The following is a 57,910-nucleotide window of genomic DNA, read 5'->3' as shown; positions in this document are numbered from 1 at the left end:
ACTGGAGTGGGGCCTGGCTTGCTTTGAAAGTCTGAAGAATACTCCCGCACTTCTGAGGAGTGCATGATCAGCACATGACCATCCTTAAGATACACCCTCGGGGGGGGGGGGGTTCCAGGTGCCTTTATAAGCTTTTTAACACCTCCAATAAATGAGTCCCTGCCTGACTAGACTCCCCGTTGCGTCTGAGTGTCCCCGGGTAATGGGGGTGGCATGGGCTGGCGAACGGCATGCTTACTCATGCCCAATCATCACATCCCCGGAGGTTGCTGGTTCGAACCCCTGGTAACTGTCCTGGGCCTCAGCATTTACCACTCTGGCAAGGATACTTGGAGCTAGGCTGGTTTCTGCAGCCTTGGAGGGAAGACCGTCAGAGTCCACCAGGACACAGAAATGACTACACTAATTAAACTGAGGATCTGAGTAAATTATTGTTGCATAGATATAAAATTATTGTTAACTAAGTCACTGAAGAAGGTAAAAAGAGTGCTCAGGGGGCTGGAGAGATGGCTCAGCAGTTAAGAGCACTTACTGCTGTTCCAGAGGACTCAAGTTCAGTTCCCAGCATCTGCTGTGGGGAAGAGGCTCATCACTGCCTGTGACTCCAGCTCCAGGGAATCTGATACCCTCTTCTAGACTCTGTACCTGCACTTCACACATACACACACATACACACACACACACACACACACACACACACACACTTAAAAATAAATCTTATAGGAAGAAACGAATGGTGTTATCCCACAGGAAGTAATGAGGGTGCAGATACCACACCCAGGCTGGTGGAGGACAGCGTTAACAAGTTTAGAAGCTTAGAAGATGAGTTTCAAGAGACTGAAACTCAGCACTGACGTGTGGGGAACTGGTGCTACAGTGTTGGGAAAACTGCAAACTGGATTCAGTTGCTGCCAGGGAAAAGCACCACTGATGCCAGGGTGAAGAAACGTTTCTAGGACAACGCTTGAGGAAGAGGAAGCCGATAGGAAGAAGCAAGTCCCTTCTTCCTGATGCAGCTGTCCTAGCTCCTGTCCTGCACTCTTCGTTGGCAGAGCATTTCTGGAATCCACTGTAATCTCAGCACTCCAGCACTGCACAACATGGTACAGAAAGGGGGTGCAGCATTAAGAGGCAACACCTCAGCCATCAGAAAGACAGGTTACATGAAAGGGTGATGGAATGCATGACTGCCAACACCAGAGGAAGCAGTCAAGGGTCAGAGAGGTGAGCCTGCTAGAGGAAATGCATTCTTTAAAGCCAGAAGGCCCACCAGCTGCATGTGCTCCCTTAACTGAAGCCTGGCATCATGGAGCTCAACAGTGGCTGTCCACTCCAGGCTAGGAAGACAGAAGGAGAGGTTTCTGTGGTACTGATAATGGTGACAGAAGGACTCCAGAACAGCAGAAGCCAGGAGGTGGCACCTAACACATCCACGGCAATGTGGATGCTAGAAAGCCAGCCAGAAGCCCTTGCCCACAAGGAGCCTGTGATAACCAGGAGGTCCTAAACTGAGATAAATGGGCAGAGTGTTGTTGACCACTCTAACCAAACAGATCAAGAGCGTGCAACCTGAAGATCCCAGGGAGCCATCTCCATGGAAAATCACCACCACACTTTCCACGCTAGTCCTCAGACTCAGAGCCCATTGTTTGAAGAATTGATTCTGTTTGTGTTTGCTTGTTGTTTGTGTATTTGCCTTTATTTTGTATTTTGTTTTGCTTTGAGACAAGGTAGTATGCAACACAGACTTGCCTCAAACTTGCTCTGTAGCTCCTCTCCTCCTCCTCTCTCTACCTCCCAAGTACTGGGTTGATAGGCATGTGCCGTTGTTCCCAGTTTTATGCAGTGCTAGGAGTCAAACTCAGAGCTTTGTGCATGAAAGGTAAGCACTCTACCAACTGAGCCACATCCCCAGCCCTCACATGGGTTCCTTTTTTCTTTCTTGGTTTTTTGACACAGGGTCTATCTGTAGCCCCAGCTGTCCTGGAATTCACTATGTGGACCAGACTAGCCTCAATTGCGTAGCTATTAAAGGGATTAAACACCCGGGATTAAAGGTGTGTGCCACCACACCAAGCAGGGTTTCTTTTTTAAAAAGTATGTGCATGTATGTGTCTGTGTATATGTGCATGTGAGTGCAGGTGCTCTCAGAGACCAGAGGCATTGGATTCCCTGGAGCTGAAGTTACAGGTAGTTGTGAGCTGTCTGATGTGGGTGCTCAGGGCCTCAGCAAGAGCAGTATGTGCTCTTAACCACTGAGCCATCTCTCCAGCCCCTCACATGGGTTTCTTAATCTGTAAAGAAAGATCCATAATGGTAATAAGGTCAAAAGGAAGTGAGAGAGAGAGAGAGAGAGAGAGAGAGAGAGAGAATATGAAGAGAATAGGGTTGAAGTAATTCTGTGTTCTGCACTGAGTAGAGATTCAGCAGTGTCCTCAAGGATTTAAAGAATGCAGGGGTGGTGGCCCCCACTTTGTTCAACACGTTGGCTACTACAAAAGCACATTTTTTAAAAATATATTTTTTATTTATTACTTTTATTTTATGTGTATGTGTGTATTGCCTGTGTGTAGGTAAGTGCACCCATGTCATGAAATGCCCACAGAGGACAGAAGAGGCTGTCGGATCCCCTGGAACTGGAGTAACAGATGGTTGTTAGCTGCCATGTGGGTGCTGAGATTCGAACCTGGGTCTTCTGCAAGAACAACCAGTGTTCTTAACCGCTAAGCCATCTCTCCAGCCCCAAAAACACATTTTTAAGGTCACAATGAATCATTTCTGCTACCATACACTTAACCAAGCTGGACCTCACTTGTAGCTTGTGCCTTTTGTGGTAACTGGACTCAAATAAGCCAAGAAAACCTCTGCGTGTGGCCTGAAGTGATCGTTCTGGCAAATGCACTTTCCATGCCCCTCCCCATCCCTGTCCCTTTCCAACAGAGGCATGGTGTCACCTCAGGGCTATGATACCATTCCTGTTCCTTATGATGATGATTACATACAAATCTGACCTGAAGAAGAGGAAGCACAAGAATTATGAATGCCCTTTAAGACAAATGCAGGTGTTGCATGGCTTCTCCAGGGGAGATGTGAACAAACATCTATTCACCCAACATGGGGCACCAAGCACAGACCAAAGAAAATAAATCCACCCAAGCGTAACTTGGTGAACCAATGGGTCCAACTGGGGTTGCTTTCAGCAATATGGACAACTTACAGGCATTTATTCCATGTCCCTTAAGCAACTGCCTCAGGGACAGGCGGGGCCTTGTGAGCCATTTCATATGCTGCCTCATGAGTTGCCTTGTAAGCCTTCCTCTGTTTCTACGGGGAATGTGTGTGTACATATATGTATACATATGTGTGTGAGTACACACACCCATGCATACACAGAGACCAGAGGAGGACATCAGTGTCCTGCTCTATCATTCTCTACTTTATTCTCTTGAGAAAGAATCACTCACTGAACCTGGAGCTAGGCTGGCATTCAGCAAACCCCCAGCGATCCTCCTGCCTCCATCCCCTGCTTGGCCATTTCTAGCTTCTTACATGGGTGCTGGGGATACGAGTTCACGTCCTCCTGTTACACAGCAAACACTCTTACCCACTGAGACATCACCCCAGACCCAATAAACCCAATCTTGTGTCTCTTTAGGGTAATCATATTTCCTCTTATTTCAAGATGGCAATGGCCATGTCATGCTGGGAAGACAGTGAGAGGATGGGAGATAAAAGGACTCAGAGGTCTGACCCAGCAGTAAACTCAGGGGCTGAATGGTCCAGGACATGAAGTAACAGCCAAAGCAATGGACAAATAATTGGGCCTTCCTCCTCTTAGCACCACAAAGAGCCACTCGGTAGACCTCTAGATTGTAGAGACAGCATACATTTCATGTGGAAATACTGCTTCTACCCATTTATTATGGAAATACTGCCCCAATCCGCTTGCCGGACCCCATGTCATAGAAATATTCATAGTAATAAAGTCACATTATGGAGCCCTTGGCAAGCCCCATAGGGAACTCCAAGGATTCTAGAGTAAAAAGCACATGCTGTGTAGCCAGGAGTTAGTCAATATTTGAAAGCCACAACTTAACATTGCCTATAATAGATACTGAGCAGCTAACCATAGATAAACTGACCATGTAACCAGAGATTCCCATTGTATATTGTGTCTTTTCAGATCCACTGAACCACACAGTCAGGCAGATGCAACAGCAACCCATCAAAGGTTGGATGGAAAGCACAGGACCAGCAATTGCAAGTGAATTACACAAGTAGAATCAGACCCCCTGTGCTTCCACTGGCGCCTGCCCCTCAGTTCACACATATGAACTAATGGAGAGTCCTCTGACCAGTGAAACCACTTGGCCTTGGTTTCTGGAGAGACTAACACAAGATTGATGAAAGACTCTTGCTGCACTGCAGCCCCACTCAGGGGCCCTGAAGAATAGTGGTGAGGGGAGAATTTTTTCCCCAGGACACAGAATTTCAAGCAGTGTACCAAGTCACCAGCTTGATACAAAAAGAGAAGTGGTCTAAGGTCAGGACTCCTGGGTAGTTTGAATGGTTTGGCCTATTGCTCAGGAACTTGTAGAGCCAGATTTAAAAACTGCAGATGATAAGGACTAGAGAGATGGCTCAGCAGTTAAGAGTACTGGCTGCTCTTGCAGAGGACCTAGGTTCAGTTCCCAGCACCCACATGGTGGCTAACAACTGTCCATAACTTCATTTCCAGGGGAACCAACTCCCTCTTCTGGCCTCTGTGGGCATTGCATGCATGTGGTACACTTACATACATGCTGGTACTCATATACACAAAATAAATCATTTTAAAAGGTCTTAGAAGCACATGGGATGATCTCTGAGCAAAGATACAAAATGTGTGAATCTCTGTCCCATTTTATTGTCTACCAGAGACCCCTGGTTTAGCAAGCATTGAACATTCAGGCAGATGGAATGATTCATCTAACAGAAATGAACTCGCCTCACTCCTCAAACATCCTAGAGCGTGCCCAGCCTGCCTCTGAACCAAGAAGTCATGGTGGCAAGGACAGAAGCCATGTACGGTCCAACAACATGGACCTCATACCAACACTGATCAAGACATTACTACTACTAAGTGTCTCATCTGTCAGGGCAGATACAGGTTAAACTCCTGACTTGGTTCCATTCCTCATGGAGAACACCCAGCCACACAGCGAGGGCTCAATTCCACTGGACCCAAGTGCCCTGTGGAAGGACCATGGCTCTTGTAGGACTTCCTGGGATTGCTTTAGAATGGCCTTCTCTGTCCGCAGTGTCTTGGCTAGCACCACTCTCCAAGCGATCCTGCAGAGCATGACCATGGAGGAAGCGGGCACGTGACCAATATTCACTGGTTCAATGATATACCATGTCAACTACCAGTTGCCATCATGAGAAAATGCTGAAATTAGCCCTTGAAGGCATTGCTAAAGTGACACCTGGAAGGTGGGCTTGACGAGCTGTCTTTAATGCATTTGCATCTCTTGAGCCAACAGCACTGTGTACAGCTGAATCCCTGAGAGACAGAGTACAAAGGTCTGTAAACTAAGAAGGGACCCTGTCACCTTTATTCCTAATGGCCGCTGATGCTTCCTATCTCCAAAGCTTCCATCTCTGTTAGACTAAAATCCTGTGGGGTGGGGGGGGCACTTGCACCACAGGACTTGGTAACAGCTTAACTAAACTTAAAGTTCCATCTACCCCTGGCAATTTGGGACTTCTTATGCCAGTGGATCAACCAGTAAAGAAAGGAATTCTGACACAGGCAGGTTAAATAACCCCTGCTGGCCCAGGTGAGGGGTGTCTAGCATAGATGGTAGAGAAGATGATGAGATGCTTGGTTACAGAGAAGGACCAGCTATATAACAATGAGGGCTGGAGGTTGTCCCATTCTCTCTCCTGTTCTCCTCCTCCTCTTCCTCCCGTTCCTCTTCCTCCTCCTTCCTCCCCCTCCCCCCCACCCCGGCTTTAAACAGAATCTCATATAGCTGAGGTTAGCCTTGAAATTGCTAAGTGGCTGAGAATGACCTTGAACTGATCCTTCTGCCTCCACCTTCCAAGTGCTGAGATTACAGGTTTGTGCCACCAAGCATGACTTATGCAGGACATCGAACCCAGGATTTCATGCATGCCAGGCAAGCACTCTCTCAACTGAGTCACACCTCCAGTCCTCCTCCCTCCTCCTCCTCTCTCTCTCTCTCTCACACACACAACATACACACACACACACACACACACACACACACACATGTGCACAGGATCTTATTATGCAACCCAGGCTGGCCTCACAGTTCTCCTGCTTCAGTTTCCCTAATGCTGAGATGTCGGGTATATGGCATCAAGCCCATCCCCTCTTTCTCTTCCTTTTAATGAATTGTGAACAGACACCGTCTTGAAGAAGCAGTGACAAGCCATAGACTTCCTGTGAGTGTGACTGAATCTCAGCAAGTGCATGAGGAGAAACTGTAACAAATATTGTCACTGCCCTGCCCTTGTCATTCAAATCTGTCCAGTGCATTCCCAAGACTTCCAACTGCCAACATCCGCATTGTAGCTGAGAGTTTCCCCCCAAGAACTACTAACAGCTGACTGTTGTTGGGGAGCAATCTCACACTCAAAGATGACGAATGACTACCCAGGCTCCCAGGTCTTCTGGGTGGGCTAATTCTGAGGTAACTGTTTTGTACCCTTGCCCAGCATTCCCTGAAGGATTACTTCCAGCTGCCTCCTGTTATAAGAATATGCCCTTCCTGGCATCACTTCCCTACATCCCTTTTGATGCTATTCGCACTTTCCAAATAAACTGTCTTTACTGGAGTCTTTATCTCAGTATCAGCTCTTGAAAGAAGCCATACTAAGACATACTGGGTTCAAGGACTCTGCCTTGAGAAGCACTGGTTTAGAGTGAACTCATTGCTATTTTAAAAAATCTCTCCCTCCCTCCCTCCCTCTCTCCCTCCCTCCCTCTCTCCCCCGCACCCTGCTTCTCTCTCCTCCCTCCTCCTGTATGGTCGAATATATTACATGTGCAAAAGGTCTATAAGGATATAATCCAAGTATTAACAATAGACCTTTCTGATGGTGGAGTCATGAATATTTTAAATTTCCTCTTTGCTCTTTCCTCTGGTTTGTTTTCACACAGCAGTCACTGCACATCAGAAGCTATTTTTAATTGGCAATTAGGAGATCATTAGTGAGCTCAGTGGAGTCGTGGGCTGGCACATGGCAGGGAGGAGGTACAGACGAGTCTGTCAAGAAGCTGGGCTAGAGGAAGGCAAGCAAGGGGTGGTAGCTTTCAGTGGGGGAACTGTGGAATGACTGTTAGGAGAAACTTGAGCATGTTTATAGGCTGAGGAAAAACAGCCAACGGCAAGGAAGGAGATGAGACGGAAATAGAAAGTCAAGAGTGGGGTAATTGGAACAGTCCAGTCTTAGAGGTGGTCAGAAGGGGTTAGAGCAGAGCCCAGGGGGACAGAAGGCCAGCCTTGCCCTCTGAGGCCAGAGGGAAGGAGGGTGAAGGAGGTTGGATGTGTGTTCACTTCATCCAGGGCTTCTTTCACACAGTCTCATGTCACATAGCTTTGCATTTCAGTACACACCCTGGTGGGCTTGAGGGGGTTAGAAATGGAGAGGTCCTCGTGGAGGAGCTCTGTAAGATCCCCCGCTGCCGAGAAGCAACTGGGTTTCTCCCTCAGTCACAGAAGTCAGGAAGGCTTTGGCTGCTAGGGAAGAACTGAGAGGGAGCCCACCTCAGAATGATCCCACAGGGAGGGCTCAGAAACTGTAAGACCACTTGTATACTTGCAAATGGAGTGGAAGTCAAGACTAACAGGGAGCAGAGATGCACCACAATGGAACATGCTCGGAGATGAAGAAGCAGGTATTGCCGACTTGCTTTGGTTTTACACAGTCAAAGTCACCTATGTGGAGCTGCCTCAAGCCTTCCATAATATAACAGCATGCAAGTCAGTTCCAGACCCTAGAGAGCTGCTCAGACAGCATTCACCCTCGGCTGTCAGTGGCCTGAGTCAATGGTACTTAGATGGAAGGGACGTGGGTGTTGGCACTTTTACTGGTAGACGCTGTTACGCATAACTACTTTAAATACAGCTTGATCTTATTATTCATAGTAGTTATGTTCTATAAAGTCGCTGCAAAAAAACTGAATTAGTAAATACTGAGTCATTGTCCTGAGAGGAAACACGGGGCCCGGTTCCTGCAAGTCTCTGGGCACATTTTCAGCCACTGATCAATACATAACTTCATTTTATGCATGTTTCGGTTTAAAGATACTTTATTTAAAATATACGGTCATCCCTCAAGATCCTTGGGGACCCCTTCATCAAACCAAAATCCTTGGGTGCTCAAACCCATATGAAGTTACATTGTATTTGTATATAACCTACACACATCCTCCCATAGACTTTAAATCATCCCTAGGTTACTTATAGCACCTGCCATAATGTAAGTGATACGTGAACAGTTTTAGACTATACTGTTTAGGGGAAAATGACAGTTTAAAAGTCTGTTCATGTTTAACACCAATGCAATTATTTTTTCAAAGATCTTTGATTAAGAGTTGGTTGGATCTACCTGTACAAAACCTACAGACAGAGATTGCTGATTCATAAACATTAAACTCACAGATAACAGTGCTATAGCTTGTGTCTAAGCAAAGCTTATTGAACACACAAATTTTCTTCCTAAGGTACATTATAGCCTTCTTGAATTTAGGGACATTGAGTAGCATTTGAGTGGTAGGCTTGGAACCATTTTAAATAGCAAAATCACCAAGAAAAAAAAAAGCAAAAAACTGAAAAGAAGAGTTGGCACTAAGTAGGTTGCAAAAGGGGATACTTGCTTATACTATGAGAGCTGAAATAGAGAGAGTGTCTGTGCTTCATCTAGAAAGGGACCTATAAGCAACTCAAAATTTCCACCTCTCTGTCCACACATAACTGCAAAAGTATATCAATTATTGATTTGGGGGCCACATGAAAATTTTGAGTAGGTGAATTTACAAGCCTGAAATCTACAAATAAAGAGGCTCAATTACACTTTTATTTTTCTGATTATAAAGTTAATATAATAAGCAGAGCTATATAATACAATCCCAGCCCATAGCTGAACAGTTAGTTACATGACTGTGCAGAATTTTTGTTATGAAAATCAAGCTTGTGTGTATGTGTAAGCCTACAAGTGTTCATGTCTAAGTGTCTATATATTTGGGTCTTCCTTTTTTTATTTTTCCTTCCTGAAAACTATATTTTACAGAGCTTCCCATGGGAAAAAAATCCTAATGTTTCTTAGGTTATGAATGGAACAAGTAGCATACACTGTAGTCAGGATCCCTAAGTCTCAGTTCAGACCATTTGTTCACATCCAGGGCAGTGGGCAGTTCCATTCTACCTGGTTATTCAGAAGCCCAGGTTCCTTCCATATCTTTGCTCTGTCAGTCCCTTGGAAGGACTACTGAAGCTGGCTCCCTAGCACATCTGTGTTCCAACTCAAGGGGAGAGGAAATGGATCATGGAAGAACAAAATGCTGATTTTTATTTGTGATCTATTGGAAAGAGCTTAGTTACAAGGTACTGTAAGATAAGCTGGGAAATTCAGTTTCTAGCAGACCAGCCAACTCTTCTAACTGCTACTCTACACCAAAGAAGAACAAGGAGGAAGGATTCTGATGAAAAACTTGCGATTTCTACACCTGTATTTTTTTATTATTTTTATTTTATGTGTATAAGTGTATTGCCTGCATGTAAGTAAGTGCACCCATGTCCTGCAATGCCCATGGAAGACAGAAGAGCCTGTCGGATCCCCTGGAACTGGAGTTATGGACAGTTGTTAGCTGCCATGCGGGTGCTGGGATTCAAACCCGGGTCTTCCATAAGAACAGTCAGTGTTCTTAACCACTGAACCATCTCTCCAGCCCCTCTACACCTGCATTTTTATGGACTTTGGGGTCTTCCTTTGCAAAATGGAGATAATGACCTATACTGGTTAAGACTGCTTTGAGACTCATATGTAATAAAATATCTCTCCTGAGCCTTATAATAAGAATTTCTCCTTGTTTCTCACAGACTATAAACTTCACAGGATATTCCATACCCCTTGTAAAAGGCCTGTCTAAAGTCAGTATCAGTAAATACATGTTGAATAATGAAGCTTTTATCATTTCTCTTCCATTGCTTCAATCATTTAGATTCTGCTCTGTTTGTCAAAAGAAGGAGGTATGTGTGTCAGTATATCAGGAGGGATTCCTTCGGTTGCCAAGGGAAAGTCTGCCACCATTAAACTTGCTTAATAAGCAAGCCATAAGATAGACCATCTATATCTAATAGTCCAAGCTCTCCATCAAGGCAGTAGCTCCTCTTCCTTACAAGCCCTGGGCCCTTCACTCTCCTTCATGTACTGGTTACAAACTCAACAACATGTTTACTCCGCATGTGAAGAGATTGTTTCCAGACATCTCTCCTCCTTAGTCTTTCTCTTTGGTTTTACAAGCAGACTCAATGAACCCATCACTAACAAGAAGGATGCAACCTCATGATGGACTTGGACCAAGCACAACTCACTCCTGGAGCTGGGCTGGGTTTTAACCTTCCTGTGGTCACATGGGAAAGGGACCCATTTGAATAGAATCCAGGCTCTGTGTGCAAGGAAAGATCAAGAAATAGTTGTCTATTGAGTCACCAACCTGTTTCTGGCAATGATGAGACTAAGGTCAAATGCAGGTGTGATGGAGGACATGCAAACAGCCAAGAATTAGACATTGAGTTCTTCCTTAAATTGCGTCTCAATAAAATTTAACTCTGGTGAAGAGGCAGAAGCTGTCGTGTAGTTATCTCCTCCGACTGAAGAAGCATTTCCTCCTAGAAGGAGGGGGAAGCTCATAAGGCTCGGCAAGTAAACAAAGCATGCAAGGCATTAGGGAGAGGAGATGCTCAAGCTTGCTGAGCGGCCCCCGCAAGTTGTACAGGGAACTCTAGCGATGGAACTTTCATGAGTTGTCACTCATGCTGAAGTGGGTTCCTCAGTGATGCAACTGCCTTTGAATCACCCATGCTTCTGTAAGTAACCCCAATAAACTCATTGGTTCACTGTACCATAGCTGCCCCGTCTGGGGTGAATAGATTTTTGTTCATGTCTCTGCAGGAAAAGCCATGCAACATACCCTCAATGCCTTCCCTGTCACTCCCTTATCCAGCCCATCACTACATTTCATAGTGTCAACATTTTCAGTCCTCAGGCCTGTCTCCTGACTCACAGTCAGGCGCCAAGCTCAGATCTGACCCCCTGCAGGCACTAGGACAATAGCAACCTCCCTGGGGCCCAGTCTCCTTCCTCCTGCGAGTCACAGCTTTGCTACTGCCGCTCACCTGCACACTTTTATTTGTGCCCAGCATTGCACATACGCAGATACATGGGAAAGGGTCACGACCTTCACTGTACCCACCATATAATGAGCATCTTTGACACTTCATGAAACCCAAGTGGAGCCAGGTCATTTCCCAGCTTGAAAGCTCAATGCTGTCAAGAAATTCTTTACTAGGACCCTATCCCTTTCCTATCACCCAAACCTCTTCCTCGCCCCACCCCAACTGTGTAGAATAACTTGCACTTCCCCCAATGGGCTCGTCCCTTTCATGCCTCTATGTGTTCACACACACACACCACACACACACACAGAACAATGCAGAAATGTTTGACGGTTGAATGGCAGGAATCCCTGCAGCTAGACATGAGCCAGGGCTCTCTCCACACTCTTCCTACAAGTGCTCACATAAGAAAGTGAAGAGGTGGGGCTGGAGAGATGGTTCAGGGGTTAAGAGCACTGGCTGCTCTTGCAGAGGAACTGGGTTTGAGTCCCAGCACCCACATGGCAGCTAACAACCGTCCATAACTCCAGTTCCAGGGGAATCCAGCGCCCTCTTCAGGCCTCCTCCAGCACTGCACAACACAGATGCATTTACACATATGCAGGCAATACACTCATACATGCAAAATAAAAATAAATATAAAAAAAAGAAAGTGAAGAGGAAATAGGCCGAGGTTTTAGGAACTTGCTCTCAGCCATCAGGGCATTTCTGCAGTTTTATCGTTATAATCTATGCAAACATTGTGCTCTGTGCAGACTGCACAACGTATTCTTATCTTAAGGCTCAGTATTATTTTTCTCAAATCAAATTAATGCTGAAGAGAGACGCTCCTGGTGTAGCTTCTATTATGCATTTGCTGTCCTCCTCGCCCTCTGCCTCGAGGCCTCTAAGCAAGACCTGGATGCTACACAGACCCCTGCCCCTCCACAGGAACAACAGCTGGCTTTCTTGTCCCTGGGGGCAGGAGGATGCTGGAGGCGGGGCGGGGTCTGGAGCCTAGAGGCCACGCCCCTCCCCCGCCCGCTGCGGGGGCGGAGCCGCCCAGGTCCCGCCCGCGGGGGCGGAGAGGGAGCCCGGGCGGCTGGCGGCTAGGTTAGGCTGGTTCCGGGTTGAGAGGCTGTGCTGGACCGAAGCGGTGGCCGCTGAGCCGACGCGGGTAAGGTGCCGTGCCCGGCCGGGATCTGCAGCCGGGACCGGGCAGCTGAGCGGGCCGGCATCCCTCCTCTGCTCCGCTGGGCACAGCCGCGGGGCGGCTCGGTCTGGCTTCTCCTTCCCGCAGAATTCCCCATCCCCAGCTTGTCCCCCTCCCCCAGCTGCCGGGGTCCGGGGATTTCAGTCCCTCTGTGGACTCCGCCGCCCTCCCGGATCTCCTAGCAGCACCCATCCCTTTGGACTGTCGGGGCCTCCAGCATCTCCGCGCCGGGAGCCCCTTCCCTCGGATACCCTCGGCCTCTCCCCTCCAGCGCCCATCGCTCGGAGCGGTCCACTACCTCGACACGGTCCTCCCGGGCTCGCATCCCGGGTGGCCCCCACGCCGCTCCGAGTCCCCGCGCCCCCCGCGTCAGGGACAGTGCTCCCCGGCGGCGGCTGTTTGTGTCCCCGAGGGCCTGGTCCCTGGGTGCCGCCCCCAATCGCGCCGCGCTCTCTTGACCGGCCTCCCGGGCTCCCCTCCGCGCCGCCCGCGGCGCCATGGCATGCAGCCTCAAGGACGAGCTGCTCTGCTCCATCTGCCTGAGCATCTACCAGGACCCGGTGAGCCTGGGCTGTGAGCACTACTTCTGCCGCCGCTGCATCACCGAGCACTGGGTGCGGCAGGAGGCGCAGGGCTCCCGCGACTGCCCCGAGTGCCGCCGCACGTTCGCCGAGCCCGCGCTGGCGCCAAGCCTCAAGCTGGCCAACATAGTGGAACGCTACAGCGCCTTCCCGCTGGACGCCATCCTCAACGCGCGCCGCGCCGCACGCCCCTGCCAGGCGCACGACAAGGTCAAGCTCTTCTGCCTCACCGACCGAGCGCTGCTCTGCTTTTTCTGCGACGAGCCGGCGCTGCACGAGCAGCACCAGGTCACCGGCATCGACGATGCCTTCGAGGAGCTGCAGGTGCGTGGCGGGCCGGGCCCAGCTAGACCGAAAGCCGGAGGGGCGGGGCTGCTGACAGGGGGCGGGGCCGGGGGCGGGGTCCTCGGGCATCTGGATTTGAGAGTGATCTGGGGTGGGAGACCCGTGCCTTGGACGGGATGTTGGGGACAAAGAGGATCAGAGCCGGACCAGGTACTGGCTGAAGCCGGGTGAGGTATCAGAGCCACCGGGAGAGGGCAGGGTCCCTGTCACAGATAGCCCTCAGCAGGACTGCACTGATGCAGACACCGAGCTCTGACAGGTTTGGGGACACTGTGGGATGCGGCATACCAGGTGTTCATCAGGACCTAGAATGTGACAGGGCTCCGTTGTGCCGGGCAGATGAGGGTTAAGCCCAAGATGAGCAAATTACCCAGAGGACAAGTTTAAGTGCCAAAAGTTAAGTCAGGATGTCTGAGGGGTTAAGATTGGGATCAAGTTCAGATAATACAAGAACTATTTTTGGATTAAAATCAGAGTAGGAACCAATTGAAAGTGGAACCAGGAATTGAAGATTCAAGATTTGGAAACTTAAGGCCCAGGGAGGATTGGAGAAGAAGGCAGGGGGCAGGGCTCTAGGAGTCTCTAGGGACTTTTGATGACCTCTTTGGATCTATCACCCACATCAGAATCTTTGAAGACTCAGTGGAATACAGTCAACTTTGGGCTGTAACTAGTCTCCTTTAAACTGTAACTAGTCTCCCCTTTGTCACTGGCAAGAGGGCCAGACCCTACCCAACTCTCAAGGACCCACTTAATCATCTCCCCAACAAAGCCTTCCTCAAGCTCCACTGACCAAAAAAGAATACAGAGAGAGAGAGAGAGAGAGAGAGAGAGAGAGAGAGAGAGAGCTGCATTTTCCTGAATGTCCTCTATCAGTAAGTATAGGGGGTATTTATTTATCTATTTATTTATGTGTATGAGTGTTTTGCCTATATGTATGGATGTGCACCACATGTGTGCTTGATGCCTGCAGAGGCCAGAAGAGGGTGTTGGAGCCCTTGAACTGAAGTTCAGATGACTGTGAAACCACTGTGGGGCCGGGAACTGAACCTGGGTCCTCTGCAAGAGCAGCCAGTGCTCTTAACCCCTGAGCCATCTCTTCAGACACGTTGTGGTGTTGTTTGTTGATTCAAGGAAGCATTCCAAGCTGAGCTTTATTTGGACAATATTGTATACTTCCCATATTCTCTCCATTGGAGAATTCTCAGTGTACCTTTGCCTGCTAAAGGCTTGGGGAAATTTGTGGGAAAGAAACCTACTTTAATAAATAAAATGATTCCCAAGCTTGTTTAAACTTGGAATCCTTTTCTCAAGCCAAGCCATTTGAACCCAATAATTCCATTTCCATGGCTTTGGGAAACCAGTCTAGTAGTCAATTAAATATGGACAAGGATGGACTTATATTTGGCACATTTATAGTCCCAAAGCCTAGCACAGGCTTGGCCCACAGAACATATCAATAAAAGTTGAAGAATGAACAAATGAATGAATGAATGACCAGCCCTGGCCTAAGCTGGCCCAAACGTGGAGACTTCAGAAGTGGAAGATTTTTTGCTAAAAATTGATGAAAATAGAGTAAGCCAACTTGGGAAGCAATGAATTCTCTGTCCCTCAAGATACCTAATCAGGAACCAAATTACTGCTTTACTCTGTGTTGTAGGGAGTCCTAACTGCTCCCCCCACCCCACATATGCAAATATCTGTGTTAGCTTGCACCTAGAAGATTTCCATGGAGATAAACATTGGCCACCTCCTGGTCCCTTTCATCCCAAAACATAACTGACCCCCTTCTAGTCCAGGAGGTCCTGTGAGAGGTGGAGCAAAAATCAGAGGTTATGTGAGATTGTACAGGGCCAACCTTGTCCGTCCACCCCCAGAGCCACTCCTGCTAGGTGCTGGCATTCCCATCTCCCCACCTGTGAAACTGTACAGACAGGGGGGAGGAGGAGAGAACATTTGGCAGGACTGAACACAGGGGTGAGAATTTAAAGGGACCCTGAAGTCATCTGTCTGACATCGTCAGTCTACAGATATGGAAACTGAGGTCTACAACGGCACTTTGACTTATCCAGAGCCACACCAGCAGGCAGGGAGATGCCAGGACTAGAGAACCCAGCCTGGCCTGGGTGGGATGCCTCCCCTAGCACTCACCGTTTCTCCTTCCAGGCTGACTTGCTGAAGTCTGCTCCAGAACCTTGGTTCACCTGTCTGTAGACTAGGAAATCTGAATTCTGTGCCTGGGGCTTTGTGCTCTATTTGAAGTGCTTAGCACAGAGTAGGGGTAGTGGGTATTCCCACCCTTCCTCCTCCTGAGCACTTAAGTGCCCCACCCCTCCCGCCGGAGGAGGGATGCTTTGGTGACCCCTTTGGACTTAGCCAGGTGGTAGCGGAGAAACTTGCCTCCCCTTAGGGAGGATATGCTCAGAGGTGGAGTCAGGCCTTGCTCTATCCCTATCTGCCTCTCCCATGTCCCTGCAAAGCAGGCTCATTAACTATAGATGCACTAGGAAGAGGCAGCCCCCGCCCTCATGCAGCTGGGGGCTGCTGGAGCTGGTGCTGGGGCCCCTGTCCTGAAGAATGACAGACTGAGATGGTGAAGTACAAGGCTCACTTGACAGATGGGGAACTGGTAAAGGGGGAGGAGAGGACTTGCCCAAGGCCTTGAAGCTGAAGGAGGCAGGCTCTTTCACAGCTAGAGTCTCCAGACTCCCTATGAGGCAGCTGGACTGCAGCCTTTACCTTTATTCTATATCTTGTAAATAATAGAGTGGGAAGATGAAGGGCTCTGTCTCTTGCTCAGGCAGCTGTATCTGGCTCTTCCATTTACTGGCTGTGTGACCTTAGGAAAATGGCTTGTTGTCTCTGAGCCTCTAGTTCTTCACTGAGGACATGACAGTAATAGAGGTAGCTTTAAATAAGATAATGTTTACAAGAACTTGGTGCTGAACTGGGGTCAGTAAGTGACACTCAATAAATGGCAGTTATAGTATATTACATCATGCTTAGTATTAATGACATTTAAGGCCTGATAATTTTTTGCTACACAGGATATTGTAAGAAGTTTAGTGGCACCCCTGGGTGCTACCCACTGGATACCAGTAACAACCCCCTCCTTCAAGTTATGGAAACCATAAAATTTCTCCACAAAGCCTGGGGATGTAGCTCAGTTGGTAGAGTATCTGCCTAGCAGGCATCAAGTCCTCGGTTTGGTCCCAGTACTAAATAAATTGGGCATGGTAGCACACACCCATAAAATTATCCCAGGACATTCCTAGGAAGGGTGTCATGAGGGTTAACTGCTCTTGATGAAAAGTGCCTAGAATTGTGACTTGGTACCATAGACCAGCATAATTCTTGCACATCTTTATTCTAGTGGTAAGAGTTACATAAGAAGTGGGGCAATTTGATATAAAAAGTGAAATCCCCCATCCCATCTGTGAATAAGCATGACTAGAATTACTGCAGAGTTGTATAGAAATTCTCTCTCTCTCTCTCTCTCTCTCTCTCTCTCTCTGTGTGTGTGTGTGTGTGTGTGTGTGTGTGTGTGTGTGTGTGTGTGTGTATCTTAATGGCATCCCTTTTTTTCTACTACCTGGACCACAGAACAAAAGGGAGGAGTCCATCTCCAAAGGGTATGGAGCTTATGAGCCCAGGGCTGCCCACAGCTGACCTTGTACTGCCTCACATCATCTTTGTAGCACCTACTGTGCATGCTGTTGTGATTTGAGGAGACAGGCTCACAGAGGTAGGGTGTGTGTGTGTATCTTAATGGCATCCCTTTTTTTCTACTACCTGGACCACAGAACAAAAGGGAGGAGTCCATCTCCAAAGGGTATGGAGCTTATGAGCCCAGGGCTGCCCACAGCTGACCTTGTACTGCCTCACATCATCTTTGTAGCACCTACTGTGCATGCTGTTGTGATTTGAGGAGACAGGCTCACAGAGCTAAGTGATAGTGTCAGAGGTAGGACTTGAGACCAGTCCAATTGGACCACATGCAACCTCTGCACTGCCTCTGAGGCCTGGAGGATTGTCTCCTACCCACCCTGCCTGTCTTTGTATTGAAAGCACTTAGCATAGTACCAGACTAGGGACACAGTCTGTTGGTGCCAGCTGACACCCCCAAAGGCAGGTGGCTGGGATGTCGCTCTGATCAAGCATAGCATCCGGCTCCCTGGCCATCTCAGGTTCCTCACCCCCAGAGAGGGGATCCAATTCATCTGAGTCACCCCCTCCAGGCCCCATGTGATCACTGGAGCCTTTCCCAAGGCGTGCTTTATGCCAACAAAGACAGCAGGGCCGGGCCTTGGATGGGAGCCTGACAAGCTGGGCATGGTGATCCAGGACCAAAGGCAGCCCTGGGAGGGAAGAGCAGGTGGGAGGCTACAGGGCTCAAATGTTGGCTCTGACTTTTCCCAGCAGGATGGAAGGCCTGGCCTCTTCTGTTCCCTTTTCCTGATCTGAGAAATGGGAATCAGAGCAAGACTTTCCACCTCTGTGTAAAGAAGGATAGTCACTGATTGTCCTGAGAGGTGACAGGCACAAAGATGCCGGTCAGGGAGACAGATGAGTTGTTTCTGTAGGGAAGTGGCCTCTGAGGTCACATTTCCCAAGAAGAGACAATGTTTATGGGCACATAGCAGCCTCGATGGGGTAAGGCTGGCCTCTTTGCTTCCATCTTTGAAGGTGTCTGGGTAATCAGGAATGCCCAGTTCAGCCCAGCAGAGCTCAAGCCATGATGTAGCTAGCGTTGAAGGTTGAAGTTGGGGGTGCGAGCCATTCATTTTCTGGAAATGAAGCCATCTGATGACAACTCTGAAGAGTAAAGTGGGCCGCTTTCGATGTGCGCATGATGGGCATGTGATCACTCACAGCCCTTCTTCCTACCCTGGCACCCTGAGAGGGGAGAGGATCAGCAACATTTTTCAGGCAAAGCCCCTGAGACTGGGACACTGGGAAACTTGCCTGAGACCTCAGGACAAGCAGGAGGAAGAGCTGCAATCCAGAGCTTCCTCACCGGCCCTCTAACTGCCTCAAGGAGCAACTGAAAGAGCAAAGTCCCAAGACACCCCCTCCTCACTTTAAAAATAGGGCACAGTTCAGTGCCTGCTCATTCCAAAGTGCTTTGACAGCTTCACTGAGCGCCCCACCTTGACCTCTGCTGAACACAGAGGGTGGGTGTGGAGGGTTGGAAAGGTTCAGTTTTAGGTTCCAAGGTTAAGTGAAATATTTTTTCTGGCAACACTCCTATGTGGGCACTGAGAGTTGAGCTGGTGTTAAGCCCAGGACAGAATTACCTGAGCCCACCTTTGCCATGGTCCTGGGAGACAGGCCCCCTCATGGTAGGTAGCTAAAATGAGGTCTATCCAGATCACTGAAGGGATCCAGGTCAGAGCAGAGCAAGTGTGAGCAGAGGGAATGACTGTACCCACAGCCTTGGGCTAGGTGCACACTGGGACAGGACAAACCTCTCTCATGTCCCTCTCTCCTTTAATGCTCACAGCGACCATTGCCCCCATTTTACAAATGATGAAACTGAGGTTTAGAAACTGTGTAGGTCCCACAACCAGTAAGTGAAGTTAAAACTTGAACTTGGGTCATGAGTATGAGTGGGGGCAGGCATGGGGGTATGGGCGCCTGTTATGGAGGAAGGGTGTAAGGATGAGAAAGAGGCTTAACTTGCTCAGGATGAGCTCTGAACACAGATGTGGTATGTACACACACACACACGCACACACACACACACACACACACACATTTGTGCACACACAGAGAACTTGGAGCTGATTCTGGAGATTCTGGGTTGCTGAGCAGGCTGGTGTGGCCCATCAACTCTGCACCCAGGACAATGTGCATGGCTGGTTGTGGGAGGCCCTGGGATTGGGGAGCGACCAGGTTGTCAGGGACTATGAGGCTCCAAAGGGGACAGGGAGAATTTGGGCTCAAAGACATTGATGACAGAGAAGAACTCATGTCTTTCAGGAGAAACAGGAGCAACGAGGTGAGGGACTAAGAGGATGATGGAAATAGGAAGCAAGTCTACACTGCCCTATTAAGATTTCTGGGTGGGAGAGGGAGCAAGCCAAGTTCAGGCCTACTCTGTGCCAGCACAATGTCGGGCCTGTCACAGTGGCATCTCAAACCACCACCCTGTGAGGGCTTCTGCCTTCCTTTTCCAGACAAGACTCTTGGAGCTGGGTCCTGGGAGGGGAAGAAGTGGTTGTGAAGGCCAGGCCTTGATGCTGGAGTTTAGAGTGCCTCCAGTCCAGATGAGAAGGGTCCCTGAAGCCAGAGATGGTTTCCACAGAAGCTTTGTCTGGGCAGGAAGAGGGGCAGCTTTATGGTAGAGGAGTCCTGGCCTTTAAGCCCTGGCTCAGTCTTCCCCCAGAATTGCCACCTCTGTACTGGCTTCTCCAAATTAATGAGAACCCCAGGACCTTGAAGCTGATAGATTTGTGCAACCTGGCTCTCTGAGATTGTCATCCCCTCCTCCCCTCAGTTCCCTCATCCTGCCTTGCCCCGTTCTGATGGGCCTGGTGGAGTCCAGCTCTTCCCCAGCTGACATTTAAGGCGTCCACCCCAGCCCAGTTAGCCCCAGCCAGCCTCAGCCAGCATTTCCAGCTTGTGACCCCCCACCTACCTGTCACCTGCCTGACTCTGGCCATCCTGACCAACTGACTTCTTGTACACACCAGGTGTGCCCTGCCTGACTGGTCCTCACCATCAGGAATCACCTGGCCCATCCTGGAGACCCAGAGGAACCCTTCTACCTCCCTTCCCTTTCCTTACATCAAATCGAAGTCTGTCCCCGATGCTCCCTCAGTTCCGAGGCCCTGTTAATGTAATTCTTAGGATGACTGTGGCATGCCTTTTCCTGGCAAGTCTGTTTCTACTCACGTCAGATAGAGAGGGCAAGGACAGGCCAAAGAAATTACTGCATCCAAGTCCAGCTTGACAAACCAATGAGTTTACTGGGATTGCTTAGAGGAGCATAAGTGACTCTAGGAACTGTATCTTGGAAAAGTCCATGGAAAAGGGAGGCTCCCCTGCAGTGAACCTCTCACCTTCTATATACTCTTGAAGCTGAGGCAGTGTTTACATGCAGCTGGGGGTGGGGCTGGAAGGATGAAGTGACTGAAACTCAGGTAAAGAATCTGATGACCCTTTTCCTCCTTCTGTGAAGGAATGCTAACATTCTGGTCTTGTGAGGGTCTTGTGAGGATGTTCACAGCTGCCCTGATTTCAAGCTGATGATGGCCGTGCCATGCCTGGGGGACAGAGTTCCACAACCTGATAACAACAGCATCCTAGATTGAGCTCACCCTGTGTGTCGTATCAAGAATTGAGCCATTTCATGGTCCCAGCAACCCAAAGATCTGGTGCTGTTACAGTCTTCACTTTACTAGTTGGTAACCCAAGGTGGAGGGAAGGTGTCAACAGGCCAACTAGTGACAGCCGCATTGGCTCCCCATGTGAACTTTGTTTTTCCTGGTACCTATTTGAGTTTCTGCCTCATCAACCAACTGCCAACTCTTAAGCTGGGGATTGTATCGCTAGCCCCATGGTAGCCAACACAGAGCTGGTATCCAATGGGCACTCAGGAATTATTGCTGTGGAATGAAGGGAACAGAGAACTCAAGGGATTGTGAACGTGGAGATTTTTAGTCACTCAGAGCCTTGTCTCTGTCTCCTCCTAGGTGTGACCTTAGAAAAGCTGTCTAACCTCTCCATCTTCAGTTCCTCCCTCTGTGAGTCAGAACTTCCTAGGCTATTGTGAGAATTAGGCGATGAGTTGCCTGTGAGGTTCAAACCCAAACCACACCCACCTCTTCCCCTCTGGTCCCAAGCCTCTACCAAAGCTGTGGTCACAGTGTCCTTCCTCTGGGGTGGCTCTGGCACCCTGGAGTTTATTGACAGGTTCCTGTTTCCTGACTGGTCTTTCTACTGAGAGTAGATTTTCTGGTTTACTCTCCCCTGGAGAGCTGTGTGGCCCTGGGCCAGTCAATCCCTTCCCTTGGACTTCCGTTTCCTGTCTTGGCATGGCAGGGGTTGGAGCAGATGGTCCCTCCCACCCCTTCTGGCTCTTGGCATCTCAGGAAGCAGGGAAGGACCAGCTGAACATAGCATGGGGTAAGACATGAAGTAGTGACAGGGGTCTCAGATGAGACCCAGAGGCCAGTCCATCCCAGGCATCCTGTGTATGCCAGGTCCTGTGACCTGGGGTCTAAATACTTCTTACTGTTGCCTCATTTTACTCTCCCTACCATAGGACCTATTATTTATCCAATTTTCTGATGAGGGCCTGGGGCTCAAAGAGGTAAGGTAAGGTGACATCCTAGGGACACACAGCTAGCCTTCTCACCCAGATCTGCCTGGAGGAGACAGTAGGGTGAGGAGTGACACTCGCTCAGTCTGCCCTGTGGGCTGAAACAGCTGTGTATTTGCCCCACCTGGGGAGAGCTGCCTAGCCGCTCTTATGCTGCTGCTCCCACTATTCTGTCTCACCTCAACTTCATGACTGGCTCCTCCTACCTTCAGACCTACCCAGCCTTCTCCCAGGGCTGGTGTGCTTTGCAAAAGTCTGAAGTAAGGCTATACCTAGCCCTGTCCTAGGTACTGAGAGTGAGAACAGCTCCAGGACAAAGTTCCTTCTCTCAGAAGCCTAAGATCTAGCAAGGGAGATTGACAGGTAATCTTGCAGTTAAAATGCAGTGTGAGAGCTAGGTGTGGTGACGCACGCCTTTAATCCCAGCACATGGGAGGCAGAGGCAGGCGGATCTCTGAGAGTTCAAGGCCAGCCTGGTCTGCATAGTGAGTTCCAGGACAGCTGGGGCTACAGGGAGACCCTGTCTCAAAAAGACCCTTGGGGGAGGGGGGAGGCAGTGTGAGGCCTGGAGAGATGGCTCAGCAGTTAAGAGGCTGCTCTTGCAGAGGACCCTGGTTGGACTCCCAGCACCCACATAATGGCTAACAACTGTCTGTAACTCCAATTCTAGGGGATCTGATACCTTCTTCTGACCTCCATGGGCATTGTACAACACAGGTCCATCTACCTATATACAGGCAATACGCGCACACACATAAAATAAAAATAATATTTTTTTAAAATTTTAAATGCAGTGTGATATAGCTCAGGTGGTAGAGTGCTTGCTTAGCACACGTGAAGCGCTGCATAAACCTGGTGTGGTGCTGCACACCTGTAATCCTAGCACTTGGGGTGCATCAGAATTTCAAGGTCATCCTCAGCTATGTAGTGAGTTGAAGGCCAGCCTGGGCTGCTTGAGACCCTGCTTCAAAGAAAAAGAAATGCAGTGTGTGCTGCAATGGTAGACAGGCCCTGCACATGCAGAGGAGTGTCTGATGACAAGGAAGTGGAGGGAACGGGGAGCTGGGGAGGTAGACTCTCAGTGGAGGTGACTCTGACTCCACTGAGGGGGGAGGGACATGCAAATGAGCATCCTGAACAAAGGGCACAGCTTGAGCAAAGTCCTGGAGGTGAGTACCCCAAGAAACTTAGTGCTGTCTGATAGAACCTTCTAGAACACTGGAAAGTTCTTCCTCTGTACTGTCAAATGCTGTAGCTGCTAGTCTTGAGTGGCTATGGAGCACTTGAGATGAAGCCAGTAGAGCCATGGAACTGAATTCTGCGTTCTGTCTCAGTTTCATTTGTTAATGGTGTAAATAGCCCCATGGGCTGGCGGCTGGCGGCTAATAGTGCAGGTGTGGAGCAAGGGACTAGAGACTGCTGGAGCTGGTGTACGGGGCCGACTGATGCCCAATGCCTTGACCCTTCTTTCCAGACACAGAGGAAATCCTGCCCACGGTTGCCTTTCATTACGGAGCTCAGAGACCCTGATTCTTTTTGCTCTTCTGCTTTGCACTGTGTGACTTCCATCTTGACAGTCGCCTCACTGAGATGCTTGTTCTCATTCCATCCATGATGTCAGTGCATGCTCTCTAACCGCTCAAAACATGCTTCTTCCAAGTTTTTCGGTCTTCTTTCTGTTTTCATGGTTGGCTCCTCCTCATCCTTCAGCTCTCAGAGTTGCTCCTCATTGCACACTGCTTGAATCTTTTCTAGAACGTTCACCATGTTGGGCATCATCTTGCTCTGTGGTATTTTGCTCTATTATCCCCTAGACTGGAAGATCCCTGTGGGCAGGTACTGCAGCGGGCTTCTTCTCTGCTGTTTCCTGAGTCTCAACAGTGCCTGGTTTATAGTAGTTGCTCAATAAATATTTGGTGCATGAGTGAGCAATACTATGAAAGATATTGTTTTATCATGAACACCCTTGTATTGCTGCCTTGTCTGTAAAATGAGTTGCATGGGTTGTTTGCTAGGATCCTCCCTGCTCTGACAAGATGACCAAGTGGGAGGGAGATGAAAATAGGAGCCAGTGTATCAGCCTGCCTGGCACCACTCAGCTTAAACTGACTGGGGTGTCCAGGCCCTGCTCAGGGGCTGTTTCCATGGAAATTCACTCACACAACACTTCTAGGGGCTCCAGCTAGTACCAGGTCACTGCTGGGTCCAGGCTGTAGGGAGATGGAGCAGTAAGGACCCACCTTGGAGAACCCATGGGCTAATATGGGGAGGTGGGAGGGACAGACAGGAGGACACTGACTGTGGTACAAAGGCTAGGGGTTCAATAAGTGCAGACGATTAGACTGTGTTAAGGACACACACACCCCCATTCATTTATTTGACAAATAATTATCCAGGCCCTGCCATGTGCCAGCAACATTCTGGGCACTGAGGACACAGCATCAAACAAGCTGGACAAGATTCCTGCCCCTAGGAAACTCACTGTCCCAGTGAGGGAAACAAGCAACACACACACACACACACACACACACACACACACACATATATCTCATCCATGAGTCCAGTCCCTTCAGAGGAAACTCACTGTCCCAGTGAGGGAAACAAGCAACACACACACACACACACATACACACACACACATATATCTCATCCATGAGTCCAGTCCCTTCAGACAGGGTCAGCTATGAAGGCCCCGGGGCTGTGTAATAAAGGTCTCCTGTCTGCAGGATGGTCAAGCCTGACTCCACTTAATAAGTGAATGATAGGCTGGAGAGGTGGCTCAGCAGTTAAGAGCACTGACTGCTCTTGCAGAAGACCCGGGTTCGAGTCCCAGCACCCACATGGCATCTACGAACCATCCTTAAATCCGGTTCAAGGGGAATCCAAAGCCCTCTTCTGACCTCCTCGGGCATTGCATGACACGGGTGCACTCACATACATGCAGGCAATACACTCATACACATAGAACAAAAATAATAAATAATTTTAAAAAATAAGTGAATGATTCAAGTCACCGGGAGACAAGCTGACAGTGGAGAGCACTAGCTTGAAGAAACAGCAAGTATGAAGTCCCAAGGTTGGAGGGATGAGAATATGGCTCAGTGGCTTCATGTACAAAGGCCTTGAGCTCCATCCCCAGCACCACCATCAACAATGTGGCTCAAGCAAGCTCAAGATGATGGAGAGGCAGGAGGAGGTCCTTTTTACTGGATCAGAATGAGAGGAGAGGACAGTGGAGACATTGGTGGCAGAAGGGGAGGAAGGAAGGCACAGGAACTATCCACATTTTAAGCAAAGCCACTACTAATGCATTGCTGAGCCAAGTGGAACTTGAAACAGAGGAAAAGTCACAATACTGACCTAGTTTTTGGTTGGGGAGGGCATGTTTGGGTGCACAGGTATGTGTATGCGTGTAGGCCAAAGGTCAACCCAACCTCAGGTTGAAGAGTTATCTACCTTCTTTTTTGAAGCAAGGTCTCTCACTGGAACCTGGGGCTCAACTAATTAGACTAGGCTGGCTGGCCAGTGAGTCCCAGGAATCCTCTTGTTACCATTGCCAGTATTGGGATTGCAAGCATGCATCACCATACCCTGCTTTGTAAATGGATGCTAAGATGGAACTCAGGGCTTGGGCTAACCTGGCAAGCACTCTATTGACTGAGCCATCTCTCAGGACCCTGGCCTGTTTTCATTTTGAGTGGTGATATTTTTTCTATGGTGGATGGTTGTGAGTCATCTTGCGGTGTCACCGTTGTAGAAAACATGTGACCTGACTTAAAGATTGTGGGCTCCAGGATGAGGTGCCTGAGTCATTGTTTTGCTCTTACCTGCACATACTGGGCTATATGTTTGGGGCCAGGTTTTTGACCTCTCTGTACCTTTTTCTCCATCAGAAAATGGGGATAGTAGTAATACCTATCTAAGAGCTACAGAAAGGCTCTTGAGTATCAGTACCAGAAAAGGGCTAAGAGCAAGGCCTAGCCGGGTGAGCGGAGGCTATGGGCAGCTGGGAGCTGTGCTACAGCCTGAGTTTCCATCAGAGCTCCACACAAAAGCCAGCCAGTGGCTAAGGAGCAGAGTGGGGGAGTATATATGCAGAGCTTGGCATTGGAAGGACCAGACAGCCAGGCCTGGTGGCTCATACCTATAATCCTAAGTACTTAGGAGTCTGAGGCAAAAGGATTGTCACAAGTTTGGGACCAATGTGGACTACATAGTGAGTTCTGGGCCAGCTTGGACTACAGATGAGACCCTATTTCAAAATAAAAAGAGGTCTGGGGTTAAAACTCAGTGGCAGAGCTCTTGCCTTATGGACTTAGGAGACAGACTTGATAGAATGTGATGATTGAACTATAATGGGACATGGGCATTGGGGTTGGGGGTCAAGAGCAGGATAGACCCCTGCTGCTGGCAGGACTGGGCTCTCCATCAGCACAGTCTGCCCCGGCCGGGTGTGGCCTGCCCTGCCATGCAGGCCCTGTGTGTGTTTCAGAGGGAGCTGAAGGAGCAGCTTCAAGCCCTGCAGGACAGCGAGCGGGAGCACACAGAGGCACTGCAGCTGCTCAGGAGACAGCTGGCGGAGACCAAGGTGAGCCTGGCCCAGTGTAGGGGTGGGGCTGCGAAGGACAGGTCCTCTAGTCCTCTGAGGGGACCTGGCTTCCAGGGGCACAAACCTGGCAGGAGAAAGAGCGTGGGATGGGTGAGACTTCTGAGAACGCCAGTGGGGTGCAACCCACCCCAAGGCCCCAGAGGGCTTTGGGCTGGTATCTGAGTGGGGCTATTTCTCCTTGCATCTGGAAGCTGGGGTGAGACCAGGAACCTTCTAGAAACTTCTTCCCTTACTAAACAGACCTGTTGCCTGTGGAGCCAACCCTGGCATGTGCTCTCCAAGCCAGCCCTGGTGTCGTCTCCATTCTTGTAGTCGGGCCATAGAGATATAAGGACTCTGAAGCCAGGTGAAGGGGTAATCCCTGCACTGGGGAGGCTGAAACAGGAGGAGCTCTCAGTTCCAGACTGGGGTACATGGCAAAAAGGGTGGGGAGATTCAAACTCTGAAAAGTAGGACAAAACCCTGTAGTCTCTGGCTACAGCAGTTAGGAAGGAGCCTTTTATCCCTACCCCGAGAGGAGGGATGTGGGTTGTAATCCCACCACTGACTGTGCGACCTTGGGTCTTCCCATCTGTATAGTGGGGACTCTTCCCGGCTCAGTTCAGAACTCTAAGGAGTGAGGGAAAGCCCCAAGTACAGAGGGACTCCGTACAGTGACTTCAGACTGGCCCTGCTCCATTAGATGAAAGCCTCCCTAGGTGGGCAGAGCCTTGGGGTCATCCCCAGGCCTGGAGAAACCATTAGAAGCCTTCATCTTCTCCAGCATGGCCACCAACCTGCTGCGTGGTCTCGGGAGGGTCATAACACATATTTCTTCAGAGGACATTCCAGAGGAACTCTGGGTAGGACTCCTCAGTGGGCAACAAATGAGAAACAGTCCTAGGGCTGTGGCCTTATTGCTTCTCACAGCCTCAGTTTCCCCATCTGTCTGGTGACTGTGCTGCTCCCATGAAGGGAAGCCAATGGAAGTTTCTCTGCCGGGCAGGCAGGCATCTGAGGGTCTGCTCCCTGCAGTGTCTCTTGTTTGCTTCCCTTCTCCCCCACATTCCTTCTCCCCCACTGACCTCCAGCCTGCCTTTCCTGTCCATCTGTGTGCTGCTGGGGGGGGGTGGCTTCCCTCCCCTTCCCCGGCCCCACTTCCTGTCTGGACTGCTGTATTTATATAAGAAATGCTGACAGAGGTTTTCAGACCATATTTCACCTGGTGCCTGACTGGCTTTCTTGCAGCGCCTGCCCTCCAATGGCCCTGCCGGGGGGCCTGTCTGGTCTCCCTCCTCCAGCCCCATGTTTTTCTTGGTATACCCAGAGACATGACACGTTCTTGGCAGGGTGTTTTCTGAAAGGGCCACAGCTGCCCCAAACCCAGTATATAGCAGGGGATGTGGCAGGCTGGGCTGGGCGGCCTTCCCCACGAAGGAACCAAAATGAAGGGCAAGGCAGTAGTTCTGCTTAGAATTCACTGGAGGAGGGTCAGCAAGATGTCTTAGCAGGTAAAGGTGCTTGCTGCCAAGCCTGAAAACCCAAGTTCAATCCCTGGGACCCACAAGGCAAGAGAGAACCGACTCCCACAGATTGTCCTCTACCTTCATACATGTGCTGTGACACACGTATGTGTGCAGGAGTATACACACACACACACACACACACACACACACATGATAGGTAAAAATGTAATAAAAATTTAAAAGGCACTAGATTAAAGAGGACACACAAATTGAGTTCAACTTTATTTACAAAGCGGTGTCCTCTTCATTGTCACTTTCATGACAGGTGTCATTATCACAACAGTAGAAGTCCCCAGACCCAGCGGTGTCTGACCCACAATTAGTAAATGTGGAGCAAGTGGGTAAAAATACCAACAAAACACTTTTGCGGTGGAACTACTATCCCAGTCTTGTAAGTGAGGAAACTGGCAGAGCAAGGCAGACGACCAGCCTGAGGCTCCATCCGTAGCTAGTTAGTGGCAAATGGGGAGTTTACTGTCTGGTTCTGTCAAAACTCAGCGCATTTTCCAGCCTCACAGTGGGATGCCTCCTGAGGTCTTTTCAGCAAGATGTATGGCTCTGTGTGTGGCAAACTGGGAGGACCCATGAGGGTCATGATGCCAACTCCTGGGCTGTCACTCTGCCACCTCCTAGCTGCCCCCTCCCTTCCTCCCGCTGGGGACACCGGACCCCTATCTTGGAAAGGAAATGGAGTCTGCACCCAGGTTTGCGGTGCAGTCTTGAGTAAGACCCTCCCTCTCTCCCCTGCTCCACCATTCAAGCAGCTCCTGACTGCCAGGCCAAGGATGGGCATGGGGACAGGGACAGGGAACCTGCCATTCCCACCCAGGAAGGGCTTATGCACTAGCTAGGGAGACATACTGTGGGGGACAGTAGACGAAGACTGCTTACAAAGGCTCTAGGATACCTAACTCACTGGAAAAGTGGAAGTCTGTCAGGGGAGGAGAGTTTCTCCTGCCCCCGCTGGATCTTGGGGAGGTACAGCAACAGACATGGGAAGCAAGCCAGGACTCCCCATCAGCAACCAGTGGCCAGTGGGTGAATGATCCTGCAGAACAGTCTAGCAAGAGCCAGACAGGGTGACCTGGGACTTAGGGGCCCTTGGCAGATTGTTCTATAGGATGTAGGGAGGTGAACTCCATCCCTCTATCAGCACAGCCTCACCTTCTCTGGGCGAGGGGCTCCAGGAGGCCTCTAGCAGCCCGGCCCTTCCACCCCCTCTTTGTCTGCCTGGCGTGCTGGGTGGGCATGCGCAAGGAGGCTGGCCTGCTGCCAGCTGTTCTTCCTGCAGGCCAGCGGCCACCACAGGAGAGAACAGGCCCTAATTGAGCCTTTGTGGAGCCTCCCACAGAGCCCCGGGCACTGAATACAGTGGGGTCTCTGACTCCATGAACTGCCAGCCAGAGGCCTGCAAAGTGAAATTACAGAGGCAGGCTCCATATGCTGCCATATCCTATGTCTCCTGATTCTCAGTTTCTACAGGCTGCTCCCTCTGCCTGCCCCACCCCCATGCCTAACTGACACCCTCCCCATCCCAAGAGCCTGCTCATAGCCACCTCTCCATGTGGACTCCCTGGGTGTCCTAGCTTGTTTCTTCATTGCTGTGACAAAACACTCTGACCACTACCAACTTGGGGAGGAAAGGGTTTATTTCATCTTACATCTCCTGGGTCATAGTTCGTCAGGGAGCCCAAGGTAGGAACTCAGGGCAGGAACCTGGAGGCAGGAGCTGGAGCACAGGCCATGGAGGAACACTGCTTACTGACTTGCTCCCCAGGCCCCTGCTCAGTCTGCTTTCTTATGCAACACAGGCCCACCTTCCCAGGGGTGGCATCACCCACATCAACAATCAAGAAGGTGCCCCATGGACATGGCCACAGGCCAGTCCAATGAAGGAAATTCCACAGTTGAGGCTCCCGCAACCCAGGTGTGTCAAGTTGACACTGAAGCTGTCCGGCACGCTGGGCATGCCTGTTAGAACCCATCCCTTTGCTATAACAAGACTCTTCCTCTGTATCTGGGACCACGACACTTATTTACCACATATTACCACATCCTGCATTGTGGCTTCTGTGACCCTTCTCCCAGATAGGAAAACTGAGGTGCATGGAGCTCAGGCCATTGAGGTCACCACAGCTAGAAACCTGAGCTGGGCCCTTTCTCAGCCTTCCTGGCTGCCCTGTACTCTTCATTCCTCCTCATCCTCTTGGACCTTGAGGCAGGCAAGGCCTCTTAGGTACATGCTGACCTCCCCTAATAATAGCCTTGTTCTTAGGGTGGGGGACTTAGGGAGAGCAAATAGGCAAGTAAATACCAAGGTTTGCTCAGCAACTTATGGTTTATGTAGGTCTCAAACCTCCATGATCCCCCTTGTCATTGCCCCTTGAGTTCTATAGATGAGTTGTTCAAAATACAGACTTCACTGAGTCCCAGATTGAACACAGCACACACACACACACACACACACACACACACACACACACACGCACATCAGCTTCCCTTCCCTCCTACCCTCATGCCAGAAATCTGGGCAGTATCTTTCAGTCCTGAGCTCTGCAGCATCGTTGGTTTCCCTGGACCATTAGTTTCCTGATGGGCTGCACAGACCCCTCTCATCACCTTGCTTGTCTGTGTGCCATCCCTGGCCAAACAGGCCTTTCCCACCCTCTCTTTCCTGGTGTTGAGGCTCTCGGCTGACCCCTTCTCACTGCCAACTGAACACACTGAGTCCCACCCACACAGGCCCATAGCCCCTCACGGCTCTTCATCCCACAGTCTTCCACCAAGAGCCTGCGGACCACCATTGGGGAGGCCTTTGAGCGGCTGCACCGGCTACTACGTGAGCGGCAGAAGGCCATGCTGGAGGAACTGGAGGCAGACACAGCCCGCTCGCTGACTGACATCGAGCAAAAAGTGCAGCGCTACAGCCAGCAGCTGCGCAAAGTGCAAGAGGGCGCCCAGATCCTGCAGGAGCGGCTGGCTGAGACCGACCGCCACACCTTTCTTGCCGGAGTGGCCTCCCTGTCCGAGAGGTAAGTACCACCTGCCTACAGCCTTCCTCAAGTGCCCTTCCCAACCCGTGAGAAGCTGTGGAGGTGCGGGAAGATGGGGCTGTCAGCAGAGGAGTCATCCAATCACATTTTCATCAATCATTTATAGGAATCCACTATAAATGTGCCAGAGCCTGAGCCTTTACGTATTTATATTATTCTTTGTGTAATATATTCTGTCTGAGCTGCATGTGGTGCTCACTCTGTAATTGCAACTCTGAGGAGGCTAAGGCAGAACGTTCATCACAGGTTTGAGGCAAACCTGGCTACAGTGAGTGCCAGGCCAGCCTAGGCTACAGAGTGAGATCCTTGCTGAAAATTATGTTCTATATAACACTATAAGCAATATTAATGATGTTTGTAGTAAAATACTTTGTATTTTATCTGACCTATACATTTTATACTAGTGTGTATGCATGTTCTTATGTGTGCATTTTCACATATGTGCATGGATGTGAAAGCCACAGGCCTTAGCTGTCATTCTTCAAGCGCTGCCCATCTTAAGGTTTTTTTTAAAATATTTTATTTATTATTCTCATTCTATGTGTATGAGTACATTGCCTGCATGCATGCAAATGAAGTGCCTATGGAGGTCAGAAGGGGGCATCGGGTCCCCTGGAACTGGAGCAACGGACCATCACTAGCTGCCATGTGGGTACTGGGAACCAAACCTGGGTGCTCTGCAAGAACAACCAGTGCTTTTAACCACTGAACCATCTCTCTGGCCCTGGAGTGTTTTATTTTTTTATGCATATGTATGTGTATGTCTGTTTGAGTGTATGCTGTGTGTATACAGGTGCACACAGAGGCTAGAAGAGGGCATCAGATGTCCTGGAGCTAGAGTTACAGGCAATTGTGAGTCACCAGATGTGGGTCATGGAAGCCAAACTTGGGTCTTCTGGAAGAGCAGTAAGTGCTCTGAACCTTTTATACATCTTTCCAGCCTCTACCTTGTTTTTTTGAGACAAAATCTCTCTAACCTGGAACTCTCCAAGTATGCTACATTGGCTGGCCAGGGAGTACCAGGGATCTTCCTGCCTCTACTTCCCCAGCACTGAGATCACAAGTGTGGGCTATCACTCCTGGCTTTTTTTAACATGAATTCTTGGGATCAAACTCAAGTCCTCATGCTTGCAAGGCAGGCACTTTGCCACTGAGCTATCTCAGCCCCTTGTTTATAATGTTGACACTATATCACAAACCTTACATTGTTATTATTATTCTACTACTACCACTACTACCACCACCTCCTCAGTCTCCTGTAAGGAGTTACAACATTGTCATCCTATTTCACAAGTGCAGAAACTGAGGCTCAGAGAAGTCAGATCAATTGGTCAAGACCCCTCAGGCAGGTGATGGAGCCAGGATTCAAGCCAAGACTTCACCCTAAATCTCCCTTTTGTGACAGTACTTAGTATTGGTTTGTTGGAGATCAACACTGATCACTAACTTCATGTGTTTGGTGTTGGCCATCAGCCAGGCACCGAGGTAAAGTATTTTTTACATGTGACTCCTTGCAATTCTCACAAACCTAAAAAGGCAGGGGCTAGCACAGTATCCTTTTGCACTTGATTTTGACCAGGAGACTGAGATGAGAAGCAATTGCACAGTACCCGTTTTTTTTTTTTTTTTTTTTTTTTGAGACAGGGTCTCCCTGTAGCCCCAGCTGTTCTGGAACTCACTATGTAGACCAGGCTGGCCTTGAACTCACAGAGATCTGCCTGCCTCTGCCTCCCAAGTGCTAGGACTACAGGCGTGTGCCACCATGCCCAGCTCATACCCATTTTTAAAAAAGATTTTATTATTTTTACTTTACATGTATGAGTGTATTGCCTGCATGTATGTAAGTGCATCCACGTTGTGCAATGCCACAGAGGCCAGAAGAGGGCCTCAGATCCCTGGAACTGGAGTTATGGACAGTTGACAGCTGCCATGTGGGTACTGGAAATCAAACCTGGGTCCTCTGCAAGAGCAGCCAGTGCTCTTAACCACTGAGCGGTCTCTCCAGCCTCCACATTACCCATTTTACAGATGAGCAAACTAAAGGTAACAGAGAGGTCAGAAGTGACACAAACAGGCACTTGCATCTCAGTCCCATAAGCATCTCACTCTCACCCTCACCCTTTATCAGCTGCCCTGGAGGTGGCTACAGGGCCCAGCCTGGGAGCAGGAGCCCAGTCCCCAGTGCAGCCTTCTTTTCTGCTGTTCTTCTAGACTCAAAGGGAAAATCCATGAGACCAATCTGACATATGAAGACTTTCCGACCTCCAAGTACACTGGCCCCCTGCAATACACCATCTGGAAATCCCTGTTCCAGGACATCCACCCAGGTGAGGTTCTGCCTGCCCTCCCAGAGAGTCCAGGAGGAGCATGGGTTGCCATGGGTGGACCAGATTGGGGAGGTAGCAGGACAGGATGTGGACAGAGTATCTGCTGATGTTACACGTGATCCATAAATGCTTTCCATTACCGTAGTCCCCTCAGCTCCCATAGATATTTTCCACAGTCATCCTTGTGTGGAATCAGAGGCTCTGGGCTAGAGCAAGTGGATGGATCATCTGCTGAGCCCCAGAGCCTGTGCTGAGCTCACTGAATCTCCAGAGAACCCCACAGGGCAGGTTCCATTACTATGCCCGTTCTCTAGGTAGGGCACAGATATTCCTCCACTGATACCTGTTGTGAGCCACTGTGTAGGCTGAGGCTCAGAGAGGCTCATTCCCTGAGGCTCAGGGTGCTCTGGAAGCTCCCTTCCTAGGGTACCACCTACCCCATCCCTGTCACAGCTCGGAGAGGCACTCTAGATGCCTCAACCAGGGAATCAAAGCCCTCCAAGATACCACACTCAGCCGTACTGAGCCATATTCAGGTTGTGAGCAAGCCACATTCCCCCTTCACACATTTTGCATGCTGTTCCTTCTGTCTGGTGGCCTTGGCACCATCCTCAGCAATTGATATCCCACATTCACTGTCCTTTATATGTTGGATTTTAAACACCTCCTCTGAAAAGCCTTTCTGGGTTTCTCCAGGTATCCTTGGGCTTTTCTGATCCCACTGTTTGATCATAGAGTCTGTCGGTCTCTCTCTCTCTCTCTCTGGACCAAGAGGTATGAGAGGGCAGGCGCTGAGTCCAATTCATCCCCAGTCGCCTGCAGTCAGTGTTTATTGAGGTATGAAGAACAGATTCTGACCCCAGGTCTACCTCAAGAATAGTACCTAGCATGTGCAGCAGGTACTCAATAACTGTTGAACAAGGGACGTACTGGCAGCAGGGCCTTGGACACGCCCTTTCCTCCTCTGAGCCTCAGTTTCCTCCTCTGAATGACAGGGATGGCAGTGTTCCTTTTTGCCTTCCTCACAGGTGAGCACATATTTGCTCCAAGCAGTATTTCTCAGTCTCTGGACCACTGACCCAGGAGGCTGTCTTCTATACAGAAGGCCACTAGCAGCATCCTCAGCCTCTATCCCTTAGATACCAGTATCCCCTCTCCTCAGTTTTAGCAACCAAAAGTGCTCTGGACATCACCAAATGTTCCTTTGGAAGCATAGTTACCTCCTTTGAGACCACAGGCCCAGAGAACACTGTTTGCAAAGGGACTGAGGAAGCAGGTGTGTGACCTGAGCATCCTGCCCTGAGCAAAAGCCCCTGGGACTTCAGGCAACAGTGACCTGGTTGGCTGGGTCCCTTCTTTGTCTGTGGGGCCTGTGGAGTCACTCTGGTTCTGTGAGCACCAGAGCCTTTTATGTCCAGATGGGAGGGCTGCCTTCCCCAGAGACCTAGCGGTGGTTTCTAGCAGCTTCCTGCCTGTCCCTCCCCTAACAGCTTCCTATTGGGTCACTTGAGCACCCATCTAACACCTGTCGCCCTTCTGTCCCGGAGCTCCCACTCTCCACCACCTCCCACCCCCTGCCCCCATGCCCGAGGCCTCCTCCAACCCTGCCTAATCACCCAGCTCCCAGGCACAGACTTCCCAGTAGCCCAGGCAGCTCATTGTCCCAAGGACACCAGATACCGGTCTCTCTCTTCTTAGCCTCCCCAACCTGGGCCAGCCTCTCCACATCCCTGCTCATCTGGTTGTAATCATTTTGAGTCCCAGCCTGTTCTCTGCCTAGCTATGTGATCCAAAGCAAGGCACTCCAACCTCAGCCTCAGTTTGCTCACCTCCACCTTCAGATGGTCCTGTTTATTGCCCAGAGTGGATATGATTTCTTTGTAAGTATGATCCTGTAGCTGGGTGTGGTGGTACATGCCTTTAATCCCAGCACTTGGGAGGCAAGTGCAGGCTGATCTCTGTGAGTTCAAGGCCAGTCTGGTCTACATAGTTCCTGGCCAGCTGGGGCTACAGGGAGACCCTGTCTCAAAAAGACCAAAAAAAAAAACCACAGAAAATCCTCCGTTAGCTGGGCATGGTGGCACATGCCTTTAGTTCCAGCACTAGAGGCAGAGGCAAGCAGATCTTTATAAATTCAAGGCCAGCCTGGTCTACATAGTGAGTTCCAGGTGAGCTGGAGCTACAAGGAAACCTTATCTCTAAAAAAAAAGAATGATCCTGTAACTTAGTAAGCACTTTTTACTACTGGTTATTATCATCAATCATCAGACTCTTCCTCTGTCTTGCTGGGACAGACTTTCTGGGGCCACCTGATAAAGGACACCATGTAAAAAGAGTCAGCTCATGTTCTAACTCAGTTTTCACCCCAAGTGGAACCTAAGCAAGTCACTTAATTCAGAGAGCCTCAGTTTCATCTTCTGAAAAATGGCTACCATCATTTGTGACCCAGGCTCTGCCAAAGTGCTCCCTGGAGTGATGCCTGCTCAGTGTAGGGACTGTGAACAGAAGTACAGGGCAGTGAGGGATTAGGAGGAGGGAGGCCTGAAGGACCAGGTTTTTTTTTAAAGGTCAGGCTGGAAAAAGAGCTGACACATTTCCTGCCTCGTGTCAGACCTCTGGTGTCCTGGGGAACAAAGAAACACAGACTATTGGCTGCCAGCTTTGAGTGCCAAGGTCTCAGAGAGGTTTCAAGGACTCAGAACACATCTGAAGACCAGCCACCTGCAGCCCAGCCTTTTGTTTCTAAATCAAGAGTCACAGCTAGAAATTAACTCTGACCTGTAAAGCTGTGAGCTCAGAGACCCACCTTGGTTTCACTGGGTCTGTTGCTCTCTTGATAGCACAGACTAGGCTTCTTAGAGATGGAGAAAGGAAGCTGCCACGCCCCCTTCCTGCTTCTTCTGGGCTATTACTGGTCTTGACAGCTTCAGGGAGGGTGCTGAAAGGCCTGGATATGGGACCCTCTGTTAAAAATACGATGGGGGTCCGGGCGTGGTGGCACACACCTTTAATTCCAGCACTCAGGAGGCAGAGGTAGGCAGATCTCTGTGAGTTCGAGGCCAGCCTGGTCTCCATAGCAGGACAGCTAGGGCTACAGAGAGACCCTGTCTCAAAAAGAAAAAAAAAAAAAAAAAAAAAAAAACGATGGGAGGGTTTTTCTTAACTTCACCCTCTGGACTGCAAAAGACCACTCAGAGTCAGGCCATACCCTTTGCCTTAGGAGAGACTGCCAGGCTCTGCCCTAGTCTGGCCCTTTGGGAAGCCCCCCCGCCCCTGGGCGGTGGGGGGTTGGGGGGTGGGTAGGAATCAGGTCCTGCACAGAAAGTAGACTCAGGACTTAGCAGGATCAGGATTTCCTCTTCCTGCAGGCTCCTTTCTGACACCCTGACCTCAGTACCTCCCTGGCTATCTCCTAGAACTCTTTCCTCTCAGCAGAAGCTCTGGAAGTGGCCCATGATGCCCTACATAGGCTTAAGAGTCCTCATCATGCTGTTTGCCAGTCTCCCCTGGACCCTGCGTATGCATGTTACTGGCCTCCTCACAACAGCGTGGGCACCTGGGATAAAGGAGTCCGGCACTCCAGACCGCTGCTGTTCTCTCCCTGACCCTAAGCACACACATGCCTGACTCAACCCACTGCTTGTAGTGTTAGTGCCATCTGTATCTGATCAGGTTCTTACATACACATGCATGCACTCGCGCGCACTCACACATGCACACATGCGCACACACACACACACACACACACACTTTCTTCCACTCCTTCCTCCCCCTTTGGGAATTCTCCACAATGCACAGGGCAGGAACTTTTTGTTCTGACCAACTAACTACCCAGTGACTGCCAGAATACAAGCAAAGGTTCATGTGCAGACTTACTGGCTCCCGTTTCTATGTCCCTGGATCGAGGATTGTTCCGTGGGCCTCTGTTCCCAGGACTCCTGGTTCCTATGCAGCCCTCTTTCTGAGTTCTGAGGACAAGAGAGAAGGGTGAACTGTAGAATTAAGTTACTCCTGACCCTGCTCATGGAAGGAGCTTCATGCAGGTCAGCAGCCAGCCCGTTAGGAACCTGTGAACAGAAGCACAGTGTACATACTGGCGGTGGCAGCCTAGAGGGCAGTCACCAGCTTTAAGGTAGCTTGTTTCTCTGCATATATATAGTCCATAGAGGCACCAAGGATGTAGCAGTGCTCCAGGCCAGAGCTAGTGTGTCCCTGCTCCAGCTGATAAGGAAAGAGAATGGGGGAAGTCCTTGGCCCTGAGGACATGGCAGGAACCTGTCGCTTCCTCCTTCTCCTTCTCCCCTCTGTCTGGCTCTGGCCTGAAAATAGCCACCCAACACCAATCCCAGGTTCCCTATGCCCCTCTAGACATTGTCAGAATAAACAGGAGGAGTAAACAGAAGTCTTGACAAGAGTTCAGGAGGTTTTTCAGATCAGACCTGCTCAGCCAGTATGGCCAGCCTGTACCACTTTCTCAACACACTCAGGGGCAAGTACATCTGTATGTCTAGAAGCCTGCCAGGTCCTGTGCTAGGTACTGTAAAAAGAGAGCTGTTCACCAAGACACAGGCCTTGACCTCTGGGTGCAAAGCGGATGAGACAGGAGTTTAGAAGATTGTGCCCTGTGTAGGAGAGCAGCACAGACAGCTCGGGAAGTTCAGAGGCTACAGGAAGGAACCAACAAGGTCCCCAGGAGACCTCCCAGAGGACATGCCTTTGAATTGAGCCTTGTGGGGGCAACTGCAGCAGGGAAGATATGTGGGGGAACAGTATGAGCAAAAGATTTCTGCCTGAATGAAAAGCTTGCCTATAGCCAGGCACCTTGAATAATCCCAGCTCTGCCAGCATCTGTTGACCTGAAATTAGTCAGTGTCCTCTCTTGGTCTCAATTTTCCAATCTTTCAAATGGAAGGGTTAATTTAGGATTAAATTTTTAGGCATTTTGGATCTATTATTTTTTGAAACAGGGTCTCTTTGTAGCCCCATCTGGCCTAGAACTCACTATGTAGACCAGGCTGGCCTCAATCTCACAGAGATTGACCTATCTCTGCCTCTTGAGTACTGGGGTTAAAGATGCTGAAAAAGACTTTAATTTTATTTGTAATTATGTTTATGTGTCGGTGTCTGGGTTGTGCACATGAGCAGAGTACCAATAGAGGTCAGAGGCATTGGGTCCTCTGGATCTGGAGTTCTAGGCGGTTTTTTCTTCTTTTTTATTTTTGCCTAACAGATCAAAACTGAGGATTGAATTCAGGTCCTCTGTAAAAGCCATACACACTCTTAACCACTGAGCCACCTCACCAGCCCTTATCTGTTTTTTTAAAATAACAAGTAAATTGTAAAATCTCAGAGATCATATAAACTTTTCAATGTGTGAATGTATAACAACTATAATATAAAGGAAAAATAGAAGGAAGATATTTATAATAGAACTTTTTTTGGTCTTCTTAAAGATTTTTATTTATTATATTTTATGTGTCTGGTATATTGCCTACGTGTATGTGAGTGCACCATGTCATGCAATGCCACGGGGGTCAGAAGAGGGCATTGTATTCCCCTAGAATTAAAGATGGTTCATAGGCACCATGTGGGTGCTAGGAATCAAACCCGGGTCCTCTGCAAGAGCAATCAGTGCTCTTAACTGCTGAGCCATCTCTCCTAATTGAACTTTTTTAAAGACAGGGTCTCATGTAGCCCAGGCTAGCCTAGAACTCACTATGTAGCTGAGGATGACTTCAAGCTTCTGCCTCTCCTGTTTCTACCTCCTGAGTGCTAGGATTAAAGGCATGTGTCACCACACCTTCCTGGTTTTATGATGTGCTGGGGATCAAACCCAGGGTTTTGCACATGGTTGGCAGGCACTTTGCCAACTGAGCCGCATTCCCAGCCCATAATTAAACATTCTGAAAGCTAGTATGCACAGCTTATTCAGAACTACACTGGAAAGCATAACAAAGCAGTCTGCTGCTCACACTGTAGTTGAAACACCGTTCAAGAGCTTGTATCAGTCAGTGGTGTCGTCCTTAGAGATGAATTTTCCCAGAAGCAAACAATCCTTAGTGGAGTTCTAAATGACAGCCACAATAGAATTCAGCCTTCCTAGTGTGGTAAGTGCATTTCAAAATCTTCAGTGTATACTAAAATTGCAAAAAGGATGTCATGTTTATACGTAACTTGGAGTTCTGTTGTACTTTCAGAGCAGAATAAAAAAGATTTTTCACCCACACAAATGTCTGGCTGGACATGTGGAATTCCCTGCTGGAGGTGGCGCAGTCCCTTCCTGAGGCAGGCCTGCCAGGTGCCTTTAGCAGCTGAGAAGCCCGCCCACTCAGGATAGAGACTACCTCCACAAATTTCCACATCACCCTCTAGGGGGCAGTAGCACCTGACTAATCTTTATGCTCCTCCCTGCTCTCAAAGTCTCTCAATTCCCGACCTCTTCTGTTACCTGTACAAACATCTGTGGAGCATCCACTGGGTGCTTTACACTGGGAGTCAGCCAGTGACCATGTAGCCATCAGCTACTCCGCTGCAGCCCAGTGTAAAGCCGGTAGGCCTTAGCCAGATCGTTCCATTTTGCTGAGGAGGAGGAAAAGGCAGTCAACAGGGCAGACTTAATTTTAGGGTCACACAGTAGGTCAGTAGCCTCCTAGGGCTCAACCAAGACCCTGTCCTCAGGGAGGCACCAAATGGGATCCACAGCCTTCAATCCATTGATCTTTCTCTCCTCCACCAGTGCCAGCTGCTCTGACCCTGGACCCAGGCACAGCCCACCAGCGCCTGATCCTGTCCGATGACTGCACCATTGTGGCTTATGGGAACCTGCACCCACAGCCACTGCAGGACTCACCAAAGCGCTTCGATGTGGAGGTGTCAGTGCTGGGCTCTGAGGCCTTCGGTAGTGGAGTTCACTACTGGGAGGTGGTGGTGGCAGAGAAAACCCAGTGGGTGATCGGGTTGGCCCACGAGGCCGCCAGCCGCAAGGGCAGCATCCAGATCCAGCCTAGCCGTGGCTTCTACTGCATCGTCATGCATGATGGCAACCAGTACAGCGCATGCACAGAGCCCTGGACGAGGCTCAACGTCCGTGACAAGCTTGACAAGGTGGGTGTCTTCCTGGATTATGACCAGGGCCTGCTCATCTTCTACAACGCTGATGACATGTCCTGGCTCTATACCTTCCGTGAGAAGTTCCCTGGTAAGCTCTGCTCCTACTTCAGCCCTGGCCAGAGCCATGCCAATGGCAAGAACGTCCAGCCACTGCGGATCAACACTGTCCGAATCTAGTCCAAGCCGAGGGGAACCGAAGCCTCCTGGGGCTTTGACCATACAGCAAGAGCTCTGCCCAGCAGACAGGAGCCCTGGACTCGGGCCCACCATGACCATCCTAAGACCTCAGGCCAGTTGTTTATCCCCCAGCCTCCTCTGCCCTGTCTGTGAGCTGGAAGTTGTGCCCTGTGGTTCTTAAACTAAATGTTCTGTAGCTTTGACGTTGATGGGATGTGACGTGGCTTCTCCTCAGGGAAGCCCCTGCCCAGCGCTCATCGCCATTCTCTAGGAGGGCAGGGGATTACCTCCCTCTGCCTCCCTCCTTAAGCTCAGCTCTCCTAACCTCATGACGTATCAGATGTGGTCATTGGCTAGTAGTCCAAAAGATGTACAGAATCTCTTATACTCCTGGCCTAAGACTCGACTCACCCTTGACCAAGAGAGTGATGGGCCATTTTACCCTTGACCCAAGTCCATGAGGGAACCAGCCAGGAGCCAGTCCTAGGGTTGTCTACGATCCACCCTCTTCTGCCACGCCCCTACCAAGGACTGTGGGTTTCCTCTTCACACCTGTGAAAGATACCCAGTAGTTGAGTCCACATGTTACAGTCACCGTACATACACTACCTTCCAGCCCCATAGCCTTGGGGCAGATAAGGCATAAGGATCCCAGAAGCTGATGTAGAGCACTTGCAGGACAAGCAGCAATGGATAATCCGGGTCCCTGGCAGCTCCAGGAACAGAGATTCAGCCAGCTCTTACCAACCAAGCCAGGCTTCTGTGACTTGCTAGGGCTTCAGAGAGGGTGCTGGTACTGGTAGCAACTGTTTACATCAGGGCCTGCGCTCCAGGAAGGACTATTGGTGGGGGGCCACCTTTGGTCTCGGCATCTGGCTCCCTTAGGATCCTGCTGCAGAAGAGCTGGCTTCATTAAACAAGGATTTATGATCAGCTCCCTGGTGACTTTCAAGATCTTTGGAACAGCTGGAGGAGAGCCTTTGCTAAGTTTCCAGGAAAACAATTCCCAGCTGACAGATTCATCATGTCTTGACCCGAATCTGTTTCCATCTGCAAGGGGAGCCACGGCAAGAGCTGCCGACTGTGGAACTGTCCCCTCTGCCACCATCTGTGCCAGCAAGTGGCTGTCCTGATCCTGCCACTCTCTCTCTTAACTCAGGTCCCAAACCCACATCTTTAAGGGGGATTCTGTTTGTAGAAACTTGAGTCAAATCCCAAACTTTGACTGCAAGAGAATCTGGGAAATGGAGTTTTCCTCTTTCCAGCTTCAGCCATACAGAAAGTTAGCATAGAGGTGGAACAAGCCCATCTATCAGGTTTTTTTTTGCCACGGCATCCAACTGTGAAGAACTCAGGAGGACAATCCAGGAATCCACCTGGAAGCCTTGGCTTTGTAGCAACACAGCTGGAGATGTCCTGCTCCATAGCTGTGTCCCTGCCTGCTGCTGCCCAGAGGCAACATCCTAAGGAGTTGGCCTAAAAGGTGGCTCCCCGCCTTGGCCTCCCTTTGTAGTCCTGGTACCTCCATTCTGTTCTTGGGGTTCTGTGAGCACGCCCAGCTCTAAGGAGCCAGAATGGCAGTACTTGGGTGTAGTTGCGGGGGGGCTCCCACTTACAACTGCCACACACTGGGGTCTCCTTGAGCCCCACCCACCCCCCTCAATTCCAGACTCTGGGCCAATCCCAACAGTATTTTTATTTAAAACATTACCCATTTTGTGTGTTATGATCAATTTGTATTAAATTAAAGTTACAGGATGCCAGTGTCAGTGCCATTCATTCTGATGAACACGAAAGCTTCCTGTTCCACCCCCAGCAGGGGACACCATTAGCATAGCTGGTTCCCAAGGCAGCCTTGATGAATAAATCATATACTGCTGGTTCTTAGAGGGGGACAGCAAGATCCAGAGAAAAGGCATGACAGCTGAGAGTCCCAGGACCTGCTCTGGACAGTGAGGACTGTGTTCTAGGCCAACACCCACAGCACAGCCTTGCCAAGACATTCAACAGCCAGAGAAGATCATGTCTTTGCCTAGAGCAGAGTTGGGTAGACTTGGGAGCAGAAAAGGGGAGCTAACAGGACCGTGGCAAGAGCCTGGTGTCTTAAGCTGTACAAGCCTGGGTTCAAGGCCAGGCTACCCTATGGTATCTTGACTTTAGAAAACAATGACTTAACCTCTCAGGGCCTCATTGCTCCCCTCGGAGAATGGGGATAATAGCGCAAACGTCACATGTTATTGGAAGCAAGTACACTCAGGGAGGCCCTGCCTCTCCACGGTCTCCTAGAGTCAGTACCTGGAGCTGCAAAGATTTTCTAAACCTTTGTGCTTCCTCTACCCTTCCTCCTTGTGCCCTCAGGGGTATGGAACCAGGTAAATAGCAAAGTCCTCAAGCTGCTATGGAGAAGGAAGTTCATCCTACCTCCAACTGATAGAGAAGCATCCCAGCCAAGGGTCCAGCAGGATCCTGCCCTTGGGCAAACAGGCTGTGCACAGGAAGTCTTCCTGACCCTCCGGAGGCTGTGTGATGTAGAAGCAGGAGTCCAGAGTCTTTTCATTGTCTCGTTCCACCTTGAAGAGCCATTCCACCCTCTCCTCACTTGCAGGACGAGTGAGGTTAGACTGGGTGTTGAGACACTAGCTAGGTGGGTCTTCATCTATAGCCTGGAGGTGAGGAGGTTAGAGAGGGAGGGACCCACACCAGGCCCAGGGCTTGTTTGAGTTTCTATGGGGGTAAGGGGAGAGAGAGAGAGAGAGAAAGAGAATATAAGAGATTATCAGCGTGACACCAAGAACTCCACACTTAACACAGTTGAGAGGGGAGAGAAAGGCAGCCCAGCTTTGGCAAGGATGGAGGAGGGACCAACATAGATCTTATCCATGGCAAGATAAGATTGATTTCCAGGACTGGTTGATGGGAACCCCTCCCTGAGTCCCTGTATGCTGTCCACATGCAAAGTGCTGGTACTTGTAAAACTATTTAACCACAGAGAGGAACCCATGAGAATAGTGTCATTATCTGGGTGTTAGAGTCAGGGAGCAGCGCTGCCCAGGGGACTCACAGCTATTCCTCAGCAGAACTAGAAGCAGGTCCTTCCAAAGATAAAACCATACTCTCCACTGGACATCTCTGGAAACTCTTCTTAACTTTGAAGACTGGTCAGTGCACCAGAACTGGGACCCCTGGGCTTCAGAGAGGGAGCTTAAACCAGCCACTGTGCAACCATGAATCGCATCTCATAAGCAAACTTCTTGAGTCTTCATGGTTCAAAGGTGGACTCATGCAGACCCTGTGTGACCTTGAGCAGGCTCCTCACTCTCACTGGGACTCGGTTCCCCCATGTCTACTGGAGAGAGCTTAGGGGTCTACTTGATTACCAGAGTAAGTGGAATGCCGGCTCTCACAGCCTGGCCCACTCAGTTTCTAATAAGGCCATTATCTCTGGTCTGTCTCTAGGGTGGTGGCAGAGACAGAAAACAACAGCGATAAGGTCTCTTGGCAGCACCGAGCTCACCTCAGGGGCTCTAGGGGAGGGACAAGCCTTTCCTCCTGTCAGGGAGGCCATCCCAAGGGCTGACTGCTCACACCTGGACAGCAGTCCCTCTTCCTCCCCTCCTACCTGGTGCCTGGTGCTGTTCAGCAGCCTCAAGCACACTACCAGCTTAGCTCAGAACCAGGACCACCCCACCCGCAGGTCAGTTGCAAAGGCCTGATTACAGCCTTAAATACAGGGACTTGGGGGAGGAAGGGGCGCTGGCCAAGGTGCTGAATTAGATCCTCACTGCCCCTTAGTTCCTTACTCTGGGAATCCTGAACCACTTAAAGGAAGAGGGGTGGTGGGCAGCAGGGGAAGAAGTGGGGAGGGGGCACAGAAATAGCAGGAGAAATAAATGCTTTTATTTTGAAAAGTGTACACTTTCCTATTTTTCTTTTCTATCTTTGTGAAAATTATTTTTCGTAATTTTGCCCTAAATACAGAAGTCTTCTAGGGGTTAGGGAGATGGCTCAGTGGGTGAAGTGATTGCTGTGCAAGCATGAAGACCTGAGTTAAGATCCCCAGAATCCACATAAAAGCTGGGTTAACCACACACAACTCTAAAGCCAGCACTGGAGCGGTGGGTGGAGAAAGGCAGATCCAGGTTTAACGAGAGACCCCGTCTCCAAACACAAGATGAAGAGCAGTAGATGAAAGTACCTAAAGTATCCCTTTGGTACACACACACACACACACGCACACACGCACACACACGCACGCACGCACAGGCATGTGTATATGACACACACAGGGTCTGATTTCAATTTTTTGATAGTTCTGTCATAGTCTTATCATTGCAAAGCACTACTCCCTGCCCTAGGAGTCAGGTGAAGTAAGGCAACTGTTGATACTTTGGACCAGAGGCCTAGAGGAGCCCTACCCTGATGTCACAGCAATCATAGTCTATTATGAAGGCTGGAGACAGAGACACAAAGCCCAAGGTCATGGTGTGATTGAGTCTGAATCCTGGAGGAGCTGGGCGATCTCCTAGCCCAATCTGAAGCCCAGAGAGACAATTTATAGCTCAAGACACACAGCATGTGGCAGACCTAAGACCAGCATTCTGATGCTCTGATTCCAAGTTGGCACACAGGGGAGGGAGGAGAGCCAGCTGAGAGGGTCCCAACCCAGGCAATGCAAAGCAGCAGCAGCAAGGGCCAGTTCGACAGGGTAGGGGCAGGGCTGTGGAGAGCAGCCTCTTGTAAAGAGGCACTGAGGTAAGGGTGGGGGTGTCTATCAAAGTCCAGGACTGCAGCATCTCAAAGATAAAGAGGGACAGAGGAGGAACAGAATTGGAATGTACTCTGGGGTGAAGACTCAGCAGGGCTGGGCATATTGATCAGCCCACAGGTTCCTGGATAGAACCAGAGACCTGCCAAGAGACCACTGATCTCAGCTCCATCTTACAAATGGCAAAGACCCAGATGGGAAGACACCAGCCAAAGGGGCAGAGTCAGGTGCATCCCCAGGCCTACTGACTCTCAGCCTTTGACTCTGCTCATGCAGCCCCCACCCCTTTTGCTTCTGGTGCTTCTTCCCAGCCCCTGGAAGCCTATAGTCTGCACAGAAGCAGGACTCCCACAGCCCCAAGCACCAAGAGCCGTGTGCCCACTAGACCCAGCTGCCTATCCCTGGAAAGAACTGGTAAGTTCTAGTTCTTGTAGACCAGGCTGGCCTTGAACTCACAGAGATGCACCTGCCTCTGCCTCCTAAGTGCTGGGATTAAAGGCACGTGCCACTATGCTCGGCTTGGACCATGAATGTTTTAAGGTGGGGACCACTGTCTCCTGTACTTCTGCCTGCTGAGGGCAGAGAGGGCCTCAGAAAAAGGATGCTGGTGGATGCTACCAAAGTTGGAATCATGCAACTTCCTTGTCTCCAAGTTGGGAGTGATCTTAAGACCCAGAAATATAACCCCCAGCAGAGATGCTCAGATGGAAGCTGGGGGACCAGGAGGAGCCTCACTGGCTGCCCCCAGCCAGACTGCTCAAGGCGAACCAGCGAGAAATGACAGAGATTAAGAAAGTGGTTTGTCTGCTTTAGAAGCAAATTATAAAATAACTGATGTTCATTGTTTTAAAAGTCAGACAAATGGACAGCAGGCAAAAAGAGCGGGAGGAAACTCCTTCATCCGATGCTGAGCGGCTGCTGCTAAGGGCTGGCTTGCATCCTTCCAGGCATCTTTGCCTGTACATAAACAAAAATGCCATTTCCTCCATAAAAACATGATCATTTTTCACACACTATACCTCTTTCTATGCGTTCTGCAGAAAATTCCTTCTAATGGAATTTTCTGTGGGTCAAAAGATTCGCTTATTCCTTTCTTAAGTAAATTTTTTTTCTTTATAACATATTTGATAGAAAATTTGGAAAAAGCAATCAAAACAGTCAAAGGAAAATTCACCCATTAGCCACTGTTCAAATAGAACCACCATAGTGGTGATAAGGTTTAGTTTTTTTTTTCTAAGAGTCTATATATTTTTTAATTTTTTTTATTTATTTATTTTTATTTTATGTATATGAGTGTTATGCCTGCATGTATGTGAGTGCACCCGTGTGGTGCCTCTGGAGGACAGACAAGGGCGTCAAATCCCCCTTGAACTGGAGTTACAGATGGTTGTTAGCCACCACGAGGGCACTAGGATCCAAACCCGGGTCTTCTGCAAGAACAGCCAGTGCTCTTAACTACTGAGCCCTCTTTCCAGTCTGGCAAGTGACTATATTTTACAAAACTCTAGAGGCTGGGAAGATAGCTCAGTTGGTAAAGTGCCTCTCAAGCATGAAGACCTAAGTTCTGATCTCTAGCACCCATGTACAAAGCCTAGTGTGGAGGAGCCATCTGTAACTCCAGAACTGTGGGGGCAGAGACAGATGGATCCCTTGAGCTCACTGGCTAGTCAGCCTAGGCAATCAGTGAAACACTGTCTTAAAAAATAAAGTGGAGGAACCAGCCAGATGGCTTTATGGGTAGAGGCATATGCTACCACTCCTGATGCCCTGAGTCTGATCCCTGGAACCCACAGTATGGAAAGAGAAAACTGGTTCTCATAAGTTGTCCTCTGACCTCCACATACACACTGTAGCACTCAGGCACACACATGTGCACGTGTGCATACTCACAACCAAAATATACTCAACTTACTATTTCACAGACTGGATTCCACACACACACATTTAATAAAAAACTGTAAACATGTCCCATGACTTAAATTTTCTATAACATCAGTTTAATATAATATAATGTCTGACCCCAGGATCTTCTTATCCCCAGCCCATTCTGATCAGGAAGCGTGCTGCAACAGGAGGCTGGAGCCTGTTGTTCCATGGCACAACACTTCCTGCCCACTCTCTTTCAGGAATGAAATGCTCTAGAAGGTTCTGAGCACCTGCCGCATCCAGCCCTCCTGAACGGAAGTGCCAATATCCTACTAATGGGCATGCAGCCCTCTTGTAACTTCTCCGCTGATGCCCAACCATGCAGTAAGTAGCTGCTACCCTTTCCTCTGCCACTTTCCTGGTCCCTGGGCTCCTCCAGTCTTGGTGCCAACCCAAGGTGCCGACCCAGCACTCATCCTGACTATGAAGCAAGGGAGTCTCTGGACTCAAGCTAGGTAGAGGTGTCACTTGGCTTGGTACCTGGACCAGTTTTCCCTCAGACTCATGGGACTGAGGGAAGAACAGGTAGATACCAGGTATGGACAGGTGGGTACCAGGAATGGACAGGTAGGTACCAGGTATGGGACAGGGCAGGTATGAACCAAATAGTGTAGAACTAAGTGTAACTTGGGGCAAGACCATTCTATGCTCTGAGGGATCTTGTGCTCCCCAGTTATATAATGGGAACTATGGGCCCTGTGCTCCTCTGCCTCTCTAGAATGCATAGCCCAAGTCAAGCCCATGTTTTCTTTCTTCTCAGAGTCCCACACGTCTTATGATTGGTTGAATCCAGTCACGCATCAGGCCTTGAGACATTTTTAACATGATAATTATTAGCTGTCATCTCATTCAACCCTCACAGTATGCCTAAAACAGGAGGTGCCGTTTTTATCCCTTCATTACAGATGAAAACGCTGAGTTCAGATTTTGCAATTCAGCAAAAGAGTCCAGATTTAAACACAAGGTTATGGGGCTTCCAAACACACATTCCTTAGTGTCCTCTGGTCGCTACTCTACTTTGTGGTACAAAATAGAGATAATCTTTTCCTTGCTGTGGTCAGTGGAACTGAGGCCAGAGAGGGGAGATGACCTCTTCCAGGTCATACAAGTCCATGGCAGAGAGGGCTGAATCCAGGCTGTGTAGCCCCCAGCCCGCCCTCACCTCCCAACCAGTACTGGCTAGTTTTCAGAAAGGAAAGAAGGTTCACCAGAAGCATCCAGCCCCCAGGCTAGAGTCAGATGATGAAGAATGAGCATGGGGGTGTCTTCTGGGGAAGGATGTTTGTTTAGCTCAGCCTGAGATCAGTTCAGAAAAGTTTTGACTTTGGGCAAGTTCCCAGATTGCTTGTGGAGTGGAGGGGGTCTGAGCCAGGAAGCTCCTTTCATTTGCACTGTCCTCTGACAGCCACAGCAGTTTCTACTCCCTCCCTCACCCTTTCAGTCACTTACCCTACAAATCCCTGTTTTGTGCCCACTATGTGCTAAGCAGTGAGACGAGCAACCACAGACAGCACCCTGGGCTCTAGCAGAGAGTGCATGGTGACCAGACCATCAGAGCGTATGTTGAGTGCTAAGGAGAACAAAGAGGTCAGTGGAACTCAGACAAGAGGTGCCTCCTGGAAGCTGAGATGTGGAGGTTGAGAAAGAGTTAGGCAAGCGTTTCTCTAAGGGGACAGCCTGTCTCAGGGACAAGAGATGGGAAAGAAGGCTTTGCACTAAGGACTGAATGTGAGGGTGTTCGTTCGCTTTTCTGTTGCTGTCATAAAACACTCTGACCAAAAGCATCTTAGGAGAGGAAAGGGTTTACCCAGCTCACACAACTCATCCTAAGCACCTCAGCCGATGTGGAAAAAGTAGAGTCAGTCTGTGTTTGAGCCTGGCCTTGCCACTTTCCAGCTGGGTGACCTGAAGTAAGACGCTTTACCCACCAGCTTCAGTTTTTTCATTTGGAAATCGGGAATAAAAATGTCTACCCTTGGGGGCCTGAGAGATGGCTCAGCAGGTAAAGGTGCTTGATGCCAAGGCTGATGGCCTGAGTTTGATCCTGGGAACCCAACATGGTGAAAGGAGAGAACCAACTCCTGCAAGTTGTCCTCTCACTGCCACACATGCACCATGGCATGCATGTGTGCACACACACAGATAGACAGACGGATGGATGGACAGATAATTTTTTAAATTTTTATTTATTATTTTTGTATGTATGCGTGTATTGCCTGCGTGTAGGTAAATGTACCCGTGTCATGCAATGCCCACAAAGGATGGAAGAGGCTGTCAGATCCCCTGAAACTGGAGTTACGGACCGTTGTTAGCCACCATGTGGGTGTTGGGATTCAAACCCGGGTCTTCTGCAAGAACAGTCAATGTTCTTAGTCACTGAGCCATCTCTCCAGCCCCTAGACAGATAAATTTTTTAATGTCTACCTTGTTGAGATGCTGTGTGGGCCAAGAGTTAATCTATATAATAGTAACAGTGGCAGTTAGAGTTTCCTGCGGGATTCCTATGAGCCAGTGTGGTCTTACTGGGCTGGGCCACAAACCTGGCTCATGATCAGTGCTCAAGACATGCTTGGGAGGGGGGTTGTAAATGGATAGCATGAAGGTCTGGCAGCTTGCAGATCTGCATTCAAGCCTGTGCTCCACACTGCAGATTCCCCACCTGGTGAACAGAGCTGGCAGAGGTGGCTTGCTAGGTTGAGAAACAGAAGGTATGGGAAGCACTCAGTATTCACCTCACTTCTCCCTTTCAGTCCAAAAACCTGTACCAAGCACCTGCTAGGTGCCCAAACACTTGCCCAAAAAGTCCCTCAATCTTTACCTTCAACTTTTTGTTGCCCCGCACCATGCTTCCTTCATGCTATGAGAGTCCAATATCATGTGTGTCATGGCCGAACAGGGGAGGGGCACAGTCTGCCCTGGGAGAGCAGTTCTCCTGACGCCCCATCCCTTTGGCAAGATGTGGGTGGCCTGCAGGCTGAGGTGATCACCATCCCAGTGCTGACCTCCTCATCCACACTACTGATCATCAGCTGCATCTTATGGAAGACTTGCCGACGATGGTCCTGGCTCACACACCCCAGCCCGCCATCCCCATGAGAGCTCCAGGTAAGCCATTCTTGGACCACAATGAAGTTTGACATGGTGGTGCATACAAATGATCCTAGTACTTGGGAGGTGAAGGTAAGAAGACGATGATGAGTTCAAGGCTAGCTTGGGCTACATAGGAAGATCCCATGTGGGAAAAAAAAAAAAAGGTCCACCATGACAGGGAGGACCCACTTCTGTTTTATTCTTAGTTTCATTATGCAATAAAAATCCTGTCATGCATCTGCACATCCTTGACAGGTGTGACAGGAAGCACAGAAATTCTCTTTACTCTCTTACGTAACAAGGGATGATGGGCTCTGCTGGCTTGAGCCTAATGGAGGTCACAACTAGGGTACATGCCTCAGAGATTCCCCTGCCTTTGCCCAGCTTCTGCTGGACTGCTGGACATTCCCCACTGACCCCTTGAGTCAAGAGGGGCCCATTCTGCCACCCTCATTACCATGGCCCTGATGACTGTGGGCTAAGGCTGCCCTAGCTGCTGCCTCTCTGGGGCCTCCTGAGCCTAGTGCCTCCACAGGGAACCCTACTAAGGAACAGGAGAGCCTCCTATGGGAACTGGGTGGAGCATCACTGGCTTTACTCAACTGGAATATATCTTTTATTGCATGATCTTGGGTTGGTGGTCCTTAAGATTTTCCACCTCAACCTCACATCTTTTTTTTTCAACCTCACATCTTAAAACAGTCATATTGCCAGGCCTGAAGAGATGACTCAGCAGTTGAGAGCACTGGATGATCTTCCAGAGGATTTGGGGTTCAGCTCCCAGCACCCACATGGTGGCTAAGAACTGCCTCTTACTCTAGTTCTAGGGGATCTGATGCCCTCTTCTGGCCCTTGGGCATTGCACACATGTGGTACACTTACAGACATGCAGATAAAACACTGAAACACATAAAATAAGTAAATAAAACCCTCACATTGCCTATGCTTTCTCAAGGTAATGGAGTTTCAAGAGGTAGTTGTCACACAACTCATTAAAAAGCCCAGAATTCTCATCACTGTCCAAGATCTCAACAGTTGCTCTGGCCTACTGGTCACAGGTTCACAGCTTCTTTGACTCATCCAATGGGATTCAAGAATACACCATGTGATAGACAGGCCAGGTGCTGAGTTTATAACAAGTAAGGCCCAGAACTGTTATTCAGTTGTTACACAACAGTAATGGCACAGTGAGTGCTTGGATGACATGTGGGGGCTATGGAAACATTGGGAGGGACAACTGGCCATCCAGGACAGGAAGATCAAAGAATATTTCCAAGAGGCGGCATCTAAGCTGAGACCCAAGAACAGCTTGCTGGAAGGAAGGAAACAATGGCCCAGGCAGAGGCCACAATGTACAGTAGAGAGATTGGCAAACTATGGCTCACCTCTCAGTCTTATAAAGTTTTATTTAAACATCATCACGTTCATGTCTCGGCTGGCTTGGCTGCTTCTGCTCTGTACAGCAGAGTGTGGTGGTTGCAACAGACACAACGTAGAGAATAAGGTAAAAGAATATTTTACTGTCTGTCTCTTAATAGAAAAGAGGCTGGGGGCTGGAGAGATGGCTCAGCGGTTAAGAGCAATGACTGCTCTTGCAGAGGACCCGGGTTCGATTCCCAGTACCCACATGGCTAACAATCATCCATAACTACAGTTCCAGGGGACTTGACTCCCTCTTCTGACCTCTGTTGGCATTGCACAACATGGGTGCACCTACACACATGCAGGCAATACACTCATACACACAAAATAAAATAATAAATTTTTTTTTAAAAAAAAAGACATGCTGACTGAAGCTTAGACAGCTCCCGTTGCCTGTTAGGGAACATGGCGGCTGAAGGGCACGCAGTGAGCCTCTCACAAGAGTCCTTTCATAGTGGACTGACCCAGAATGGATGCGCCTCATTTTCAGTAAGCTGACCAGATCCTCTCTTCCCAGGAATTTGCCTATCAGACCCAGAAATGGAGCTCAGTCACATCAGTACCTGAATTGCAGATACTGAAATTACAGCCCTGCTCCTGCCCTTGCAATCAGTTCCTGGAACTATCTTCTTTTTCTCACCTCTCAAACTCAGTTTTTATACTTTCTTCTCTCTCGCTCTCACCCTCGCTCTCGCTCTGTGCTGTGTGTGTTATGTGAGTGTAGGCATGCATGGAGGTCGTGTACCATGGCATGCATATGGAGGTCGGAGGACAACTTTATGTCCCGGAGGTTGAACTCACATCACCAGGCTTGTGCAGCAAGCACTTTACCTGCTGAGCCATTTCACTGGCCCCAGTTTTTTGTACTTCCAGTAAAGAACACACACACACACACACACACACACACACACACACACACCAGTACTAGGGGGATTCGACTAGAGCCTTGCACATGCTAAAAAAGCACTCTACCACTGAGTTATATCCTCAGTCCTCCTCTTTTTGAGACTGGCTCTCATTAAGTTGCCCAGGCTGGTCTTGAACTCATTCTGTAGCTCAGGAAGACCAAAAATTTGTGATCTTCCTGCCTCAGCTCCCTGGGTAACTAGGTCTACAGGTCTGTGCCACCAGGCCCAACTGGAGAAAACTTTTCATTAGCTAAAATTAAAGGAATAGAGAGAGGCAAAGCTGATCGGTATCAGCTTCAGTCAGCATGGTGCAATCTACATACAGCATGAGACATTTATACATACATACATTTACATACATGAGACATTTATACACATTTATATACATTTATATACATGAGACATTTATACATATATAATTTGACTTTCTTTTTTAAAAAAATTTTTTTAGTCTTTTTGAGACAGGGTCTCCCTGAAGCCCCAGCTGTCCTGGAACTCACTATGTAGACCAGGCTGGCCTTGGACTCACAGAGATCTGCCTGCCTCTGCCTCTGGAGTGCTGGGATTAAAGGCGTGCGCCACCACGCCCAGCTATATTTTATTATTTTTATTTAATGTGTGTATTAGTCACTTTTCTGTTGCTGTGATAGAAACACTGAACAAAACAGTTTATGAAAGGAAGAATTTATTTGAGCTTATGGTTCCAGGGGAATTACAGTCTGTCTTTGGCAGGGAGGCATGGCAGCAGAGATGGCTGGAGGAGTAATGGAAGCTAAGCTCTACATCTTCAAGCAAGCACAGGAAGCAAGAGAGAAACTAGAGATCCAGCAAGGCATAAGAACTCTTCAAGCCCACCCCCAGTGACGTGCTTCCTCCAGGATAGCCACACCTTCTAAGACCTCCTAAAACAGCACAGCCATCTGGGGACAAAATGTCCAAATTCCTGGAGCCTATGGGGGACATTTTCATTCAAACTACCATAATGTGTACGAGTGTATTGCCTGCATGTATGTAAGTGCACTCATATCATGCAATGTCCAGATTCCCTGGAACTAGAGTTACAGAAAGCTGTTAACTGCCAATGGGGTGCTGGGAACAGAACCGGGGTCCTCTGCAAGAACAGCCAGTGCTCTTAACCACTGAGCCATCTCTCCAGCCCCTAATTTAAGACTTTCTAATTGCCACATAAAAAGTTTTTAAGTGAAGTTAGTTTTAACTTTAAACTATGTCTTTTACATTGTGTCTTTGCATGTATTTTATACTTACAGTACCTCTCAACTCAGACTAAAGCTATTTCAAGTACTCCACAGCCACAGGCTGGTGACTAGAATAATGGATGGTACAGATTTAGATACTCATGATTGAGCAGGACTAGTTTCATTTTTTTTTGTGTGTGTGTGTGTGTGTGTGTGTGTGTGTGTGTGTGTGCCTGTGTATGTACACAAACCTATGCTGGTGCCCACAGAGGCAATGAGACAACATCTCTGGAGCTAAAATTACAGAAAGTTGTAAGCCCACAGACATGGGTACTGGGAATCAAACCCTAACATCGAGAGTTCTCAACTCTGGACTAGTTTAAAAGTCTTACCCTCTAAAAACAAGGGGGTGGGCATCTCCTAAGGAGATTGAGGCCAGGAATTAGCATGATCAAAATCCGACTGCTCCTTAAAGGCTGGGCCAGAGAAGAGCTGAGATGAGTTGGGAAACAGGACACAAGGCAGTTGGACTACTCCAAATGAGATGATGTTATCTCAGACTTGGCAGCATGAGATGGAGAAGCAGCTGAATTCAAGATGACTAGAGGCTCGCTGTGATCACTGGCCTCACAGGCTAAAGCTAGCTCCCAACTGGACACCTTCAACACCCTCCTCTGTCCCATCCCAAATATCTTCCTTTATCCTCTCTTTGGAGATGAAAATGGTAAGTCCTTCCCCATCTTCTTGGTAGTTATGCATGCAAAGTGGTTCACAATAGGAGATCAATAAATGTTTCTTCTCATTAAATCTTCTGAATGCCTGGCCCACACCTGAATGTTCCATCCCACACTTAATTCCTAATCCAGAAATATAAGACGCTGGAAAAATATTGATACTGCCACCTCAAACTAGGATGGGCTAGAGATCCTGGGAGCTCTCAGAAGCTCTAAAAGAAATAATACTTTTGGTTGTATGGGTGTGGGGAGAGTTGTAATCAACCAGGGTTGTGGTTTGGTTAAGACAGTTCAGTAAGTGAGAGATGAGGGAGTTGAAGGTACATGCAAGGGAGTGACTACAAAGACCGACTGCGGTATTTAAGCTGGCATGAGAACTTTTACATGCTCTTCACAAATGTTCCAATTCTCTCACCTCACTCCTTTACCCTACTTCTATACATTGGATAGAAAAGCACTTTCCTGACCACTTAAGGCTGGGCATGACCCTGCACCTAATAGAGGCCAATTTGATGGTAACAGATTATAGACAAAACAATTGCCAGCAAGACTCTGCAGAGTTTTTTCTTTCTGATATAGTAACCAGCATTATTTGAAATGGTGGATTTTCCATAAGTCTGAGTCTCTAAAGGACTACAGTAAGTAGAGCTCTCTCAAGGTCTGTACAGTTTAAGTATTGTAAACAAGAAACAGGTATTATTATATTAAAGTTTACAGTGTAAATCATTGAAATTTGGAGGTTTGTTACTGTAGCACCACTTAGCCTATCTCAATTTCGTAAATGGAAGAAAGAATGTTAGCATGAGGAGAGTTAATGCAAAATGTAGGATTCATTGTAGTTCCTGGTGTTCGACTGATGGAGTCAGATTACAAATGTGAATAGCTGGAAAGACAGCAGGCATTGCTTGGAGAATTAGATCCATGGCAAGGTCTAGCCATGGCCACCATACTAAGTGACAGAGATAGAAGAGGCCAAGATCACTGAAGGAAGTCAGGACAGCTGGGACTACAGGGAGACCCTGTCTCAAAAAGACCAAAAAGAAAAAAATTCATCACCAGTGACCAATACCATCCTGTGTTACAAAACACCAACATCATTCTCTCCTCTGCCTACTCTTTTGTTCTTATGTCCAATTCCATTGCCAAAGGTCTCATTTCCCAAACGTATCTCAAATTCATCCACTGTTTTTCACATGCTCAACCATTACTCAGATCATAATCTCATGATATCTGTCCTGGTGTACAACAGTTTCCTCCTAACGTTCCTGCTTTTTCTGCTTCTGATCTCTGTAGAAGTATCTATTGTGTTTAAAATTACCTTAAAATTAAGTAAAACTTAAAACCCCAACTTCTGCATGTTGGGAGCCTGGATGTGGCTTAGCGGGGTGCCTCTCTTTCACATGGCTACAGTCAGTTGTTAGCCTAGGCTACAACTGCACAAGCCTTACTTAATGGAAAGCCTACTTCCATGTTCATTCATGAGACTGTTAGAAGACTTCAAGTCTGGCCACTGGTTAAAATCATAGGCTCCTGGACTATAGACCTATCCACAGGGCAGCTCACAAAATGGCTAATGTCTTCCTCCAGAGCAAGTAAAGTCACCCAAGACAGAGGCTAGTCTTCTTGGAATCTAATCTCAGAAATGTCATCACTTCAAACATACTCTCTTCATTAAAATGGTGTCGTTAAACCCTGTCCATACTCAGGGAGAGAGACTTGAACCAGGATATGGGTACTGGGATGTGGGACCTTTGGGGACAATCTTAGAGACTGGCTACCATACTCTTTTCAATGCCTAAAGTGCAAAGGTGACACCTGCTCAGAAACTCTGATAACTTGTACATCCAGAGCACAATCTTTCATGATATGCCCCTAATCTCCAGTCCATTCTCATCTTCCCTTATGTACTCAAGTTCCCAAGAAAGGTCTCGGAATCATCATGCCACTATTCCCTTGTACATGGCATTTTCATGAAATGCCACTGCTCCCTGGATGGAGCAGACAGTTAAGTTTATTACTAATCAAAGCTCTTGGAATGATATTGCTTTAACACAGCACTCAGCACATCAAATCACAATTGTCTTGGATCTCACAGGAGCTCAGATTCAGTATGTTTGGGAGCTCCAATTTAAAACATTCAGGGGCTCAAGCTTAGCGTGCTCAGGAGCTCGTTTCCTCCTGGGGTTTGGCATTCAATCTCTTTTCTCCCAGAAGTCTGGTCCCTGGGTATACAACCAGACATACTGGTTGTAGAACCTCATCAACTCCACTAGTTGTTTTTTAACAGCATTTTGTTGAATTTATTTATGTGAGTGTTTTGCCTGTATGTATGTAAAGTGCACCTGTGTCATGCAGTACCCGAGGAAGACAGAAGAGGGTATTGGATCCCCTAGAACTAGAGTTACAGACAGTTGTTAGTCACCATGTGGGTGCTGGGATTCAAACCCAGGTCCTCTGCAAGGGTAGCCATTGCTCTTAACCAGTGAGCCATCTCTCCAGCATCTTTAACAACATTTTAACAACATTTTTGCCTAAAGAGCAGCCATAAGGTGATAGGGTGCTACTAAGCAAATAGATAGGTATGCCACTAATAAAGGCAATTATGGTGCTCACCAGGTTCCTATAAACGTAGGAAGAAGCTGGGTGGGTACCATGCTTAAGAGCACTCTCTGATTAGGCAGACACTTCCTAACCTGCTCCTCTGGTTATTATCTATTCTTAGACAAGTTACTTCATATCTCAGCCTCTATTTCCTCATTTCTACATGTAAACAAATTGGGTAGTTATGGCTATCATTTACTAGGAAATGTCCTGAGTGTTTAAATATGTTAATTTACAGCATATAAAGTAGGTGCTATAATCCCATTTTACAGACACAGAAACAAAAACACAGAAGCCCTCCTGCCTCCTATAAATGGCAGAACAAAGCCGGGGGTGGTGGCGCATGCCTTTAGTCCCAGCATTTGGGAGACGGAAGCAGGTGGATCTTTGTGAGTTCGAGGCCAGCATAGCAAGTTCCAGGCCAGCTGGAGCTACAGGGAGACCCTGTCTCAAAAAGACAAAAAATAAAATAAAATAGAATAAAAATAAATGATAAAACAAGGATTCCAGCAGGCAGTGAGGGACGCACTGTCATAACGTTCACTCTGCAAGTTGATAGTAGGCACTCTTATTTTAAAATACCACACCTGTCCTAGAAAGGCAGAATTCGTTCCAAATTTTCTGCATGTTCTCTC

General features: G+C 48.9%; 1 protein-coding gene across 2 annotated transcripts; it reads left to right on the top strand.

Annotated features, from left to right (window-relative positions):
• The first annotated feature begins 12,481 nt into the window (after positions 1-12,481).
• Positions 12,482-42,396, top strand: Trim62 (tripartite motif containing 62). 2 transcript variants are annotated; one of them, XM_008829219.2, is made up of 5 exons: positions 12,482-13,505; positions 26,345-26,440; positions 30,742-30,998; positions 33,231-33,346; positions 40,083-42,396. In XM_008829219.2, exons 1-5 carry the CDS (start codon positions 13,098-13,100, stop codon positions 40,631-40,633), a joined length of 1,428 nt encoding a protein of 475 aa, XP_008827441.1. In that variant the 5' UTR covers positions 12,482-13,097; the 3' UTR covers positions 40,634-42,396. The 2 variants fall into 2 exon arrangements, with proteins under 2 accessions (XP_008827441.1, XP_008827440.1); XM_008829218.2 differs by having other exon boundaries at positions 26,327-26,440.
• Positions 42,397-57,910: the final 15,514 nt, after the last annotated feature.

Source organism: Nannospalax galili, unplaced genomic scaffold (assembly GCF_000622305.1).
Source record: "Nannospalax galili isolate Female #2095 unplaced genomic scaffold, S.galili_v1.0 scaffold473, whole genome shotgun sequence".
NCBI lineage: Eukaryota > Metazoa > Chordata > Mammalia > Rodentia > Spalacidae > Nannospalax > Nannospalax galili.
The sequence above is the reverse complement of the archived record's forward strand: the minus strand, read 5'-3'. Positions and strand labels throughout refer to the sequence as shown.

Excerpts from the sequence above, each read along its gene's own strand:
- Trim62 (XM_008829218.2), top strand. The coding sequence starts at position 13,098 with ATGGCATGCAGCCTCAAGGACGAGCTGCTCTGCTCCATCTGCCTGAGC. Across the intron at positions 30,999-33,230 it reads GTGGCCTCCCTGTCCGAGAG|ACTCAAAGGGAAAATCCATG; the intron begins GTAAGTACCACC and ends CTGTTCTTCTAG. Across the intron at positions 33,347-40,082 it reads GTTCCAGGACATCCACCCAG|TGCCAGCTGCTCTGACCCTG; the intron begins GTGAGGTTCTGC and ends CTCCTCCACCAG.